Source organism: Solanum dulcamara, chromosome 6 (genome assembly GCF_947179165.1).
Source record: "Solanum dulcamara chromosome 6, daSolDulc1.2, whole genome shotgun sequence".
NCBI classification, from domain to species: Eukaryota; Viridiplantae; Streptophyta; class Magnoliopsida; order Solanales; family Solanaceae; genus Solanum; species Solanum dulcamara.
In genome coordinates this window covers 60,839,350-60,911,438 of record NC_077242.1, presented here as the reverse complement: position 1 = coordinate 60,911,438, position 72,089 = coordinate 60,839,350, and the positions used below count along the sequence as shown (strand labels likewise).

Genomic DNA, 72,089 nt, shown 5'->3' with positions numbered 1-72,089 from the left:
TAGCTAAACTCACAACTAGGGATGTCGGAACCATGACGACTTAGCTAGAATAGGCAAAAGTAGGATTGATATTCGTGATTTATTTTTGCATGTATTGTTATTTGTTCATTTAAAAGTTTTTCTTAGTGAGTGCACACATTAAGAACTTGCCTGTATTTATTACTTGCCTGGGAAAGAGGTAGTGATTAGGAAAGGACTTCATAACAAAAATTCGAAGAGTCTGGCTTTGAAAGAAAGGATAAACTTCATCTAAGTTACTTGAGACTAGAAGGAGATGGTACTTGGGATCCAGGGCGAGGGTTAGTAAAGTATACATTCTGAGACCAGAAGAAGATGAATGAGATACTTCTAAGAAGATGGGGTATATGTGCTACCTATGAACCAAGAGCGAGCCAGTAACAATAATGGTGGCTTTAAGCTGGAATAGATGATGGAGAAGGTTCTAAAAAAGTTGAGGCAACTAAGTCTTGATTCAGATACATGAAAGGAGACATGTGTAATATAAGCCAGTTGGTGGATTCACATTCTACCTTTATCAAGCATTTGGAGTATCAGATGGGCCAGTTATCAGCAACATTTAATCAGAGGAAGAATGGTACTTTTCCTAGTAACACAATGCAAAATCCTAGGAATGATGAGCAATGCATGGAAGTGACAACGAGGAGTGGTAAGGTACTTTCTAACACTATTATTGTAGGCACTGAGCAGACAAAGGATACAGCTTCTGAGAGTGACGGGCAGTTCAGGCATCAAGCATATAAGCTAGTTTTGTTCGATGATGATGATAAGGGTGATGAGATAGTATTAGAGCAGAAAAAGATTGAAAAGACCAGTGGTATGCAATAAACAGAAGCAGAGATACCTTACCCTTTTCCACTTGTTCTTAACCCACCACCTCCATTCCCACATTGACAAGTTTCTTAAATTTATTTCAATGCTTAAGGAAATATCAGTCAACATCCCATTAGTAGAAGCACTAGAGCAAATGTCAGGTTATGCCAAATTCATGAAGGATTTGGTTACGAAGAAGAGGATGGTTTCTTTTGAGCCAGCCGACAACTTACATCACTATAGTTCCATTGCTACAAGATCATTGGTGGAAAAGAAGGAAGATCCGTGTGCATTCACCATACCTTGTACTATTAGTGCTTTTGATTTCGCAAAGGATCTATGTGACTTGGGCGCTAGTATAAATTTAATGCCACTAGCCATCTATAGACAAGTGGGATTAGGAGCCCCCAAACCAACTTCTATGCGACTGATGATGGCGGATAGGCCTATGAAATGCCCAGATGGAATTTTGTGTGATGTGTTGGTACGAGTGGGGAGGTTCATTTTTCCTATTGATTTTGTCATATTAGATTACTAGGTTGATTTTTGGTGACTGGAAGAGCATTAGCAGTTGTGGAGAGTGGAGAACTCACATTCAGACTCAATGATGAAGAGGTCAAGTTCAATGTATGTGACTTTATGAAGCAGCTATGATCGTGATGTCTGTGCTCGATATTGAGGTAGAAAGTGTTGTTGATGTGCCCATTGAGGAAAGGCTTGTTGTTGAGCCTTTAGCACCTATAATCATGAATTTTGATGGTGATGGTATTGAGAAGCCACATGTACTTGAGCTCAAAGAATTTCTATTCCATTTGAAGTACATATTTCTTGGTGAGAAAACACTTTGCCGGTCATTATTATTGTAGATTTGAGTGAAGAATAGGTTACAACACTGGTGGAGGTATTGCAGAGATATAACAAAGTTATTGGGTGGACTATTGCTGATATCATAGGTATTTCTCCTAGCATTTGCACTCACAAAATTCAATTGAAGGAGGATTGGATTTCCAGTATTGAACACTAGAGGAGATTAACCCCACCTATGCAAGAGGTGGTAAAGAAAAAATCATTAATTGGTTAGATGTAGGTATGGTCTATCCCATATCTGACAGCAACTGGGTGAGTTATGTTTAGTGTGTCCCTAAGAAGGGAGGTATGATAGTTTTCGTGGATGATAATAATGAGTTGGTCCGACATAGGTCAGTCATTGGATGGCGAGTCTGCATGGACTACAGAAAGCTTAACAAATGGACTTTGAAGGATTATTTTCCAATGCTCTTCATGGACCAAATGTTAGATAGGTTTGCAGGCAGAGGTTAGTACTATTTTCTTGATGGGTACTCTGGCTATAACCAGATCTCCACTGCACCAGAGGACAAGAAGAAGACCACCTCCACATGTTGTTATGGCACCTTTGCGTTCAAGCGTATGCCATTTGGACTATGTAATGCTCCTGTCACATTCTAGCGCTACATGATATTTATATTCTCTGACATGGTGGAGGACACTATTGAGGTATTTATGTATGATTTTTCAGTGGTAGGTGATACTTTCAATGACTTTTTGTTAAATCTTAGCAGGGCTTTTTAGAGATGTGAAGAGGCTAACCTAGTTTTGAACTGGAAAAAATATCACTTCATGGTCAAAGAGGGTATTGTTCTAGGTCATAATATTTCTAAAAAAGGGTTGGAGGTTGATAAAGCGAAGATCGAGGTGATTGATAAATTGCCTCATTTTATCTCTGTAAAGGGTGTCCACAGCTTCCTAGGCCATGTAGGTTTTTATAGGCATTTTATCAAGGATTTCTCTAAAATTGCACACCTTTTGTGCAAGTTATTGGAGAAGGAGATAAAGTTTTACTACGATGAGGCATGCATGAAAGCGTTTGAGTGCTTGAAGGAGAAGTTAATATCAGCCCTAGTGATTGTTGCTCCTGATTGGTCTTTCCCATTTGAGATCATGTGTGATGCTAGCGGTGTCACTTTGGGGGTTGTGCTAGGGCAGAAGCGCAACAAGTTTTTTCATCCCATATACTATGCTAGCAAAGCCCTAAATACAACCCAGAAGATTTACATTGTCATCGAGAAAGAACTGTTGGCAATAGTGTACGCATCTAAAAAGTTCAGAACGTACCTTTTAAGTACCAAAGTGATTATGCACATTGACCATGCAGCCTTGCAATATTTAATGATCAAGAAGGATACTAAGCCAAAGTTGATCAGATGGGTCTTGTTACTCCAGGAATTTGATTTCGAGGTGAATGACCATAAAGGGAGTGAAAATCAGGTAGCTGACCACTTGTCCAGGCTGGAAGATGAAAATAGAGGTAAGGTTGAGCTTGACATTGATAATTCCTTCCCAGATGAACAGGTTTTAGCTGTCACTCTTGATCTCATTCCTTGGTTTACTAATTATGCTAACTATCTTGTTAGTGAACTAATCCGTGAAGATCTTACTTTGCACCACCGAAAAAAGTTTTTACATTATATTTGCAAGTACTTCTAGATAAGCCATATCTATTCAGGATGTGTGCTAATAATGTCATCAGGAGGTGCATCCCAGAAGCAGAGATGTTGAGCATTTTAGAGTCTTGTCACTCATCACAAGTATATGGACACCACAGTGGGAGCTGGAAAGGTGCAAAAGATACTGCAATGTGGATACTACTGGCCTACTATCTATAAAGATGCACATGACTTGGTGAAGAGCTATGACTAGTGTCAAAGGCAAGGGAACATATCTAGGCTTCAAGAGCTACCTATGACACAAATCATGGAGATGGAGTTGTTTGATGAATTGGGCATTGATTTCATGGGGCCATTCGTGAGCACATATGGGATGGAGTACATTATTGTAGCAGTTGATTATGTATCCAAATGGGTGGAAGTTATCGTCTTACCAGATAATGATAGCAAGAGTGTTACTAGTTTTCTGTGAAGAAACATCTTTTCTAGGTTTGGGAATCCTAGGGCTATCATCAGTGATGGGAGCAACCATTTCTGGAATAAGATATTTCATACTCTGCTGGCATAAAATGGTATGCGACAACACAAATTAGCTACTCCATATCATCTCCAGTCTAGTGGGCAGGTTGAGCTATCGAACTGAGAAATCAAGGAGATGCTAGCAAATTATGTAAATACCAATAGAACTGATTGGGCAAGAAAGATTGATGACGCTCCATGGGCATATCAGACAGCTTTAAAAATACCCATTGTTATGTCCCCACACCAGTTAGTATTTGGAAAGGCTTATCATTTTCCTGTGTAGCTGGAATATAAGGCATTGTGGGCCTTGAAAAAGTTGAGCTTAAATTGGAATGAAGCTGTCCATATGAGGCTGGAACAAATCAATGAAATGGATGAGTTTCATTTACGTGCATATGAGAGTGCTGCTCTTTATACATAGAGGATGAAACTATACCATGATAGGCATATTGAGCAGTGCCAGTTAAGAAGTGGGGATAAAGTGTTACTATTTAATTTAAGGCTGAAGTTATTTCCAGGCAAGCTAAGGTAAAAGTGGTCTGGACCTTTCACCATCATACAAGTATTTTCCCATGGAGCAGTGGAACTTGAAGCTCAATATGGTCATAGGTTCAAAGTGAATGGACAACGAGTGAAACGGTACTTGGGATCTCCAGACAAAGTGAAAGTTATTGAAGAGCTCTAGCTCGATGAATTCTGAGTAGTCAAGGAACCTAAGTCCTGCTGTGATGTTAAATCAGGCGCTGCATGGGAGGAAACCCATGGGAAAAAGCTTCACGAAGTCTGACCCACATCGTGCCGCGACACTAAATCAAGCGATTCTTGGGAGATAACCCAAGGATTGGATTGGTATTAGACAGGTTAAATTTTGTTAGTTGATGTTTTTATAGTGTCACAGTGTGTTCATGAGTGCAGGGTCTCAGATATAGGAGAATTGGCAAAGTCTATCAACACAGAAGTCAGTACAGACCATATTCATCACCACGGGTCGTGAGGATTGCCCATGAAGAAGTGAAGAACTACACAGGATTGAAGCCCAAGTTAAACACTATAGGAGAAGGGCCACAAACTGTGAACTCCAGTACGATCCCTAGTGGTCGAGCATGAAACGTACTGAGTTTAGTTTACCTAGTTAGTTTAGGATTTGGTTTTGTATTTCTATAAATACCCAAATTTATTTTACATTTTAGGGTTCAACGTTTTACTAGTTTTTGAGTACTTTGTGAACATAGTGAAGCTAAACTTAGTTACTTTTGGAGATTAATTCTTGGAATATCATTTCGGTATTTATCCTTGATTTGTGATTCATGTAATTGATTTAAGATTGACTTCTTCATCTGCGAAGGTATTAATTCATCAATTCTTCACAAATTATTGTCTTTTACTTACAAGTATGAGTAGCTAAACCCACAACTAGGGTTGTGGGAACCATTACGACTTAAATATAATAGGCAAAAGTAGGATTGATATTCATGATTTATTTTTGTATGTATTGTGATTTCTTCATTTAAAAGTTTTTCTTATTGAGTGCACGCATTAAGAACCTGCCAGAATGTATTGCTTTCCTTAGAGGGAGGTAGTGATTAGGAAAAGACTTCATAATAGAAATTCGAAGAGTCTAGCTTCGAAAGAAGGGATAAACTTCATCTAAGATCCAGGGTGAGGGTTAGTAAAGTATACATTTTGATACCAGAAGGAGATGAATGAGATACGTCTAAGAAGTATCGGAAGGTGAATTAGATGTTACCTAACTCGCTAGATTTTGCATGCAATACAATGAACGATATCATTAAACGATTAGACTATTAACTTACAAGTCATGGGGAACACAATCCTAGTCTAGTATTCATATTGTTTACAAGCTAAATCTTGTTTACTTGTTATTATTTGTTGTTTGTTCTTAAATCATAAACAAAACCCCCCATTTTTACTTTATGCAAGTTTGTTTTTGGAAAGTAGCATTTACGACTGAATAGTGATAGCTAATAGAACTTGTTTCAATCTATTCCCTGTGGATTTGACCCCGACTCTTAGTTGGGTAAACTATACTAATAATGATTGTCTATATCTCTTTCGAGAGGTGTAATTGAGCATTATCACTTACACATCAGGTTTGATATTTGGATGTGTGCTATCATGATCTTAGTTTTTGGGTCATGACAAATTGGTATTAGAGCGCTAGGTTACCATTCTCAACAGTTAAAGAGCAGGGTGTCTAGTGGAGTCTTACAGATTGGTACGTAGACATCTGTATCTATCTTAGAGAGGCTACTAGATACTTAGTAGGAAAATTCCTTTCATTTGATTACTTTCATGCGAGGTATTCATATTAATTGTTGTAAGCCTTTAATTATTCCTTTCGCATTAGAAGTAATGGCCAGGTTTAAGAGGTCAATTCCAGCTTGAGAATGCTCTAGGAAGGACCACTCGAGCCCTATTAAGAGTATGAGTATGTGGAGCATTAGACTGAAGTAGTAGGAAAATGGTCGGTTAGACTTTCAATGTTAGATTTCAAATAGTGGACACCCAATTTACCCCACTTTTTATTCCTCTAAGATCTGTGGCTCTACCTATTTGTGCTAGTGTTGTTATGTCTACTTTAGAGCAGAAGAGTTTTGAGAGATTCATTAGATTATTTCCTTCGAGGTTTGATGGTAGACTAGTGAGGAGGCTCATGTCTTTTTGAATAAGTTCCAAGATAAGTTGTTCAACCAGGAGGATGTTGGAGGCACATGGAGTGGCTTACACTTTGTACTAGTTTGTGGGAATGGCCAAGGAGTGGTGGAGATTGGTTCTTTCTTGCATATTTGGCGGTTCTCCTATGGTAGGTTGGGAGTAGTTCATTAAGGTGTTCCTTAAGAGTTTTGTGTCGTACAACCTTCATAATTATTGCAGAAAAGAGTTTGATAGATTAGAGCAAGGTTTTTATCAATATCTAAGTACGAGGTTCATTTTCATGAATTGTCTCATTATGAAATATTGAGTATCCCTACAGAGTTTAAGCAGATTCATAAGTTAGTGAATAGATTCGCCGATTATCTTCAGGAGGCCACAACCTCTCTTGTGTTATCGAGTGGCTTAGTTTAGCATATTATTGACCATGCCAGGATGATCGAGAGTACCCGATATTCTAAATAGGGCGGCGCCAAGATGTTCCATCATCAAGGTTAATTTAGTGCCCATTCAAGTAGAGGTAGAGAGTATTCAGGTTTGGGAACCTAGAGTTATCAAGGTAGACCAGTGCATGAAGTGATTTAGAGTACACATGATGTATGTGGATCAAGGTCTGCTCAGACTATTCATGGTGGTTCTTCAGGTTCGATAGGACAAGTTGACACTTCTAGTTATCCTTTGTAGGGTTCAAGTCCTCGAGGCTGTTATGTGTGTGACGATTTTGGGCATAAGGCAAAAGATTGACCCAGACGTTTTCCTTCTACTGTTCAGCTTGAAATATCGAATATTTGTTCTGCACCTACCCCAGTTATTCAAGGTGATTCACAGAGTGTTAGAGGTAGCACCCGGGGTGCCAAGAGTAGAGCTCGAGGTGGTGCTCATGGTGGTCCATATGTTAGTGGTAACCGTCGATTATGTTATGCTATACTGGGTAGATCTCAGGCAGAGGCCTCTGATGTAGTCAATATAGGTATTGTTAAACTTTACCACTATTCTTCTTTAGAATTATTTGATCCAGGGTCTACTTATTCTTATATGTTGACCTATTTTTATATGGTTGGTAATTATGCGTGTGATCCCCTTACGGTGTCTATTACTATTTTACCATGGTAGGTGAGTCTTTAATGGTAGATCGGGTATACCAGAGGTGTATAGTGATATATTCGAGTAGAGAGACTCGAGTAGACTTGATTTTATTATGCATGCTTGACTTTGATGTGATATTGGGTATGGACTAGTTATCTCTCTATCATGTTATATTATATTTCTATACAATGATCGTGACCTTAGCTTATCTTGATTTACCTTGCTTGGTGGGAAGGGTCATCTGAGTTCGTATCTTAAGGGGGTGATATCTTATATTCGTGCTTTTCATATTTTGGATAAAGGTTTCTTTTATTATCTGGCTCATGTATATAATCTTGCTAAGGATTCATCTCCTTTAGAGATCATGAGGGTGGTGAAAGAGTTTATGGATATATTTTTTACAGACTTGTCAGGTGTTTCTCCTGACCATGATATCAATTTTATGATTGATTTAAAGTCGGGCACCAAGCCCATTTTTGTTTATCCTTATTGGATGGCTTCGGTAGAATTGAAGGCTGCTTTTAGGACTTGTTATGTGCATTATGAGTTTGTAGTTATGTCCTTTGGGTTAACTAATGCCCTGACTACTTTTATGGAGTTGATGAAATGGGTTTTTCGTCCTTATTTGGACTCATTTGTTATTGTTTTTATCATGATATCTTGGTTTATTCCAAGAATGAGGCCGGCCATGTTAGTCACTTGAGGACCGTACTTCAGATATTGATGAGAAGTTGTAGGCAAAATTGTCCAAATGTGAGTTTTAACTCGTGTCCATGGCATTCTTGGGTCATGTGGTGACAAAGGATGGTATTTTGGTTGATCCGACTAAGGTTGCAGTGGTTCGTGATTGGGTTAGGGTTTCTTTGGTTATTGAGATTCAGATCTTTATTGGGTTAGTATGCTAATATCGGTGGTTTGTTCAGAGTTTTTCTTCTATTGCAGCCTCTTTGACTAGGCTAACTTAAAAGATTATAGCATTTCAGTAGACTAAAGAGTGTGAGTCAAACTTTCAAAAGCTCAAAGAGTTATTAACTTTAACACCTATTCTAGCATTACCCAAGGTGGGTGTGGTGTTCATTATATTTTATGGTACTTCAAATGTCGATTTAGGCAGTGTATTGATGCGAAAGGGGAGAGTTATAGACTATTCTTCTCGGCAGCTAAAGATATCTGAAAAGAATTACCCTACTCATGACTTAGAGTTAGCGAGATGGTGTTTGTTTTAAAGTTGTGAAAGCACTATCTCTATGGTGTGTATTTTGATGTCTTTACCGATCATCATAGCCTTAAGTATATCTTTTCCTAGCCGATCTAAACTTGAGGCAGTATAGGTGGTTGGAGCTATTGAAAGACTATGACATCACCATTCTTTATCATTCAAGCAAGACTAATATGGTAGCGGATGCCTTGAGTCAGAAAGTACCTAGCATGGGTAGTTGACCTTTGTTAAGGTAGATGAGAGGCCTTTGGCTTTGGAGTTCATTCATTGGCTAGAAAATTAGTTCGACTTGATATTTTGACACCTCATAATGTTTTTGACTTTGTGGAGGCTAGGTTTACTTTGATGGATCAAATTCATGCCCACTAGTTTGATGATGACAAGTTGAGAATGATTTAGTACAAAGTGTTAAGAGGCAAAGCTAAATCGTCTTCCCTTGATGTTGAGGGAGTTTTAAGGATTAGCAGTCATAGTTTTATTCAAAGAATGGTGATTGGGTGCAAATGATATTGGAGGAGGCTCATTGTTCAAAGTACTCTATTAACCCGGAAGCAGCAAAGATGTTTAATAACTTGAAACAATATTATTGGTGGTGTGGCATGAAGATGGAAATTGTTAATTTTGTAGCTGTGTTTAATTGCCAACAAGTGAAGTATGAGCATCATAAATTGGTTGGTCCTATGCAAAGGATGCCCATTATCGAGTGGAAGTTGGAGCACATTACCATGGATGTCCTGATAGGGTAACACTTGACTTTGGGTAAGAGTAATTTAGTTTGGGTGATTGTGGATCGATTGACCAAATTAGCTCATTTCATTTGGGTGAAGACTAGATACAATGTGGAGCAGTTGTCTAGGATCTACATCAGTGAAATAGTTCAGTTGTATGGAGTGCCTATTTCTATTGTGTCTGATAGAGGTAAGCAATTTACCTCTCATTTCTGGAGTTCTCTACAGGAACAGATTGGTACCAAGCTTGAGTTGAGCACAGCTTTTCATCCTCAGATTGATGGTCAATAGAAGCGGACTATTTAGGTACTTTAGGACATGCTCTGAGATTTTTCATGGACTTTGGGGGTCCTTGGGATTGGTCTCTTCCTCTTATGGAGTTTACATATAACAATAGTTACCATTCCAACATTCAGATAGCATCATATGAGGCCCTATATGGGAGGAGGTGTAGATCTCCCATGGGATGGTTTGATTTCTTTAGGGTACCAATTTATTGAGAGATAGCGTCGTATGAGGCCCTATATTGGTCCTTTTGAGGTGTTAGACAAATATGGGGAGGTGGCCTATAGATTGGACTTGCCCCCAAACCTTCCAATCATTCATCCTATGTTTCATGCATCAATGCTTAAGTGGTACCGTAATGATGAATCTCGTATGATTTAGTTGGACTCGACTGCTTTGGATTGGGACTTGTCATTTGACGAGGAGCCTATTGCTATCTTGGATATACAGACTAGATAATTGAGGTCAAAGCATATTGATTCAGTAAAGGTGTAGTAGAGGCACCGACCTGCTGAGGAGGCTATATGGGAGGTGGAGTCTGAAATTATCCTCAACGGTTCGCCCCTACGGGTACTTTACTTTTGTTTTCTTTCGAGGATAAACATGTGTTGTAATGGGGGATGATGTAATGTCCCAATTTTTGAAAAATTACATTTCAATGAGAAATAACTATTTTGCCCTTCCACGTAGTATTTTCATACTTTGTTTGTGATATGGAGATTGTTGGTACGGTTCCCAATGCGATTGAGTGGGGTTTTGGGGATTTGAGGCCTTGAGTGAGAAGTTTCATTGACAGGGTTGACTTTTGTTAGCATATTGAGATTCGAGTGTCGATGGGAATTCCAACAGTTTTGTTGCATCTAAAACATTGAGTTTGGTCAAGTTGAGTATTAACTTAGAGCCCCAAGACCTTAGTATTATTTTGGGAAAATAGGCTAAAAGTTGAGTTTTAGACATCTGTAAGGGTAATTTCATCATAACGACCTTTTTTTGTTAATCCAAAAATTCCATTGAGTCTGAAATATTGAAGTTAGGGTGGTAGCATATCCAGTTTATTTTTATCATACCCTGAATAAATCTTAAGGGTCCAATCGAGGATTTGGAATTTTGGGATTGCTGCTGATATCTGACGTAGAACACTCCTTCTTTGCATTCGCGACCACGAGGCTCGCATTCGTAGAAGGTCTTCCCTTTCCTCTTTGCATTCGTGACCTTTTTCCTGCGTTCGCGAAGGAGCATATTCTAGTGCTTTATATTCGTGGAGGTATGGTCCACATTCGCGATGAACTCTGACTTTTGTTGCGCAATCACGGGATTAGGGGCCCACAATTGTGACGAGTCTATTAGTACCAGAACAATGAAAACTCGGGATTTATCCTAATTCTTTCATTTCCTCCCTTATCAATCTTTTAAAGCTTGGGAAAGGCAACTCTCAAAGAGATATTTCGAGGGATTTCAACAGGGTAAGTTCACTTATCATTCCTAAATCATTTTATACCAATTTTTATCTTAAATCATAGCAAAAATAAAGATTTAAAATGGGAATTTGGAGTTTTTCTTCCCAATTTCAAAGTTTAATGATTTGGTAAGTTCTAACTCATTTCTTAGCCAATTTTTATGGGTTTTTCATCCATAAACTTCCCTTGATGAGTAGAACATATTTTTAAAATAAAATTTCAACATGATTTGGGACTTTTATTTTCATTGTTATGCTCGTGTGGGGACTTATTTATATTGTGATGCCTGTGTGGGGGCTTTATTTGCTATGTTATTTTCTTTGATAGCATGTGATTCATGATTTGCCTGTGAGAGAGGCTTGAGGATACTATTTGACTTATAATGCCAACCTAAGGTGTCGATTGGGGTTTTCAGCATACTTGAGCACTGAAACATTTTTGAAAAAGGGTGAACACTTATATCATTGTATTTCATTCCCATTACTATCTATTGATGGTAAATATCATGTTTAGGTTGAGTTTATGAGAACTTTGAACCTTGTATTACATGTTGAGTTGAATATTGTCTCCATGTCATGTGTGTTGTGATTCATTCATCATCATTCATTATATCATTTAGCTTGGGAAGTTGAGAATTGTGAAATTCTTTATGACACCTTTTTATATCCTTGACCACGATCTAGGTGGCAAGTTGATGAGATGTTGAGATTGTGATTTGGTATATGGACTACAAGTCTCCCATGGGTCCTTGTCTAGAAGCGTTAGCTCGATAAGTGTATACTACTGGTTGTGTGACAACCTCGATTCACTGTACCATTAGATCATTGCATTATCATATTGCATTGCTATTTCTACTACTTGACTTATCTAGTTAATTATGATAATTAATTGTCCTTATGTGTTTACTTTAATCCCATTTTTCTATATAAAATGGTGGAACCGATGTCGAAATAGGACTTTTATGTATACATGTGGAAGCGTTTCTTAGTTTATTTCATATGTATGATTAATTTCTTATACTCAGTATTTCAAACCTTCTAAGTACATGTGGATTGTGTTCACCCCTACTTTTGTGTCCTTTTTGATGCAGATCTTATTCAAGGCATTTTGTGTGGTAGTTGATCTTTTTAGAAGACTTCATAGCTTCAGATCAGTGGTGAGATCCCGAGATCCGAATCTGCACTAGTTCTATCTCCTATTTTTTAGTCTATAGTACTATTCAGAGACTTATGATGTATTTTCAAATTCAAATCTTATATTAGATGCTCTTTTTACTTATGACATCAGGTTTTGGAATATCTTTGTTGTTATCTTTCTTTTGCTTTATTTTGTGGTCTGACTTCCCTTTTGGGAGTCTCGTATGCGTTATACTTTTAGGCTTACGCATCAGGTTGGGTATTGGGATGTGTTACATCATGATCTCAATTTTTGGATCGTGACAGTTAGTGTAATATCTCAAAAGTACCTAACTCAGATAAAGTTAGAAAGTGTAGAAAGTTTCTGAAGTTTGTAATTTTTGGCATTTTACAAAAGGCATTCAGTGACCGTACTAGCTTGAATGGACCGGTGATGCCACCCATGAAGTGGCCTTCAAAATTATAATTTCCAGGATCAAGTTTATGATAGGCTTTATGGTCCGTAAAGAGTTCCACAAACTGTAAACCCGATCGTAGACAAAACTTCTGAAATTTGGGAAAATTTCTTCAACAGGATAGAGGGTTTCACAAGTCAAAAAAATGTTTACGAACCGTAGAATTATTTTATACAAGGAAACTTCAGAAATTCAGAAACTCAATTTTGTGAGAACTTGTACCAGCCGTACTAAATTCTATGGACATTATAGAAAGGGGTCATAGAGTGAACTTCATAGTTCATGATTTTTTTTGCATTCTACGAGACCATTCACACTCCATGGATAGTTCTACGAACCGTAGAAGATGTCCGTAGAGCCTGCTTGACAATTGTATCTCGAGGATAATTGGGTCCTTTTCCACTCTTTTAACTCCTATACAACATTGTCTTTTATTGTTTTAAGTGGGATTTAGGGGTTCCTATTAGTCTAATCCCTCATTCTCTCAACTCTCATGCCTAAAATAGATTTGTTCTCTCTCTCAGAGCAAGAACAAAGTTTCAAGCTTCAAGTATCCTCCAAATTTTGATTAGGGTTTCATTAAATGCATGTGGGAACTTCATCAATTGATTCTTCTTCACCCATTGAGTACCAAAGAAACCTCAATTTCTCAATTTGTGATGTTCCTAAATTCTAGGATTTCATGATTTCTTATGGGTTTTTATTGAATTTCAGTTTTTCATCCATGGATTTCAGTTTTCATGTTAATCTTTCTTTCTATCTCGGTTTAGGGAAGCCATGGTAGGCTAACGTTCACTGATAATGGCGAGAAAGCGGACTAATGCATCTCCAATGGGAACAATGGTAACGTCGGTGACAGGAATAACACGGACTCTTTCTCCCCTAAACTTTGGTAGCTTCCTCGCAACTCAATTCAGGCCTATTCATGAGGAGGAGGAGACACTGGAGGGTGATATCAAAGTTTAATGTAACGGTGTACGACCTGGGAATTACTATGGGAAGAAACCTGCTACTAAAATGGTGACCCTCCTTAAACGATTACAGTTCTCCGATATCAGTGCTACTACGAGTTCAAAGCTAGATCCAACAAGTGATGCTTAGGAACCAGTGAACTCACCATGGAATAGGGCTATGGGGAAAGGGAATAAGCTAGCTTATGAACCTCTGCATCAACGTGATGGGAAAATTTTGGTTAAGTTTACTAATAAAGATATTAAGGCGACTAAGAGTTATTGGTCCACAACACTTATTGGCTATGTACTAGGTGATACTCCATATGAGAAATATATGGAGAAATATGTGATTGTTGTGTGGAATTTTTTGAAGAAGTCCCAAATTCTTTTACCATACTGATGAATACTATATATTCAGATTTGAGTCATTAGAGGACAGAACAGAAGTCCTCCGGGCAGGGCCATATACTTATCATAATAAGCCATTCATTTTGAAACCTTGGGGGTGGATTTTGTGTTTGATACGGAGTCCATTACAACGATTCCACTGTGGGTAAACTTCCTAATCTTACCAGTAAGGTGTTGGTCGGCTGAAGCTTTGAGCAAAGTGGCTAGTGCCATTAGAAAGAATTATATATAGATAAGTATACTGCTGACATGAATCGAATCTCTTATTCAAGGGTATTGGTAGAGGTAGACATATATCATCCCCTTATTGACTCCATTGAAATTGAGACTCTTTATGGTACTACCCAGAAAGTTGTGAATTATGATTGGAGACCAAAGTTTTGCAACGACTGCTTCAGGTTTAGGCCTAACATAAAGGATTGTTGGATGAAGAATCGGGAATGGGAAGAGGAGAATGAACACATAAATAAGGAGGTTAATTCAAAGAACCACTCAAAAGGAGGAGAAGGGGTAGAAGAAGACAGAGAATAGTCCAGGAGTGGCATGTTCGAGCAGGTGGTGAAGCTCCCCAAGTCAATGATGTAGAACTTATAGCCCATACCACATTAGATGAATATGATGCAAAGTCTATGGCCTCACACACTAATCGAGTGGTAATTTAAGATAACGGTTTTAATCTTCTAGCAAGACCTGATGAAGATAACTCCATGCCCAGGTAGGAGTGGGCGTTCGGTATTCGGTTCGGTATTTTTAAAATTCGAGTTTGGTAATTCGGTAATCGGTAATTCAAAGTATATACCAAATACCGAACTTTCAAACTTCGGTTCGGTAATTCGGTAATCGATAAATCAAACTTCGGTTCGGTACGGTATTCGGTAATACCATATTTTTTAATAGTTAATATACAATAAAAATTTATCCGCATTTAATATTTACATTAACCTAAAGAATACATATCTTAACTTACATTTTTATTACTACACCATAATTAAGTAATATATGCATTTTAACTTACCGAATATCGAAATCGAAACTGCTCGTAAGCCACATTCTACGGAGGAGAAATGATACATCGTAAACAAAGAGAAAATAATTTATGAATCGATACAGAATAAAAAAAATATTACCATGTAATAAAAATAATGAAAAAGAGTGAAAACAAAAATCTCTAATATATCATACATAATTTTTATACATATGTTTTTCTTTGAATTATCCAAAAACTCCACATCACTGCACTAATTATTAATTAGTTCCTGCAAAGATATGAAAGAGTTGGAATCTTTCTTTTTCAATGTAACTACCAAACAATTGATGTAGATAACTAACGTGGGAATCATGCAAAGTGAAATTAGAATTCTTAATCAATTGCATAAATTTGAAATTAGAATTTATAATTTTTACATGTACATGAATTAAAATTTTAGCAGTTATTCATAATATACGTGTAAGTGTGCATATAATATGCGGTAAACGTGGGAAAGTTGAAATGAAAATGGTAAGGGAAATGAAAAATGAGATAGTTTCCTCTTACTATACTCTTATTTTTTTGGTAATTTTTTTTCCAGTTATTTTGTAAAAAAAAAAAAAAAAAAAAAATTAAAAAGTTTGGTATTCGGTATTTTCCGAATATCAAAACCGAAATACCAAATACCGAAACCGAAATACCGAAATATCAATTTCGGTACCGAATACCGAACCGAAATACCGAATTACCGAATACCGAAATAGCCGGTTCGGTTCGGTAATTCGGTTTTCGGTATTTTATGCCCAGCCCTATGCCCAGGAGCTACTCCTGCTGAACTCTATAACCTTCCATGATTATGGGGACATGGAATGTACGAGGGATTAATCATCCCTTTAAACAGAATGAGTTGACACTCTTTCTGGGAAGAATAAAATTAGTTTCTTTGGATACTTAGAAACTAGAATAAGGGAGGGAAAGACTAAGAAAATCTTGTTGAAATTTGCTAAGATTGTAGCCACTTTTGCAATTATCCACATGGTTTAAATGGTATGATTTGGGTGTTTTAGAAGAAGAATATTAATGTGTAGGCTCTACATGTACATGAACAATTAGACCATTGTAAGGTGGAGGATTTAGCCATTAACTTTTCAGTTGTTATCATTGTGGTATATGCAAAAAATGATATGAATCAAAGATTAGAACTTTCGAATGAACTGCAACATGTTAGAGGAAGTGTGCAGGGGGTTTGGTTGGTTAGTAGTGATTTCAATGATGTTCTTATTACAGAAGGTAGAATTGGGCAACCAGTAACTAAGGCTAAAATGTAGGGGTTCAATGACATGGTTGATAATCTCTAGCTCACTCCACTTAGATCAAAAAGGTGCTACTACACATGGTGCAACAAACAACAAGGAACTAATAGAGGGTATAGCAAGATTGATTGGGTCTTTGGTAATTTAGAGTAGTGTAGCAGTATGAACATGTTGAAGCTGACTATATGCAACCAGCAGTAGACTACATCATAAGCCATTCAAATTGTACTCTACTATTATAGAACATCCTAGTTTCAAGGTCCTAGTCTAACAAGTGTGGCAGAAGAAAGCAGAAGGGGATGCTATGGTCGATATTTGGAAGAAGTTGAAACATTTAAAAGGAAAGCTGAAGGACCTTAATGCCTACATGGCTTCTTATGCAGTAAAATTAACACAAGCAAGACAACAACTAGAGATAGTACTAGCCTAGATCTCTATGCAATTGTTTGATCAAAACTTGCTTGCCCAGGAGAAAGACTTGATAGCAGAAATCAAGGAGTGGAGTCTTGTTGAAGAGAAGGTACTAAGACAAAAATCTATAGCTTGTTGGATTGATAGTGGGGATGCTAATACAAAGTACTTTCATGCTCAGATGAAAATAAGAACTGCTAATAATACTATATTTTTTATGTATACTAAGAATGGAATTAAGCTAACCAACGCAAAAGAGTTTGAAAGAGAATTTATTTCCTTTTTCTCCTCTTTAATGGGAGACAGAGCTGAGGAATTACCTTGCCCTAATTCTCAAGTAATCAAACAAGGGCCATACCATATAAGGGACCAGTAGTTATTGCTGATACAAAGATTACCATTGAGGAGGAAGACCAAGTAATAAAGAGTATGCCACATGACAAAAGTCCTATGTTAGATGGGTACCCTATTGAATTCTTCATTAACAATTGGGACATGGTGAAAGGTGGAGTACATGCTGTTGTGTAATAATTCTTCATAGAGGGAAAGATGTTGAAAGCCTGGAACTATACAGTAATCACTTTGATGCCTAAGGTTTCTTCTCCAACAAATATGAAGGACTTTAGACCCATAGCTTGTTTTTCCTCTGTATAAGTTAGTAGCTAAAATACTTATAAATAAAATGAAGAAGATGATGAATGGATTAATTGAAAACTCACACTCAGTATTTATTGAGGGGAGGAACATCTTAGATAATATTTTATTGAGTCATGAGATTTTCAAGGGATACACTAGGAAATGGATCTCTCCTAGGTGTGTGGCGAAGGTAGATACTAGAAAAGCTTATGATACACTGGAATGGCAATTTTTAAAAGCTATGATGACTGAGTTGGGTTTTCCTCACAAGTTTATTATGTGGGTAATGGAATATGTGTCAATTGTGTCCTATTCCTTGCTTATAAATAGGGGGATAACAAAACCTTTCTAGACAAGAAGGGGGTTAAGACAAGGGGATCCTATGTCACCCTACCTCTTTGTATTGCCATGGAATATTTGTACAAGGAAATGGTACAATTAGCTTTGAACAAATAGTTCCACTTCCACCTAAGATGCAAGAAATTTGAACTGATTCAGATGTGCTTTGATGATGACCTATTAATGTTCTGCAGGGCTAACTTGATCTCTATATAATTATTGAAAGAAACATTTAATAAGTTCTCTAGTGTCTCTAGATTGAAGGAAAACCTTGAGAAGAGTTCTATCTACATGGAGATACTACTCCAAACCTCAAATCATATATTATTAAAACCTTAGGATATGTTGAAAGAAGTCTTCCTTTCAAGTATCTAAGGGTTCCTTTATGCACCAAGACGATGACTGTTTCACAGTGCTTACCACTAGTTTAGAAATTTATTGCAAAAATTCAGTGCTGGTCAGTAAAGTTGCTATCATACTCTAAAAGTCTTCAACTTATAAAGTCTGTCTTGTTCAGTATGCAAAGTTATTAGGCACAAATATTTGTACTACCAAAACAAATGGCTAAGATATTGGAAGCAGTGTGTAGAACCTATCTCTAGACAAGGCAAGGTCGGATCTCAAAGAAATCATTAGTAGCATGGAAAAGAATTTATCAGCCAGGATCAACAGGAGGATTAAATGTCATTGATCTCAAGATATGGAACAAAGCTGTTATTTTGAAACACCTATGGTCCATTTCAATGAAGAAAGATATATTATGAATTAGATGGGTGCACTATATTATATCAAGCAGAATAGTTTGGAATTGATGCTCAGCCCCAAGTTTATAGCTTGGGTTATGAAGAAGATTATTCAGAGTAAGCAGAATCTTATGACACAACATTTCTTCGAAGAGACTATCCAACACACTTTGGGGAATATGGTATAGGTACTAAGTTCAAGATTCAGAAAGCTTATGTTACTATGCTACATCAGTTATCTAAAGCTTCATGGAAGAGCCTCATTCTCCATCAAGTGATACACCCTAGGTTCAAGTTTACCTTGTGGCTAGCATTGGAAAAAAGGTTAGCAATAGTGGAAAGACTTCAGATGATTGAAATTCAAGTATCAATGAACTACATTTTCTGTAATCAAGAGGAGGAGCACTTTGACCATTTGCTCTTCAGCTGTTCGTATAGCCACCAGGTCCAGATCTCTGAAGTGCTTGGGAATTCACAGAAAATATATGTTCATGACCACAAGAACTAGATTGGGTGTGTAAGGTAGAAAAGAAGAGAAATGCTCATGCTGAATTCACATGCTGCACTTTTGCAATGGTTGTATATAAAATATAGAGAGATAGGAACACTTTGAGGTTCAAGAAGAGACAAGTAGCAGTTACAAGAACTTGTAAAGACATAGCAATGCATATTCACATTCAAGGAAGGAACACTACAGCCTGGCAAAGTGTTTTGAACATGCTGAATCATTTTCCTTAGTATAGATTAATTTTTGTATGGATTGCTTGTTATCTGACTATTTTAGGATCTGTCAAGTTAATTGCTTTTCTAGAATATACTACCGGTAGATTTATGAGGAGGTAGATGGCAGCTTCTACCTGGCTTTGTAATGATTCAATTGTTGATTAATGAAAGTTTCTGTTAATCAAAAAAATTTACATGTTTTTAAGGATATTTTTATGAACCCATGACATGCAAGTATTTTCATTATCACAACTATATTTTTTTTCACATGTAAGCTTTATAAACTTAATTTTTCATGAATCAAGGATACTTTCAGATATAGCATCAACCAGTTTATATGATTATCATGATTTAGATACTTTCAGATAAAGCGTCTCTCAGATTATGTTATGAATCATGATTTAGATACTTTCAGATAAAGCGTCTCTCAGATTATGTTATGAATCATGATTTTATGGAGCTACTCTTATAATTATCAAACTTCTCATGAATGACTCAATATTACTAGATTCTTACTATTTTCTCTGATTAGGCATGTGTTCCAGTGGAGTATTATATACCACCAAGATAGACTAGGGTCGATTACCCAAATTCCAGAACTATGCGACACTGCAGGATTGTCCTATTGAACATTAACTTAGTGGATTCTTATTAGCTCATGAATCATGTCTTTATGCATTGGCAAGCATATTAGTCCCTTTTGGTGTGGGCAATACACCATACTCTATGTTATAGCTTACATGGTTACATATCGGTTATTGGTATCTCCCATATATGTATGATTTTCAGAATATTACATGACCTTGTACTATGTTTTTGGAATTAGATCATCGGTTTCATGTTATGTTTACTTGGTCATTGCATTATCATGTTTTTAGACTTATCATATTATTATGTCATATTTATACACTTCCCCATACTCAGTACATTTCAAGTACTGACCGCATATTGTTTTGCCTGTATTATTTTATAATATAGTTTCTGATGCATCTTACTAGATGCGTGGTTAGTATGGTCGTATCAGTATTTCACTACTTTGGCGAGTCCTCATGGTTCGGAGACACACCACTTATGATCTTTTATGATTTAGTTCAAACTTTACTTTAGTTTTCAAATAGTTTGGAGTTAGCTAGGCACATTCCCTAACAACTCATTATAGATAGAGGGTTTCAAAAAGTCAGTTTAGAATTCCTTTTATGTCATTGTATTTAGATTTCTCTCTTATTCTATGCTAGTCATTTGAGACTTTATTCCATTTTTCATATTATTACAGCTATTTATATTATCATAGTGTCATGCTATTCCATGAGGTTAGCTTGGGAGAATTTGTGTATCTAAGCATCGTATCGTAACTAGAGGATAGTCTGTAGTCATGACAAACTTGGTATAAGATCATCAAGTTTAAATGTCTTAGGGTGTTTGAAAATCACATTCAGTAGAGTCTTGTTCATAGGTATGAAGCGCGCCACTTCAATGAATAGCAGGCTATGAAACGTGTCGTGTTAAGTACATTTTTGTTCATAGGTATGAAGCATGCCACTTTTATGAATACCAAGCTACGAAATATTTAAGAAATACTTCACTTCTTACATGCTCTTAGTCGGGCTCCTTCTAACTCTTGCTCTAAATGTTTTCAAAATCATGCATCCAAGAAGAGCTTCCGTTGAAAGGAATCAAGATGTTGAACAAGAAGCACTTCTAGCTTTGGTTAATCCTTTGGACAAACAAGTCACTCATGTCAAATTTAGGATTGCTCTCCAAGTGTTAGCCCAGGCTATGATTGCTCAGGCCAACCATAAGGTTATTTACAGTAAATCCAAATATGGGTACGACGACAACTAGAGTGGAGTCTTCACTCGGATGAACCCTCTAGAATTTCATGGTTCTAAGGTGGATGAGGATCTATAAGAGTTTATTGAGGGTATTCAAAAGATTTTTGAGATCATTGGTGTCACTTTGAGTAAGAGTGCATACTTGATCGCCTATCAATTGAAAGGCATTGCTCAGATTTGGTTCAAGAAATGGAAGGAGAAAAGGACTATTGATGTGGGTCCATTAGATTGGGACAAATTCAAAGGATCTTTTCTAGATAGATTCTTCCCTCTCGAAATGAGAGAGGCAAAGGCGTAAGAGTTCATTAACTTGAGGTATGGCACCATTAGTGTGAAATAATATGCAAAATTCACTAACTCTCTAAGCATACTCCGGCTATGGTGGCCGACTGTTGGGCCCATATAAGTATGTTTTTCATTGGTGTTTAGAAGATGGTGGTGAAAGAATGTAGAACAACTATGTTGATCAAGGAAATGAACCTCTCTAGGTTAAAGATTCATGCTCAACAGATTGAGGAAGAGAAGCTTAAGGAGAGTGCTAGGAAAACTAAGAGGGCTTAGACCGATAATGGTTACTACTCTCATCAGAGATCCAGTGGTGGTGGTTTTTTATGGTTTTTTCAGAAGTATTTAGATCCATCTCCATCTTCGACTAGTGCTCTGATGCCTAAGTATAACAAGGATAGGGTGCCAAACCCTAAGCTACAAAGTAATGCTTATAATGGACCTTCTTTCCCTGTACATTAGAAGTATGGGAAGAGACATTTGAGAGAGTGTTTTACTGGTACTGGTAGTTGGTTTGGATGTGGAAAGACTGGTCATAGTTTGATGTAAGGCCCCGAAAGTTAGAAAGTCAAAATGGAAAGAAAAGTTGTAAAAAAGGTTACTGGCACCAGTTGCGATGTGATGACCTATGGGTCATAGGAAGTCATACGAATCATAGGAAAGTCTCTTAGGAAGGGAACTGAAGATTGAGAAAAAATGACCAAGTGTGAGATCCACCTACGAGTTGAACCAACTGACCATATAAGGTCCTACAGTCTGTAGGAAGGAATCATAGAAAGGGGTTCTAAGGTTTGGAAATTTCACTAAGTGTGGGAGCAATTGACGAAAGGGTCCTATGGATCCTAGAAAGTTCTATGATCCATAGGACGACCCATATAATAGAGTCAGAAACAAAGTTTTCAAGTTGTGCAGGATAAGGGGGGGTCTATGACCCATAACTATTTCTACGACTCGTAGACACAAGTCGTAAATTCAATGTGTTATTCCAGTAGCTACTATTTGCTGCATAAGTTCTACGATCAGGTCCTACAACCCATAGGAAGGTGATCATAGGACTTAAGGGTAATTTTAGTTTTTGGGGCATGGGTTTCTACTAGGGGCGCTTGAGGAGCCATAGAAAGACCTACGGACCTCAGGTCCCATTCGTAGGCCACTCTGAAAATTTTAAGTCAGAGGTATTTTAGACTTTTCAAATGACCTGCATTGATACCAAGTTTGTAATGCCCCTAACTAGGGAAGGTGAAACAGGAACTCAATACATTATTAGACTGAGCTAGTGTAAGGCCCCGGAAGTTGGATAGTCGGAAAACGAGGAATAAAAGGAAAACTCCCAAAAAAAATCAGATTTTGGCACAAGGTGATGACCACAAAGGCCATCATGGGTCGTAGTCAGCACTACGGTTCGTGGTGAGCCATCGTTGTGGTAATGCTGAAACACATTCCTATAGGGAAGGAACCACGGACTATGGTGAGCACAAGCCATAGTTCACTCCATGGTGACCTCTCCCTTAAGGCCCTAAAAAAAATTCCAAAGGCAGGGACCACACTTGACCACCACAATTTGTGTAGCTCTTCACAGACCATGGTGGGTTCCGTAGTGGTCTCTCCTGCAGGTCTTACACCACGCACCAAGTTCACGGACTATGATGACCTCCACGAACTGAGAAGGTCTCTACGGAGGAGGTACCAAAACAATCCCTGCACACCCATGAATGTAGGTCCAAGGCATATACCACTAAAGACCACCACAAATCGTGGTGCACTTCACACGCTATGGTGAGTCTCGTGGTGGGCAGCATTTTTAATATTCTTTTCAAAATTTTGGAGTCCTACTTCACGGAGGGGACCATGGACCATAGTGCCCTTCACAGTCCATGGTGATAGCCCATTATAGGTTTTGAACTCAGTTTTAATGAGGGTTATTTTAGTCTTTTCTCTATGCCTCATTAATGTATCTGGACATTTTTGGGACTGGATATTATGTAATTGTCCTAAATACTCCTACGTTTATTCTTTTCCCTCATTAACTATCAACCAACTTTAAGACTTCTCTCTCAAGGTTCCTTCAATAGTCTATCTTTTTCATCAAGGTTTTTATCTAAGGTTTCTTCAAGAACAAGTGTCATTTCTCAATTACAAGTTCAAATTCATTTAAGGTATGTGAGGATTGATCCTTGGGTTCCTTTCACCCATGGAGTCCCAAGATTTTTTCAAAAGATCTATTGAATTTCAAATACCATGAGGTTTGGCTCAAGACATTAAGATTCCTATTTGGAAGTGGGAAGCCTTGAATATGGACTTTGTTACACATTTGCCTCGTACTCTTAGGCAACATGATTCCATTTGGGTAATTATTGATTGAATAACTAAGTCGGCTAATTTTCTCCCAGTTAAGACTTCATATTCAGCCGAGGACTATGCTACATTGTATATTCGAGAGTTGGTTAAGTTTCATGGTATTTCATTGTCTATTATTTTGGATCGAGGTACTCAGCTTACATCTCAATGTTAGATATATTTTCAAAAGGGTCTTGGTACCCAAGTAAAGCTTAGTACAACTTTCACCCACAAATAGATGGTTAGACTGAGCATACCTTTTATACATTAGAGGATATGTTGAGATCATGCATGATTGATTTTAAAGGAAATTGGGATGATCATTTGTCATTAATAGAGTTTGCTTATAATAACAGTTATCACTCTAGCATTAAGATGGCTCCATTTGAAGCTTTGTATAATAGGCAGTGTAGATCCCTTATTGGTTGGTTTAAGTTAGGTGAAGTTGCTTTGATAGAACCTGAGTTAGTATTTGAGGCTATGGAGAAGGTTAGACTCAGTAGATAAAGATTGAAAATGACCCAAAGCCGACAAAAGTCTTATTCGAATATGAGAAGAATGGAACTTTAATTAGAGGTTAGTTATTTGGTTTACTCGCATTTTGGGAAAGAAGGGAAGCTAAGTCCTCACTATTTTGGCCCATATCAGATTTTGAGGTGGATTGGTAAGGTGGCTTATGAGTTGGATTTGCCTTCAAATTTAGCATCGGTGAATTCGATGTTCCATGTATCTTTGGTGATCCTAGATCCATTGTGCCATTAGATAGAAATAAATTTAAAGAGAGTCTCTCAAATAAAGAGGTTCCGATTGAGATCTTGGACTAACAAGTTATAAAGTTGAGAAATAAAGAAATAGCTTCAGTTAAAGTGTTATGGTGGAACCAAGAGGTTGAGGGTGCTATATGGGAAGCTAAAGATGATATGATGTCCTGATATCCTCATCTCTTTCCTTCCGTGCCTAGTTAAGGTATTTAGTTCCTTCATGATCCAACCAGCCCAAATTATGTGTTTGAGTTGTTCTCATGGTTGCATATGCATTCATGTTCATGAAATGAGTTTTAAAGTCATTTTTTAGAGTGAGACTAAAGATTTCATGTTTTATGGATTATCAAGATGTTTTGCATTTATGTAGGGCTATTATATTCCTTTTCTATTCTGTTCATGGTAGTTTGAGTCCTATTCGAGGATGAATGTTCCAAATGGGGAATATTGTAAGACCCCAAAAGTTGGAAAAAAGGAAAACGAGGAACAAAAAGTGAAATCCCAAAAAAAATTAGATTTTGGCACTAGGTGATGACCATGAAGGCCATCAAAGGCCGTATTCAGCACCACGGCTCATGGTGAGCCATCGTGGTGGTAGTGCTGAAATATATTCCTATAGGGAAGGGGCCATGGCAAAGAATTACGGGCAGTGGTGAGCACCACGAGCCATGGTTCCCTCTATCGTGACCTCTCCCCTAAGGCCCTCAGAAAATTTCATAAGGCAAGGACCGTGCTTGACCACCATAGGTTGTGTAGCCCTTCACAGACTGTGGTAGGTTACCAGGTGGTCGCTCCTAAAGACTCCCTGCAGAAACTGCACCATGCCCCAAGTTCACAGACTATGATAACCTCCACGGACCATGAAAGTCTCCATGGAGGAGGTCTTGAAACAATCCCTGCACAACCAGGAATAATGGTCCAAGGCATATACCATGGATCGTGGTTCCCTTCTTGGGTTGTGTTGGGTCTAGTGGTAGGTAGCCTTCCCAATATTCTTTTCAAAATTTCTAAGTCCTTCTTCAAAGAGGAGACCACGGACCGTAGTGCCCTTCACAGTACATAGTGATAGCCGATTATGGGTTCCAAATTCAGTTTTAATGAGGGTTATTTTAGTCTTTTCCCTATACCTCATTAATGTATTTGGACATTTTTGGGACTAGATTCATTATGTAATTGTCCTAAATGCTCCTAAGTCTATTATTTTCCCTCATTAACTTCCAACCAACTTTATGACTTCTCTCTCAAGGTTCCTTCAAGAGTCTGTCTTCTTCATCAAGATTTTTGGCTAGGGTTTCTTCAAGAACAAGTCTCCTTTCTCAATTACAAGTTCAAATTCATTCAAGGTTTGTGGGGATTGATCTATGGGTTTCGTTTACCCATGGAGTCCCAAGGTTTCTTCAAAAAATCTTTTGAATTTCAATTAATTTCTAACCCTAGTTTTTGATGAAGTGCATTGGGCTGCTTAAATTATATTTTTAATTGTTACCAATGATAATTATAATCATTATTCTGCATTAATTGCATGATTTTAAGTTGAATTATGTATGCACATACATGGAGCTACTTTCAATTATGATTATGAGGTTCAATGATAATTTACATGAGTTTTGATTATGAGTTCAATGATTTTCAAAAGAAAAGCTTTTATAAATAAAGTTGAGATTGATGATTGAATGACGAAAGTTATTATGATGATCAATTATGATCCAAGAAATTTATTGTGGTGTGATAAGGACAATTCTCACACAATTACGTTAAGTTGGTGATAAGGACAATTCTCACCAAATTTATGGATTCTTATGAATCTTTAAATTTAATGAGTTACTCTTATGATTATTTTCATGATTAAGTTAATGAATTCCGTTGGGACATTAACTAAGCACCGAGAGGACTTATAGGTGAGGTTCAGTCCGATAACGTAGTTAGTTACCCAAGGAAATCCTAGTATTAATATAAAGTCTCAAACTACGTTGCCCCCGTGGGTTGCCTTCATGGCTTATATAGTGGATCCACATATAGCTCATAAAATTAAAATTGTTCTCACGGATTCTATGTTATAACTTGTATGGTCAAAAATATCAGTTAAAGGACTTATCCCACACAGTTTTTAGTTGATCTATGAGTTCTTATGATGAGTACAAGATTTGATGCACTGACCAATGAGATGAATGTTTTAAATATTTTCATGATGTTATACATGTTTTAAATATATTGGTCTTGCATCCCATGATCCATATTGATTATGTCCAATGTTTATTGTTCATACATATCTCACATACTTAGTACCTTCTATGTACTAACACATATTTTGCCTACATTTATGTTCATTCTATTCGTGGCTAGAGTTGACTTAGCATTCTCCAGTTGTCATTGGTGAGTCCTCATTTATCGAGAACGGGACTTTCTTTTATATTGATCATTTTGACTTTTCTCTTATGATTCGGGTGATCTAGGAGCTTGTTATAGATTTAGAGTTTTGTTTAGACGTTGCAGGTGATTTAGCCCATATTGGACATTGATTGAGTATTATTCTTTCTTTAGACTTCCATTGTTGAGTTATTTATTCTGCTTTATTTTATTATATTTAATTGCCTTATGTATGTTAAGTATGTTAAGATGGCTTGGTTGGAATCCTTTGGATTTTCAATAGCCATGTTATGGCTAGGCCCTAGGTCCGGTTGTGACAGCTAGCCACTAAAACATAAGGGAAAAGGAATAAAAAGGGCCAACCAGGCAATTAGAACCAACTGTTGAAACAAGATGACTGGACCGACAAGGTCACAACAATATCAATGACATAATAAAAGGGTCATTAAGGCCAAATTAACTAAAAAAGAACCAGAAAGATGAAAAGGTTGCAACTGAAATCATATATAATAAGCCAACAAGGTTATAAATAAGAAAAACCTAATCAAGTATGTCCAAAAGTCTCTATAGATAGTAAAACTCCACTAATCGGGAAAAGTCTCCAAAAATACCAATAATTATATACAAAACTCAAATATGCAAAACCTACAAACAACCAACAGCTCCGGAAAGAATGGAGCTTACCAATCCTCAACTGAGAAAGCACCTAGTGTAAAGGTCAATTAGGACCTTTGTCTGAACCTACAGCACAACATGCAGCGTCCCAAGCAATGGGATGTCAATACGAATGGAAATGTGTTAGTTTCCTTAATTGGTCTAGTTAGTGAATCCACATATATGACATGATGATGATTATGATATGGACTCTACCTTTCCAAGTAGCCTCTCTCTTCTCGTTATGAGAGTTACATCGGATTCTATGTTATAGCTCACATGGTCTTAAATGTCGGTTAAGGTTAATATCCCACAAAGTAATTATGTTTTCTCATAATCTCTCGATTTGATGTTTTATGATACATTGACCTTTTTAAATATTTTCATAATTTACTTCACACTTTTGAATATATTTGGTCATGCATCACATAATCATATTTATTATGTTCCCTTATTTATGTTTATGCATACCTCTCACATACTTAGTGTATTCCATATATTAACGCATACTCTTGCCTACATTGTTTCATAATTTAGGATCCGATTCCCATTCTCCCACAAATCGCTAGCACCAGATTATCTACTCGGATTGTGCTTGCTTGCTGAGTCCTCATGTTTCAAGGGCATAACTTCTATGTTTTGTTTGATGTTCAATACTTTATATTCATGGTTTGGGTGAGCTAGGGCTTGTCCTATGCCCCCATCTATTTAGTAGAGGCATGTTCGGACTAGAAGTATGTTTAAGTTCATTTTTTACTATCATGCTCGAATTTTCCTTTTATTGAGATTTCACCTTTTAAGACTTATCTTTTACAAATATGATTTCATTTGATAAATTCTTATTTACCTTATGTATGTTATTCTAAGAGGCTTGTTTAGGGTCTTTCGGAATTCTAAGCTTGTATCACGGCTAGGGCCTAGCTTTGGTCATGACAAACTTGATATCAGAGAACAAGGTTCAAGTGCCCTAGGGTGTCTGACATGCTGTGTCAAGTAGAGTTTTATTTATGGGTATGAAGCATGCCATATTTATGAGTAGGAGGCTATAAGGTGTTTAGGAAACTTCACCTCTTTTATCATTCTTAGGTCATGTGATAGGGTTGAACTCCCTAAGTTTCCTTTTAATGCTTGTTCTTTGTGATTATAGAATCATGCCTCCCCAAAGAGCATATGTATGAAGAAATACCAATGCTAATGTTGATAAGGAGCAACAAGATCCCAAAATTCTAAATAATCCTCTAGCCGAACAAGTTTCACATCCCGAGTTTCGAGCGACATTCCAAGTGCTTGCCCAAGATATAGTGGCACAAGAAAATCATAAAGTAGTTGCTCTCATAAACCTAAGTGTGGGTATACTGGCTAGTAAAGTTTGTGACGTTACTCATATGAACCCTCTGGATTTCCATGGTTCAAAGGAGGACGAGGATCCACCAGAGTTCATTAAGGATATTTGTGAGATTATGGACATCATAGGAATTAGTCTAGTAGAGAAGGCAAACTTGGCTACATATCAACTTAAGGGAGTTACTTAGATTTGGTATGAACAATGGAAGGGTGTAAGCTAGAGATGAGGATCCCATTGATTAGGAAGAGTTCAAGGGTGCTTTTCTTGATCGTTTCATTCCATTAGAGTTGTGGGAAGCTAATGTCCAAGAGTTCATCAACTTAAGGTGAGAATATGCACTAAATTTCACTTAATTGTCAAAATATGCTCCTTCATGGTTGCCCACTCTAGAGCTTGCATGAGCAAGTTTGTCTCCAGTGTAACAAACTTAGTGGTCAAAGAATGTAGAAATTCCGGTTTATCAAGGAAATGGACATATCAAGGCTAATAACACATGTCGAGCAAATAGAGAAGGAAAAGAAAAAGGAAAGAGATAGGGAGTCCAAGTGGGCTCGGACCAATGGTGATGATTATTCTCATGGGAAGTCCGGTAATAGTGGCCGTTCACAGTTTTTCCCAAAGTTCTCCTATCAAGATTCATCGAACACTTTATCTACAAAATTCAACAAAGATAGGCTATATATCCCTAAACCTCAAGGAGGAACTTCTAACGGTCAAACTATCCCCTCATGCAAGAAAGGTGGGAAAATCCATAGAGGAGAGTGCTTGGCGGGTTCGAGTGCATGCTTTGGGTGTGTTAAAATGGGTAACCAAATGAAATATTATCCTTCAGTTGCTACTAGAGGTTGAGGTGGTCGTCCGTAGACTCAGACTACTATTTTTTGTCATCCGACTTAGCATCGCACTAATTCAGGTTCTAGTAGTAGTCAATGTAAGAACAGAATTTATGCTTTACAGACTCATCAGTATGAGTCTTTGAGTTTGATGCTTATGCATTGTTGGATCATGGTGCTACTCTATCATTTGTTACTCCTTATATTGCCATAAAATTTGATGTTAGTCCCGAGATCTTGTAGGAGCCTTTTTTGGTCTATATTTCTATTGGAGATTTAATTTTGTCCAGAAGAGTATATAGAAATTGTTTGTCATGATTTTCTATAAAATCACCTCAATTGATCTTGTAGAACTTGATATGAATAATTTCGATGTTATTCTTGGTATGGATTGGCTCCATACATGTTATGATTTTATTTATTGTAGGAACCATGTAGTTAAGTTTTAGTTTCTTAATGAGCCAGTCTTAGAATAGAAAGATAGTAATTCAGTGTTTAAGGGTCAACTCATCTCGTGCCTAAAATCTCAAAAAATAATTTTTAAAAGGTTGAATTCATCATCTTGTATGGGTTAAGAATACAAATTCTGAAGCTCCTAAGTCAATTTTAGTTGTTAATAAGTTTTTGAATGTGTTTCCCGATGATCTTCTAGGTATCCTTCCCGAAAGGGAGATAGACTTTGGTATAAATCTTCTTTCTCATACCAAGTCTATCTCTATCCCTCCTTACAGAATAGTTTCGACAGAACTCAAAGAGTTAAAAGATCAGTTGAAAGATTTGTTGGATAAGGGTTTAATCAGACTGAGTATTTCTCCATGGGATTCTCCATTTTCTTTGATAGAAAAAAATGTTGGTTTCGCATTTGTATTGATTATCGAGATTTGAACAAAGTCACAATTAAGAATAAATATCTCATTCAAAAGATTGATGACTTATTCAATCAACTTCAAGAAGCTAATTATTTCTTAAAGATCAATCTTTGATCGGGTTATCATCAACTCCAAGTGAGGAAATGTGACATTTCGTAGACAGCTTTTAGAACTCAGTATGGTCACTTTAAATTTTTGGTTATGTCTTTTGGACTAACAAATGCTTTTGTAGCTTTTATGGATTTGATGAACAGGGTGTTCAAGCAATAGTTGGATATGTTCATCATTGTGTTCATCGATGATATTTTGATCTATTCTAAAATCGAGGATGAACATGCCTATCATTTGAGGATTGTCTTACAAATTCTCAAGGATCATCAGTTATTTGCTAAGTTTAGCAAGTGTAAGTTTTGGTTGAGGTCAGTTTCTTTTCTTGGCCATATTATTTCTGATAAAGGTATTATGGTTGATTCCAAAAAGATCAAGGCGGTAAATAATTGGCCTACACATTTATCTCTTTCTCATAGTCAAGGTTTCTTTGGCCTAGCCGATTATTATAGATGAGTTATGGAAGAATTCTCCACCATTGCATTTCCCTTGATTACATTGACTCTTAAGAAGTTGAAATTTCAAAGGTCTGAGGCATGTGAGAAAAGTTTTCAAGAGTTGAAAGAGAGACTTACTTCCGCTTCAGTGCGGACCTTACTGGAAGGGTACGATCATTTCTTTGTATATTTTGATGCTTCAAGGGTTGGTCTTAGGTGTTCTTCGATGCAAATGGTAAGGTGATATCCTAGGCTTCTAGGTAACTTATGTTGCATGAAAAGAACTATCTGAATCATAATTTGGAGTTAGCGGCAGTTGTGTTTGCTTTGAAGATTTGGACACAGTACATTTATGGCATCCATGTTGATTTATTCACTGACCAAAAGAGTTTGCAATATGTGTTCAACCAAAAGCGTTTGAACCTTCTAACAAAGAAGATAGATTGAGTTGTTGAAGGATTATGATATAAGTGTGTTGTACCATTCAGTAAAACCAAATATGATTGTCGATGCTCTTAGTAGGCTATCCATGAATAGTGTTTCCCATATTAAAGATGAAAAAAAAAAGTTAGTTCATGGTTGTCATGCCTCGAAAGGGTACCCTAGGCGTGGCTGGCACTCGAAGACCATTGGTGATCCCCAAGTGAACCACTACTCAAATCACACATCCAATCAGTTAGCGGAAGACTCAATATGAATTTAAAAGATATTCACTTAAAAACAAATCCCAAATCAACTCCATGTCAAATAATAGTTTTTCAAGAACAAGTTTAAAAACTAAAACACTTACTCCACACCATCACTATCTGTGTATAAAGACTCTATCACTATCAAGAAAGTGCAAATCACAAATCTATGGCTACCCAAAATAAAATACTCAAAGTAAAGATGAAAATAACGTGATCCCTTCGGAAAGCAAGGGGGTCTCACTACTATCAGGAAAGAAGTAGATCTTCAACGAAGCGCTTGTTGATAATCTTTAGTACCTATCTCTGCATCATGAAATGGTGTAGGTTCAAATGAATGTCAGTACATGGAATGTACGAGTATGTAATATAGCAGAATGAAATATGTATAAGCTAGAATAACATTAACTCAAGTAACTTAATCAAGAGTAAATAACTTTATCAGGATGTCATACGTCTAAAATAAGAGTAAGATTTGGACAGATACCAATCATATATAATATAATCCAATCAAATCAGAGTACTATAAGGACCTATATGGGAGTTTTTCTTATCCGACAACCATTATTTACGATCAACAACCATCATTTATAATCTAGTGATAGTACAACAAGATGATGTTGTTGCCACATCCGTTCGATACCTTTCCATGGTAAGAATGAATCAACCAATCATGGATCCAAAACCATTCAAGTCCTATCATGGCAAGACAATAATTTAGGAAACATCTGACTTAATGGTTCAATCCTCTCCTACGTTTGGTGACGTAGTTATTGGGCATGAGTTATTACTTACTCTTATTCAATTCGGTGCTCCATACTCCTCCCAACACTCAAAACTCATAAGACAATCAATCCAATAAAACCAAATTAATAAGTCTCAATTGGACTTTATTAGTTCATCAGTTCTATCAAATTGCGTCTTTCGATAAATCAATTTCCCAATTACTCCCAAACATTTGTTTACGAGAAGTTTGGAAAATCATTTATAACAACATTTAGTTGAGACTATTCACATGGTTCAATTACGAAAACATAAAGGACTATCAAGTTCATTAATAATATCATCATGCTCACATCTCAATCATAATCAAGCATTCACAAATTCAAGGCTCTAGACTTAATCCTTAGACTATACATTTAATATCCATAATCATGGTATTAGGGTTTATGAAATAGGTACATCAAATCATTTGTTCAAGAAACTAGTTCGAGGAAAAGCATTAATTTCTCAATAATCACTAAAACATATAAAGTTTAAGAAATAAATTCTAAAGAAATACAATCATGGGAACTCAATCACAATCAATCTATCACAATCATAGGGACATGGAGGAACAAATTTCATGTTTTAGTCTGCCTTACATACCTAGACTCGAAGAACAATCAAAAATTTGAAGACCTCACTTGAAGAACTTGAATCCTAGCCCTCTTTCTCTTCTCCAATTCCTGCTCTCAAAATAATATAAGTGATAATGAGAGATTTTGGCATTTACGATATTGATAAGGAACTTAAAATATTCCAAAATATTAGGCTTTTGATTTGGGAAAGGTGGAAAAAGATGAGAATTCTCCTTATTAAAACAATCTCTGACGGTCTACGAGTCATCCTTATGAGTCGTAGGGTATTTGATGAGTCTTTGGAGTCTACTTGTAGGACTGGGCTAGAAAAAGGTAATGGTCTACGACTTAGTTCTATGAGTCGTAAAAAACTCGATGAGTCATAGACACGACTCATCTTCTAGATCTCTTAAAATCTAAGAAAAATGAGTCTCTAAACTTTTTGATGAGTCATCGACTCTACTCGTAAAAGTGACATTCAAGTTCTAGATTTGGGTAAGTGTTAGGGGGTTCTACAAGTTATCTCTACAACTTGTAGAAACTACTATGATTTGTAACGTCAGTCATAGGGTGGCTTCTCAAAATTCAAAATTTTTATCAAGTGTTGGGAAGGTCTATGATTCATCCCTTTGACTCATAGAACTCTCTATGAATCATAGATAACACTCGTGGTCTATAAGGGTTAGTCCATTTCATCAACTTTTCTCATGGTGTTCGGACTTCGTCTAGGCTAGAATAACATAGGGTATTATAGTGATGTTTATAGACTAGATCATTTGGGTGTTCGCTTGGTTGATTCCAAAGATGGTGGTGTTTTTAAGCAAAATGGTTCTGAATCATCCCTTGTGTTAGATGTTAAGGCAGAGCAAGATAATAATTTAATTTTTGTTGAGTTGAAGAAAGCGATTGCCAAAAAAGCCATTGAGACTTTTTCTCAAGAGTGGGATGGTGTACTTTGGTACCAAGATCGATTATGTATTTTCAATGTTGATGGCTTGAGGGAAATAACATTATCTGAAGTTCATAATTCATGGTATTTTATTCATTTAGGATCCACAAAAATGTATCGATATTTGAGGGAGGTGTATTGGTAGAGCAGCATGAAGAAGGATATTGCAGAGTTTGTGGCTAAGTTTTTAAATTTTCAACAAATCAAGGTTGGGCATCAAAAACCATGACGTTTAGCTCAATACATTGAGATTTCTATGCAAGTGAGAAGACTTGAATGTGGACTGCATTATAGGTTTTTCTCGTACACGTAGGCAACATGATTCTATTTGGGTTGTTGTTGATCGAATAACTAAGGCCTCATTTGTTTTCATTAAGATTAAGAAGTCTGAATCTGAATGCACATTTGAATCTCAAGATGTAAATTAAGATTAAGACATCTAAATCTAAATGCACATCTGAATATTAAGATGTGTATTAAGATTTAGAAGTTTGAATCTCAATACACATTTGACTATTAAGATGTTACGTTAAGATCTGAATATTAAGTAGTTAAGATTATTTTCTTTCTAAACATCTGAATGTATAAAGATTTTCTTTATTTAAAAAATAATAAATATAAAATTTAAATAAAATACTGAATTGATCTAGTATTATATCAATAAAATATTCTAAAATTTTTATATGATAATTAGTGGTGGTGATGACTAATGATGGTGATTGTATGTGCCAATTTGGGATGGATTCACTAATGATAGTTGTTATGGGTAGTACTATGGTATAGTGGTTGGTACTAGTGATTAATATAGTTATTGTTGGTAAAAATTGATAATTAATAGTGGAAAGATACTGATAACTAATGACAGTGGTGAATGATAATGTGGGTTAGCGATATATAATAATGACTAATGGTGGTGATTATCGATAGTGATTAGTGAATATAATAATGGTTGATGTGATAATTGTTATTGGTGGCTAATGGTGATGATGAATGATTTTTGTGATTGATGTAATTGTGGTTGGACTGAGATGGTGGTTATGGATGTTACGTGGTGGTGATTGGTGATAGTTGTGGTTGGGTTGGGTTGAGAATTATGGTTGTAGATAGTAGGTAGTGATGATTGATAGTTGTTGTGTATGGTGGGTGTAAGTAGATACAGTGACAGTGAACTGTCATAGTTGTAGAAATTTTTAAATAGACATCTTAATAATATTAAGACTTTGTTATAGACCGTATTCATTCAGACCCATTAAGTGGTTGTAAAATAAGAATAACAAACGCACTTAATGATTAAGATCTAGATGATTAAGATTCACACCTTGAAAAAAACACTCTTAATGATTGACATCTGAATGTTTAAGATTTAGACCTTGAAAACAAACGGACTTAATGACTAAGATCTAGATGATTAAGATTAAGACGTTCATTAAGTGCAAACAAATGAGACCTAATTCGATATATTTTCTTCCTACTAAGACTTCTTATTCTGTCGAGGATTATTCTAGGTTTTACATTCGAGAGTTAGTTAGACTTCATGGGATTTTGTAAGACCACTTAAGTTGGAAAGTTGGAACCAAGGAGAAAAGTCTCAAAATTTTGAACCCATCCGTATGAACAAGTCACTCTATGGCTCGTAAGGTTGGGTCGTAGAGCGACCCTTTGAACAAAAGTTGAAGTTTCCCTCAAGGGAGGTTCTACGACCTTCCAGGATGAGTCGTCCACGAGAAGATAGGTCATAGAAACCCCTCATCAACCAAATTTTAGAGGCCTTGTTCAAAGTTTCCGTAAGGCCAAGATGATGACTTGACAGGATGCCTCATAGAAGTAAGGACGGGTCGTAAAGACCACCCTTCACAAAAGTTCAAAGACTTGAATTTTGCAGGTTTTTGGGACCTGCAGGACGAGCACAAAAGATGGGTCATTTTGTAAACCCTGCCTGTTCCCAAACCTTAGAGACTCTATTTTCAAACCTTTTCTCAAACTTTCAAGATGAGTCACTTAGGCGACTCGTCGTTGCCAAGACAGCCCGTATAATAGGGTCCGTAGGGTCAATTTTCCAGAATTAATGAAGGGAAATTGTGCCTTTTCTAAAGTTTGGTTCAATGAACCTAGACACTTTTATGGCCAAGTTCAATCTATAAATACTCTATTCTTCAAAATACCCTCCTATTCAATTCATTCTCTCAAAATTCCTAAGGCAAGAACTCACAAGGTCTCTCGAGGTTTCTCTCCAAATTCAAGCTAGGGTTTTCAGATTTCTTCAAGGTTTATTCTCAATTCTAAGTAACTTCAAGCAAAGTATGTGGGAATTGATTCATGAGTTCCTTTCACCCATGAAGTCCCAAGATTTTTGTTATATCCCACACTTTTGGGCATTCGAAAAGAAAGAAAAATTTTGATTTACAATGAATGACGTTGTGATTTATTTTGTTTATTCTATTTTGTACCGGTGTGATAAAAATTGATGTGTAAATACGAAGGAAGGCTGAGGGTAAAATTGGGAATTTTGGAAATTAGTTTGTGAATTACAAAAATAAGACTTATGGTTTTATTGAGCTCAAATGATAATAGTGATAAGAGAAGTTGAGGCCCAAAAAGAAGAAGTGGCCCAAGTCCATAAAAAAACTAATCTTATATAGCAATTAATCAAGAAGGCCCATTACTTATGTATTATCTATATAAAGATATCATCTACTTACTAGAAACTTCAAGAAAAAAAAAACAAATTCATCAACTAGAGAGAGAGTGAGACTAGGGCCAAAACTAGGGAAAAAAGAGAAGAAAATTTCTAAGTTCTTCAACTTTGATCCAAAAATCTCGTCCTTCTCGAATTCTTGCTAAGTTCAAGGTCCTCTTCAATGTAGTATAATTGGTTAAGCGATAAAACTACGTTGGTGGCAAGTGGAAATTTGAAGAAAAGGGTAAGAATTCTATTATTCTATGTTATGGAAGAAGTGTGTGTGTTGTAAGTGTTAGAATTAAGTAAAAATTATGAATTTTTGATGTATGTGTGTGTGTGTCCATGTGGGGTGATGGTAAGGGGAAGAGGAATTGAATTTTATTTAGCTTGTTAATTGCGTCGTTATGGCGGTTATGATGTAATTAATAGTTTAATGATTCGAGACGACCTTGAAATTAGTTATAAGTTGTTATAAAGAATTATGTGATTTTAGTATAGTTTTTGTGTAATTATGAAAATAGAATTCTAGTATGTGAATTATTGTTATTCTTAATGAATTTGGAAGAAAACAATGCAATTTGGTAGTTTTGTTACGTTCGTAGAAGTTTTGGGTGGATTATGGTTTTGGTGAAATTCTTGTATATTGTATGGAATAATGTTAATTTCTTTTGAATTATGGTTAAGTGGTCTTGAACTAGTAAATGAATATGAAATGTTGATATTAGTTTGAAGGTGTGAAGTTGGAGTAGAAATTGTGGCCTTATATAACAAAAGATAAAAGAGAAAGGAGAAAGAAAAAAGAAGAAGAAGAAGAAAAAAGACTATTAGTGTAAATTGTACTTTGTAGTAATTGTTGATGTTGTTGGTATGCTTGTGGGTATTGTTGTTGATATTCTAGCCGAGTTAAATTCTCAGAAATGTTGAATTTATAGGGAAGGTGCTGCCCAAATTTCTGTAGACAAGTGAGGATTATAAATTGAACTCTTAAAGGTGTATAATTTACATTTGGTAATTGTGACCATTTGTAAATTTTGGAGGAAATGGAATTTGAGTTAGAGTGAGCGTAAGAAGTGGATAAGGTATGTAAGGCTCTTTCTTTTCTTCTTTTGGCATATCCTAAGTATAGTGGGGTGAAATTTGAGCCTCGGGGAAAATTCTGCTCATAGAAAACCGAATTTGAATTTTCTACAAATTCATTCAGTGAAATTGAATTCAAAAACTCTTATATGTTGAAAAGAAAAGTGCAAACATCTGTAACTTCTACTTATGAGATTGGATCATCCTACAACCTTGATAGATGACCCCATAGAACCAAATGTTTAAAATATATGTACTCCGCCTTGGCTTGGCCTGAGGGGGGCCACAAATTCCAAAATTCACCTAATTTGGCCTATCTAGTTTATTCTTGTACGACATAAAGGAATAACTCTTGCCTACGATTTTCCCTACTAAAGAATAATATCTTAATCGTTCCCTTATATTCTAATACCCATTTTGGGGACACCAATATGATTTTAGAAATTCTTTATATCTATATGTGCTGCATTTATTTTTCACTACTCCTACTACTATGACATTATTCGCCGAAACTCGAGTCGGCTTTGTGATCGTGCGCTCTATAATATATTCGATAGTATGATGTGTTACAGGTCCCTAGATCTCGCCATAGGGTCGGGTATCATTTACGGTGTTATGATATGATATGGCATATGATATGTTCTGACGATATGGTACATTGTGATGATATGATATGTTCGGGATTTGTACAAAGACTTGACACCTTTCGGAGTATGATGTGTTGTGGTACCAGCATTGGGGTGGTGACCATGTTCCTGAGCCTTATGCATTCTTTTGTTAATTACATTTTGTATATACGTTTCAGTACAGGTTTTGATGTCCTAATTTAGCAAGTGCTCCTTGTACCTTCCTTTTTGTTATGGGTTGGATTCTTTATACTTCATTCTTTACATACTTGGTACACATTTCGTACTGACCCTCTTTCTTCGGGGGCTACGTTTTATGCCTGCAGATACAAACGTTCAGTATCCATCAGCGTAGGCTACATACCTTCTGCTACTACAGAGTGCTCCTTTGACTCGGAGCCTGCATTTTGGTATATGTCTTTCTGACGTACACACTCCTGTATATTTGACCATTGAATTTTATGTAGTAGCTCGCATGGTCTTAGTTTTCGATTAAAGGTCTTATCCCACACAAGTTCAAGATCAATTTAAGCTATGCTATGTCAAGTTATGAGTTGAAAGTTGAAGTTTTATGATATGCATTGACCAAGAGTTTCTTATGTTTTAAATTGCTTTTAAGTTGTACTCATGTTCATTATGATTGGTCATGCATCTTATGAAATATTGATTCTGTTCTCTTACTTGTCATTCATACTTCACATACTTAGTACATTCAAACTTACTAATGCATATTTTGCCTACATTATCTCATAATGTAGAGACAGACGACACTCACGACTACCCCACTCGTGGCTAGAGTTTTTTTATATCTTCAAGGAGTTGGTGAGTCCTCATTCTACCAAAGACAAGACTTTATTTCATGTTTCTATTGCTTAGACATTTCTTCTATTGCTAGGGTGAGCTAGGAGCTTGTCCTTAGCCCCTGTCGAAGGTTAAACTAGAGGCATGTTTAGATGATGTATTGGTGTAATCTGGTTTGGATTTTACAGAGTTGGGTTTCCCTAAGTCTCTTACCCCACATATGATTACTTTCGCTTATCTATATATTGTTCTTTACTTTATGTATAGAATGAATGCTAATATGGCTTATGGTTAGGTTCCCTTGCATCTCGATCGCCGTGTTACAACTAGGCCCTAGGTCGGGTCGTGACAAACTTGGTATCAAAGCATAAGGTTTAGAAGAGTCCTAGGGAGTCTAACATGCCGCGTTAAGTAGAGTCTTATTCATTGGTGTGAAGTGCGCCACATCCATGAATAGGAGGCTATGAAATATTTTAGGAAAGGTCTCACTTCTTTCATGATCTATGTCGTGCGGTAGAGTAGTTTAGTCTTTTCCCTCTAATGCTTGTTCTTTGAAATTTTCAGAATATGTCTCTATAAAGATACCTCATTAGAAGGAACTTGGTTGAAGATGAGCAACAAGCTCCGAATGACCTTATGAATGATCAAGTTTCCAATGCCGAGTTTTGAGCATCCTTTCAAGTACTTGCTCAAACCATTACGGCTCAAGTGAATGGTGAAGTGGTTGCTCCCATGAATCCAAATGCTAGCATGGCTGCAACAAGGGTTCATGACTTCGTGAGGATGAATCCTCCAGAGTTTTAGAGTTCTAAGGCTAATGAGGATCCCCAAGAATTTGTTGATAGTATCTATAAGATTGTTGAGATCATGGAGATTATCCCGGTTGAAAGGGCGGACTTAGCTATGTACCAATTAAGGGGTGTTGCACAAATTTGGTTTGATCAATGGAAAAGTGAGAGGCCTAGAGAGGTGGAGCCCGTGACTTGGGATGAGTTCAAAAGGGTGTTTCTTGATCATTTATTTCCGCTAGAGTTGAGGGAGGCCAAGGTGCAAGAGTTCATCAACCTCAAGCAAGGTGGTATGAGTGTGAGGGAGTATTCCCTCAAGTTTGCTCAATTTTCAAAATATACTCCATTCTTGGTGGACGACTCAAGAGCTCGTATGAGCAAGTTTGTATTGGGTATGTCAAATATGTTGAGGGCTTGTGTAATTAACTTCAAAGAAAATTGGGATGATCATTTTTTCATTGATTGAGTTTGCTTATAACAACAGTTATCATTCTAGTATCCAAATAGCTCCATTTGAGACTTAATATAGTAGGAGGTGTAGGTCTTATATTGAATGGTTCAGGTTGCTTTGATAGAACCCAAGTTGGTTTTTGAGGCTATGGAGAAATTTAGACTTATTAGAGAAAGGTTGAAGAATGCCTAATGCAAAAAAAAAGTCATATTCGGATGTAAGGAGGAGAGAGCTTGAATTTGATATTGATGATTGTGTTTACTTGAAAATATCACCTATGAAGAATGTGATGCATAAATATAAGAAGGGGAAGCTTAGTCCCTATTATGTAGGCCCATATTAGATTTTAAGGCGCTATGGCAAGGTATCTTATGAGTTGGATTTGCCTTCGGAGTTGGCATCGGTGCACCCTATGTTTCATGTCTCTTTGTTAAAGAAGTGTGTGGGTGATATTACCTCTATTTTACCTTTGGACATCATTGGTGTTAAGGAGAGCCTATCTTATAAAGAGGTTCTGGTTGAGATTTTAGTTCATCAAGTCCAGAAGTTGAGGAATAAAAAAGTTGCATCGGTGAAGGGAACCAACTAGTTGAGGATACTACATGGTAAGCCAAAGCCGCTATGATGTCACGTCATCATCATCTATTTCCTTCTGTTCCAACTTGAGGTATTAAGTTACTTCATGTTCACTCCTTCAAATTCTAGAGTTTTAGACACTCTCATATTTTCGTATGCATATATGTCCATGAAACGAATTTTAAAGTCATATTTTAGCTTGGGGTTGACTACTCATTGATTTTATCTATTTTACTATGTCATTGTATTCATGTTGGGTTGTTAGATCTCTTTCCCTATTCTATTCATTCTAGCTTAAGTCTCATTTGAAGACGAATATTTCTGAGGGAGGGATATTGTAAGATCTCGAAAGTTGAAAAGCCAAGGCAAGAGAAAATACTGCAAAAACGTTGCTGGTGCAACTTCCCACGAGCCAACCTACAGATCGTAGGAAGACCTACGGACCATAGAAAGGCCTCATAGGAAGAGCACTGAGGGGTTAAAATTTGGTTAAGTGTGACCTCACTCTAAGAGGGGTTCTTATAGACCGTGGGAGGTCTTATGATCCGTAGGAAGGACCAGTAGAATAGTTCAGAGATTGAGTAATTGAAGTTTGGAAAAGTTGGCAGGACGAGAGGGTCTTACGACCCGTAGAAGATTTTATGAGCCATAGATAAGACTCACAGGATAGGTCCTAAGGTTTAGGAATTTTGCTAAGTATGGACCCTTTTGACGAAGATGGTCTAAGACTCATAATCCGTTCGACGGCCTATAGACTTGACTCGTAAGTCTGATGTGCAATTTCCAATAGATATTTTTTTGTATACTTAAGTCCTATGAAGGGTTCTACGACCCGTAGGACATGGGTAGTAGGAAGTAGGTTGATATTTACTTGGGCTTCTATAAGTGCATGTTGACAAGCCGTAGAAGGACCTATGGACAGTAGGTCAACTTGATAGTTTTTAGGAAGGGTATTTTGGATTTTTCCCCTTCATTTAACTCCTAAACTATGTCATTTTGGACAATTTTGGACATCCTATAACTACTTAAACCATCAAACTAACCTCATTCCCTCTCATTCATCAAAAAATCCCTCCAAGGCATCAAGTTTTTCTCCCAAGGTTTCCTCTCAAGCTCAAAGATAGAGTTTTCAAGTTCAAGGTCCCCAATCATCTTTGCTTTCTAGGGATTTGATTTTCAGGTATGTGGGAATTCACCAATGGATTCCATTCATCCATTGGGTCCCAAAAGAACTCAATTCTCCCAATTGAGTTTCACCCAATTTCAAAGCGTTTCGTGTCAATTCTTCATAGGTCTTTCTTAATTGATTTTAATTAATATTACTCTTCTATATTATGCAGTAATTTACTATGATACATGATTTTAAATTGATTTCATGTAGACACATGCATTATGCAATGATTTTCAATTATGAACTATGAATTTATGATCATGAACTTATGAAGGATTTATGAATGATTTATGAAAAGCTATGGATTATGGTTCAAGTATGATTTCAAGTACGACTGAATGAATTATGAAAGGGTTTATCACAATACGACTGAAATTATGATGTAGATGCTTAGAAAGGTATGTGTCTGTATGAACAAAGTTATGAAATCATGATTTAAGGAGCTATTCTTATAATGTGATTGGAATGTGTTTGCCTTTTCTAATGTTAATGATTTACTTATTCCATTGGGATTAAATTAGCACTGAGAGGACTTTGTGGTGGAGACTTGGTAAGGGAGTCTCTATTAGCAACCCCTAGTCCCAAACTACATTGCCCCCGTAGGTTATCTTGATTGGTCTAATTAGTGGATCCACATATAGCATATGATGATGATTATGATACGAAGTCTACCTTGGCAAGTAGTCTCTCCCTTCTTGATGTGGGAGTTACATCGGATTCCATGTTATAGCTCACATGGTCTTAAATGTTGGTTAAGGTTAATATCCCACAAAGTAACTATGTTTTCTTATAAGCTCTCAAATTGATGTTTTTGATGTGTGACCTTATTAAATGTTTTCATGATTTACTTCACGCTTTTCAAGATATTTGGTCATGCATCACATGTTCATATTTATTACTTCCTCTTATTCATATTTTATGTAGTAACGCATACTTTTGTTTATATTATCTCATAATGTAGGGTCTGGCTCTCATCCTCCCACACGTGGCTAGTACCGAATTCTCTAGCCGGAGCTTGCTTGCTTGGTGAGTCCTCATATTTTGAGGGCATAATCACTATGTTTTGTTTGATGTTCAAACAACTTTATGTTCATGGTTTGGGTGAGCTAGGGATTTTCCTATGCTCCCATCTAGTTAGTAGAGGTATGTTTGACTAGAAGTATGTTTAAGTTCATTATTGACTATTATGCTCGAATTCTCCTTTTATCGAGATTTCATCTTTTGAGACTTATCTTCCACAAATTTGATTTCATTTTGATAAATTCTTATTTACCTAATATAAGCTATGCTAAGAGGCTTATTTGGATTTTTTTAGGATCGTAAGCATTGTGTCACGGCTAGGGCCTGGCTTGAGTCGTGACTCCAATTTGGTAAGAGTATGATCCTTCTTAGGAATAAGGTTACTCAACAAGTATACAATCAAAAGAATAGAGTATAAGATTAAATATTGATATCATTTTCAGTTAACATTTTCGTTAAAGCTTGACAAGAAAGAAATGGCTTAACAACCCTCCTAAATACAATCATACTTAATTTATTACATTTCAGCCTCGCTCGTATGACAGTAGCTTGTTAATAAATATAAGAAATAAGAAACTCGACAAACAATGACTTTAACCGTCAAATATATTTCAAAATACTACAAATGTGATAACTACATGACAAAAATCAAGGGATAAAATCAGCTAACATCCCAATGTTATTTACATAGGGTCTTCCTAGCAATAAGTAGTAAAAATGACTTATTTGATAGTTTGTAATTTTTTTAGGATTCATGCAATAAGAAGAGAGTTTTGTCTTTAACATACTTTGAATCTGAACTTGAATAACTTGACGTAGATAATCGATTTTCTTTTGATAATTAATAAATCGCTAAAATAGTTTACCCACAAAATTTCTAACCATGTGCGTGTGTAGATATGTATATGTATAGTGAAGAAGAGGAATAGTTAAGAAGAGGAAAGTCTATGTTAGCTACTATTAAGATCAATGAAAAAGCTTCATGGTATATTTATTATGTATAACTTTGAGAGGCGGCACTTCTTTAAAGATAATTGATCACAAAATATTCTAATATAAAAAGTTGCCACATTAATAACAAGCACTACAGATCCTTTATTGTCCACGTGGGTGGGGTTGTGGTGTTAAACACCTAACCTTATTTAATTTATTTAATTAGTTTGGATCTATATCATAGATACATTGGGTATTGTATAGATTTGTGGTAAAATATTTATAATTTTTAAATATGTCATAATTAATAGAAAATTATTTTGAACAAATCCTACCACATATAATAATAATTTCTTGATCTAATAAATTTACTATCTCCATTAAAATGTTACTAATTGATAAAATTCTTATAAAAGTAAATACATATATAAATATGTCGTAACTAAGAATATTTTCATAAAAATTTAAGATATTTTAAAAAATAATAAATATATATTTTTATATATTAGTTAAAATACAATGTTATCAAATCATGTGTAGTGTTACAATAAAACTCTTAAATTTAAGCTCATATACCTTCGATACAGGACGAAGAACAACCGTAAACAATCCGAGGTGTTACATCTTTCAAATAATATATCAATATAAAGTTTAGTAAATATAGTTCAAAGTTATATTCTTCTTTTTTACACAATAAATTTTTTATTTTATTTTACATTAGACTTAAATATTTTGGGATGAGCTAATATTAAAATTTTGAATAAATAAAAATCTATCTTTTAGAACAAATAATAAAAATTAACTAATTAGTAAAAGAATTCAATTTAATTAAAATTAGTTTGAGAGTAATTTTAGATTAAAAGATGAAGGGGGGGGGGGGTATTTTTGAACCAAAAACAAAGATGGGGATATTGTTAGACCAAAAGGTGAATGAAAGGATATTTTGAGTCATTTTCAATAGTTTAGAGATATTCTTGGACCAAAAGGTGAAAGAAAGATATTTTTAAACTATTTCCAATAGATTAGGGGTATTTTTTTTATCCTTTTCCCAAACAAAAAAAAAGTGAAAGCAAAGAAATGGAGAAGAGGGCTCTGGGGTGAGGAGTCAGAAATAACATGGACAAATCATATTTGTGTCTTTCCCACCATAATTTTTTTAGTAAAGTATCCTTTTATGTAATTTTTAATTTAGTATGAAATCAAAATTAGATCAATCATATGAGCTCATATATTAAATAATTTTAAATTAATTTAATAAAGAAGGGCAAAAAATGACCTAACTAGGGTTAAGTTTACTAATGGCCCTTATAAGGGTTGATCTTGATATTTTTTCCCTTTAAAAAAAGTCTTTAAAAAATAATCTTCATTCATTTAATGAAAATTTTTTGGATAAAATTACCTTCCAAACATAATAAAATAAAGGAAGCTTGTATTTTAATAATTGATTAAAACTAAAAAATTTATTAAAAAAAGGAAGCTTGTCTTAGAAGCAATGAAAAAAAAGACAAAAAAATATTGAAAAAAAATTAAAAAGAGAAAAGAAAAATCAATAAATAAAAGGAAAATAAAGAAAGAGAAAAAAATAGAAATTAAAAAATGAAAAAAAGGAAAAAGAAATAAAAGAGCAGAGAAAAAGTAATGAGTAAAAGGAAAATAAAGAAAGAGAAAAATAAAAAAAAATTTAAAAAAAATTGAGGGACAATTGAGCATGGAGAGGTTTAAAAAATATTTAAGGAGTATACTTTGACTCAACTTAAAGTAGAAAATAGGACATTTTCGTAAGATTTCTCATATGAGGGACAAAAAAAGTAAGACCACTACACTTGGGGAAAATTCTATATAATTTCCTGCATAAATTATGGGATTTGGTATAATATTGTCCTTTTATCCACCTTATGAATGTGAGCCTTTAGAAATAAGGGCATTTTTTAGCCAAAAGATTGATGTCACATATATTTATGAATCGAAAAGTGGAGGGAAGTAATTTTATACCAATTCAATTAGTTACGGGGCATTATAGGCTCTTCTCTGTTAATTAAAAGATGATAAAGGAAGACAAAAATGGATAAGTAGGTGTGTCCACCTAGATAACTATATTAAAGAAAAGTAAGTAGGTGCATCACCTAATTAAGGGAAAATTATATGAGATGACAAATATTACTAGTTTATTATTTCATATGGGTGGCGGGTATATTTTGATGAGATTTGATATTGTATAGCGTTTGTATAATTCGTTATACAATTCATAATTTTTGTATAGCGTTTGTATAATTCACTATACAATTCACAATTTTTGTATAGCGTTTGTATATTTCGTCATACAATTCATGTACAGCATTTGTATAATTCGCTATACAATTCACATTGTTTGTATATTTCATTATATAAATAATTTGTGGGTATAGTGTTTGTATAATTCACTACAACTTTTGTATAATTCATTACAACTTTTGTATAATTCGCTACAGCGTTTGTATAATGACAAATTTATGTTTGCCATTATAAGTAATTAAAAAATTTATACCCATATGGAGTAATTATGCTTAAAAGGTTTATCATATATGAAATTTCCCCCCTAATTAAAGCTTATGAGACCCAAAATTAATGGGCCAAATGGACTTGCATTCATTAGTATGGTTAAAGACAAAAAAAGAATTCTTAAAATCTTTTCTACATTATTCCTACTTTATTTATGGAGGCTATTTTTGTAAAGAAATATTATTATTTTTTTGAAACTATGCAATGCATGTTATTTTTAATACATCTAACCAAATATTGCATAAGAAATAATTATATCATAACTAATGCAAACATAACTACTATCAAAATTACTAATATCATATTTAATATTGTTCTTATGCACTCTACTAAACGACTCTTTGCATAAAAGGTCCACCTCCCACAGGTTATATGTTAGGATCGTGATTCAGATATGGTAAAATTTGGTCAAACAATGTTATAATGACAATAATTAAGATGACAATAAGTTGATAGTAACAAAAGTAAATCAAATAAAGATGACACAAATTTAACATGGTCTGATAAGTGTGACCTAGAGGCCGTTTGAATTGGCTTATAAGTTGTTTTCAGCTTTTTTGAGTGTTTGATTGATCAACTTAAAGTCATTTTGTGCTTAAAATAAGCCCCAATAAATAATTGAGTTTATTTGGATGAACGTATTTTAAGCAGTTTATAAGTTGAAAACAGTTTATAAGTCAAAAAAAAGTTGGTCTGCACCTATTTTTTTTTAACTTATAAATTATTTTTAATTTATAAGTTGCTTAAAAATAAGTCAATCCAAACAGGCTACCAGTCCACAGAAATTCCAATTCATTATACCAATAAAAGTACGAAAGTGAGTACAAAATCAGAGATAAAACTCTAATTAACCCAAATATTTCAAGAGAATAACCTCATAAGACAAAATCACTCCAAATAAAGAGTTTACACAAGTATTTTCTAATACTCACACTCTTAAAAATTTAGCGTAAAGAAGTAGCACTATTTAAATGTGCCTATATCAATATGGAGGGACCCTACTAGACCAAAAGAATGACCACATTACATTATTATAAATACAAGTGTTTCTGTGATCCCAAAAATCACTCAGCTTTTCATTTCGATATTTGATAATATTAACATGTATCTATCAGTAGCTTCTCCCTTGCCAAAAATGGTAAATACTTTTTTTTTTCAAGTAGATATAGTATATGCGTTTATGCTTTGAAGCATCAATTTCATTTTATGGTCTCTATGACATCTTCTTTAGATTTTGAATATTTAGTTTATGTGCACTAACCTCCTTCACAGAGGATATAAAGCTTAAAAGCTTAGCTATAAAACAAAGGAAGTTGTCAGAGACGATGCAATGATAATTATCTCAACCTCTTTAGTGACATTTATTATTAGATTCATTCAGTGATAACCTAAGGATAAGAAAGTCGTTTAGGAGATATACGTACCTAATCACACCGAATTTTGTCGAAACGATTTTGACATTAATTTGTCTATAAAGTTATAAATCATAATCTTTACATTATCGTCTTATAAAGTAACAAAACATTCATATAACTTTTCATAGGTTTCATCTTTTGTATTTGCATTCAGAATTTGTGCTTTCTTATTATTTCGTTTTAGCAGGTTTTGGATTAACTTTTGTCAATCATGAGACTTTCAACACATTCATAGCAAGAAGGGCCACTCATGAGCAATTGGTAGATTACCTTTTCCCTTTTCTTGTATATCGTTTAATTTGAATTAGCAGTACATTTTTATCGAGTTTTAAGCTTTATATGTATCCTAACGGTTGAAATTTTTTACGCAAGTCATTTAAAATATAATTATGATTAATTACACTAAGCTTATATCGATTAAAAAAAAAAGAGCAGCCCGGTGCACTAAAGCTCCCGCTATGCGCGGGGTCCGGGGAAGGACCTGACCACAAGGGTCTATTGTACGCAGCCTTGCCTTGCATTTCTGCCAGAGGCTGTTTCCAAGGCTTGAACCCGTGACCTCCTGGTCACATGACTAAGCTTATATCGATTGGCAATTTAAAATAAATAGTAATTAACCTACAACTACAACATGTTAAAATGAAAAAAAAAAACATTTTTTTCATGGTGAGTACATATCCTTTAATTTTTACTGTCTACTTATCAATTTGTTTCCTCACAAAATTCAGAAATTCTATCAAATTATTGATCCCAAACAGTTCTTAATTTCTTCGATTTGATACTTATTATCCAATACTCTGCAACAATTTAGAGATTATTTCAAATAGACTCTCAAATAAAATTATAAGCAAGAAAGTCTCTCTTCTTTTTTCAAAAAAAAATGAAAAGTAGTTTTTATAAAAAAATATTTTTTTATGTTTGATTGCTTAGAAGTATATGCTTCATTTTAATTTGTTTGTCTTATTTTCTTTATAATCTATTACAAAAGGAATATTAGTTTTTATATTTAATCTCCATTTCAAGTTAGTTTGTCTTACTTCCCTATTATTTTGTTTCAAAAAAATGTTTCTTTACTTATTTTGAAACTTTTTAATTTAATTTTCCACATGACACTATTAATACCATAAAATTAAAGATTATTTTGGTACATTTTTACATATCTTTGGTTGAAAACCACATGATTCAAAGATTTTATTTACTTTCTTAACTTTTTCTCAAGTCGAATCAAAAAAATAAATTAAAATGGAGGGAGTAACTCTTTACCTTCAACATCCTACATACCCTGCGTTTCCCTATCATGTGTGTGAATGTGTTTTTTTTTTTGCAGTATGCATTTAAAAAAATTTAACTTGAAATAAAAGGTCATCATGATTCGTTGGTTACAGAAACAAGTAATAGTGTTAGTCAAGTGATGATAAAACTAAATATAACATTATTCAAGGTTTAAATTTTTATCCAACATTCTGTAGGTGAATTTTTTATTTTCTTTTTAAGAATCATTGTGTAACACTATATTCACATAAAATATAAAACTAAATAAGTATTACAAAAGTTCCTACTGTTATTTATGAACAAATTATATAGTATCAATTACTATAATAGTTTTTAATTGCCAATAAATACCACATCTATAGTAATAATAATAAAATTATTCATGTTCAAAGTAACTTTACTAAGTAAAATGAAAATATATATCTATTAAGTGCTGAAGTTTGTATGAAAACTCACATATGAAGTTCAGATGAAAAAAAGGGCCAAAATGCCCAATACACAACCTACCCCTGCCCTGGTCCATTTTAATTTTTGAAAATGTAATTTTGATCCGTCCTGCCTTGTTAGGCATTTGTCTTGCCCCACCCCGTTCTATCCTGCCCCGTCCCACTCCGCCTCAATTGTCATATCAATTTTATTTAATGCATGTGTAGTACAAAGATATTTTCAGTTTGAAGAGTAATCAAATGTAACAGTTCCCTAATAAATACACAAGAATTTTTATGGATTCAAATTATTCATCATTTTTTTCTTTTAGATTGTATTCTCTCAGTAATTGTCTTCCCTGCAAAAAAATTTAAGAAGTTTTTTCTCCCTTCAAATAGAGATAGTAATTAGTTGTAGATATAGGGATCTCATTTCTTGAATGGTTTTTTGGTAAAACTAAAAACTAGAAAATGTGAACATTACAAGGAGGGTGTTTTGATACTTGTGTTATTTAGCTAAGCACATTAAACCCTTATATTTATACTAACTATGTTATTTATTTAACATCTATTAGCTTGAGGACCAAAATCACATATTTTAGTTGATTGAAGATTTAATGTGGTTAGCTAAATAACACAACGATCAAAATCGAAATAAGATAATAACTCAACGAATCAAAACTGCTATTTCCCCCTTTTTATTTATCTTTTTTTATTATAAACTCCTTACCGTCATTCTTTAAACAAATAAAATTTTGTGATATGAGGGAAACCAATACTTCCACAAAACACTCTCTACAATTTGAAGATTATTTCAAATGCACTTTCGATAAGAGGGAAGAAACTCATGTTATTTCTTTTAACACAGTCTTTTTTACATAATAATAATTGATTGTTTGATCGTGAAAAAATGACTTTTGATCTTCTCTCTCTTTTTTCCCTACCAAGTACCTTTTACCCAAACTCTGACTGCCAAATTTGATAGTAATTTTAAGAGTGATACTAGAACGTACATTAGATCAAGTCTGAGTTAGAATTTCAATTTTATAAATTTGGAATTTTAGAATGGTGACTCCAAATGACAATAATTGAGTTTTAAACTTAATTTTATACATACTTTTTGAATTACTTATATTTCAATTGGATAAATATGTGTTCAAATCTATTTTTAATCTATAAAAACTGAATAATTGAAAATCATTTCACAGGAGCAGCACGAAGGAACAACCCTATTTAATGAAGCTGAAGTGAAAAGAAAAGAAACAGAGAAAACACTGACTAAACAGAATCAACAAAAACAAAAATTCCCACCTTTAGTGAATGCCATAAAAACATCAGTCAATAAAAATTTAGCTCCTTTCCATTTTCCTGGTCACAAAAGAGGTATCGCTGCACCATCTTCACTAGTCGATGTTATCGGTATTGGTCCATTTCTTCATGATGCAACTGAGCTCCCAGAGCTTGATAGATTTGGTTATCCAACTGGACCTTTATTAGATGCACAAAAAATGGCTGCTGACCTCTTTGGTGCATCTCAGACATGGTTCTTAGTTTGTGGGACAACTTGTGGGATTTTAGCAGCAATTATGTCAACTTGTTCACCTGGTGATACCTTAATACTTGCAAGAAACTCTCATGTTTCAGCCACTTCAGCAATGATTCTTTGTGGTGCTTCACCAAAGTACATTCTTCCTGAACATAATCTTCAATGGGATATTTCTGGAGGTGTTACTCCTTTACAGGAAACAAAGAGTTTCTAAAATATACCAGTATATTTTAACCTGATATTCTACATGAACTAATAACTCGGGTGAGTTATGCCTAATCTTTGCCTAAGTGATAGAATGGATTAATTTAGTGATTGTTGTCATAATTCAGGTGAAAATGGCTATTGAAGAAGTGCAACTAGAAGGCAAAAAGGCAACCGGAGTTTTTGTTACATCACCAACTTACAATGGAGTATGCAGCAATATTTCTGAGATTTCTCAAATATGTCATTCTCATGGGATTCCTCTAATTGTGGATGAAGCTCATGGTGCTCACTTCAAATTTCATCCTGACATGCCTAAAACTGCTCTTTCTCAAGGAGCAGATGTTGTCATACAATCAACACACAAAGTTTTGTGCTCATTTTCACAATCATCAATGCTACACTTATCCGGGGATCTCATTGATAGAGATAGAGTGCACAAATGTCTTCAATCTTTACAAACCACTAGTCCAAATTGGCTTTTATTAGCTTCCTTAGATGCAATTAGAGATGAATTAAGTAAAAATCCAAACACCCTTTTCAATGAAGTAATGGAACTAGTCCAACAAGTGAAAGAACTAATAAATCACATTCCTGGAGTCTCACTTTTGGATCTATCATGTTTCTCCAATAATTTCACTTTTATGGACCCTTTGAGAATGACAATTGGTATACAAGAACTTGGCTTATCGGGTTTCGAAGCATATGACATGTTATCAACAAGTCATGGAATTGAGCCAGAACTTATTGGGACTCAATCTTTAACATTAGTCATTAGCTTAGGAACAACTAAGGAACATACTCAAAGACTTGTGAATGGATTGAAGTATCTATCAATCAACCTCTTGCAAGAAAAAAGGGATATTATCAAAATGAAGAAGGAAAGAGATCACGGTATAGAAAGGGTGCCATTTGGAGAAGTTTACATGAGTTGTACACCAAGAGAAGCCTTTTTTGCTAAGAAAAATAAAGTGAGTCTTGAAAAAAGTATTGGGGAAGTTTGTGGAGAATTTATTTGCCCTTTTCCACCAGGTATTCCAGTGTTGAACCCAGGTGAAATCATCACAAAGAAAGTTATGGATTATCTCATTCAAGTTAGGGACCAAAGAGCTTTTCTTAAAGGGGTTGCTGATCCTCTACTTAACACTGTGGTTGTTTGTGATTTTTGAGAGATATTATATTTCATGTAAATAAATGAAGAACATGATAAAGCACTCAGTTAAGTAGACCATCCATGCTATATCTGTATAACCATGAATATATAATGAATAAGTTAAAAGCCTTTTGTTTGTTTGTTACAAGTTGATTGATATATATAATTAATATTATAACTCATCACATAATATTGTTTTGGGTGAGTCATGACTGACATCCAATCTCTTGTAATGATTCAGTTTGAGTATAGGATCATTTTTTCCTAAATGATATTTCACATAGATTTAATATGTGATTTATGACTTGAGAAAATAAATATAAGAGTATTGAGAGACACAGATGCATTATGGAGAAGTTAACCAAAAATTAGAGATTTGAAAACTTAAGGTTTGATCAATATTATTTTTTGGGGTCAATGGACTCAAATCGAGGCTTGGAAGTTTCTCTAGGTTTAAATGATGATATAGGATTTCTTGAATAGTTTGGACATGTCCCTAGGGGTTCGGGAGTGATTCAGATTCTTAAGTCAAAAACTAATGCATTTGAAGAGTAAGAGTTGATCACGGTCAAATATGTGTCTAAATGAATCTCAATTGATTAGAGTAATTCTGATTAATTTCTAATGAAAGCTTGTACAATCTGGGATTGATAGACTCCAATAGAGTTGACTTTACTACTTTTCAGTTGATTGGGCCAACTATGGTGGATGTATTGACTACAATTGTACAATTTGGGCTACGACGGTAATTATCTCTCGTATTTGAGAAAATAAAAGGTGATATTTCATTCTTTTATTCTTGTTCTGGATTTCTAATACTAACCTAGTGATTATACTTTAATTATATGGAATTTGAACTATAGAATCATGTGGATCGTGATGATTTAGATGGATAGTTTACCCTAATCCCAATAGGGAACAATCATCGAGTTGTCTTATTTAATGATTTAAAAATTCAATTTTGATTATTTCTTTGATTTCCTTAGCTTATTATTAATGCACTCATGAATTGAATTTCAAATTTGATGTTACACCACGCACTCTTGATCTCGGAACGTCTTCTTAAGTTCCTTAGACACTATCATGTGATCCGGATAAGCTACGACACTATCAAACAACTCTAAGGAAAGAAGATTGTGATACCTCGCGAGAAGGGAGGTTGGAAATAGAGTCATAAGAATCCGGAAAGAGTTGGAGACTAAGAAATGAGTCGTAGGACTCGATTTACCTATGCAAGCCACTAAGTTACGATTCTTATACACTTAAGTTGCTTAAGGATATATCAAGCTTACGTAGTGCGGATTACATAGGCTCTTAAAGTGAGACGGGATTACGAACCCACGAGAAAAATAAATAAATTACGTGGGGCAGCCAATGGAAGGGTGACACATGGCAGCACCTAAGCAAGCAGGTGAACCACCTGCTTGGTGTCAAGTAGGTGACCCACCTGCTTGGGGGAGGTGGGCCCTACTGCCTCATGGCAGCCCCTCCTTGAAAGCATGGATCCGTGTCCCAATAGGGGCTGGACACGTGTCACCCTATGGGGATGGCATGTGTCACTTCCTAAGGAACCATATATATATATGTGTTAATGACTCTTAAGTCATTTGGAGTCCAAAAACATCAGCTAAACATATAGAGAAAACGTGAGAGGAAGAGAGTACTACGGCAGCCATGGTTCAAGAAGAATTAAGGTAAGTTCTTCACTTTTCTTTCGTGAATTAATTATCTATGGTGTTCCCTAAGAACGTGGAGGTCTATATATGTATTTTACAATGTCTACGGAATTAATTCTTCAGCTTGGAACTTGAGAGGAAGCTGAAAGAACAAAGAGAGAAAACAATAAAAACTAGTTAACAAACCCATTTATGGAGGGGACAGTTGTTAGTAATATTGGTATAACTTCTTGTGTATAGCTTCATTTCGGGTGATTCAATATGTTTTGGAAATTTATTTCATAGGTCTATAACTTTCATTTAGACTTTCAAATACAGTTTTGCTTTTAGCTTCTCGAAAAAGGGTGATTAAGTGTAGAGGAGGTACTGCCCAGATTTTGGTTTTGGAAATCTTACACGTATTGTTGTTTGTGTTTTGGGCATATCTTGTTGAAAACAATTGACGTAGGGGTGATTCTAAATTGTATGTGACCCTAAGACACATGTCTATAACTTTCATGAGGAGTTAAATCTTGTTTCCCTCCATTACCCCTTCGAAACGAAGCGATAAGGTAAAACAGTAATTTGTCCAGAATTCACGTTTTGATAGTTTTGAGTGAGTTGTTGCTGCAGGGATATAATGTATTGTTGCAGGGCCTAAATGCATTCTAAAAGGGATGTGTATGCAGCTGGTTTCAGCCACACGACCCCTCGTTTCGTATAGTTAAAGTCGTTACAAAATAAAGGCTACATGCCCTATTATGATACCGTATTTTTGAATAAGTCATTTAGAGTTTATGTTGTATATTGTTGGTATGAATTGCTTAAACATATGCTGAAGGTTGTTATTGTTGGTTGGATGTAGGTCTTAGGGATCAAATTGGAAATTTGGATAGGGCACATTATAGGGGAGGTGCTGCCCAATTTTCGTTAACGCCTTAACAAACTAAAGAACTAGTCGAGGAAATGACTAAGGAAATAGATTCCATTGATGCTAAGGTGTAACCTAAGATGCTGGAAAGTTAAGAAGGTTTGATATTTATATTACTTTTATGTTGGATAGGTTCAAAGGACGACGAAGCGCACAGGATAAGGAATAACTCAGACAAGGTATGTGAAGCTTTCTTTTGGCTTTGGAATAAGTATGTAGAGCTATTCTTCTTTTCTTTTGGCATGTCTTAGATAGAAGTTATAAATGATATTTATATGATATTTGGGATTCAATCCATTCGTAAAGCCCTGAGTATGAATCGAGACTCTCGTTTACTTCTTGATATTAGAATTTCTGCAATAGTTGAGTCATAGTCTTTAAGTCTTCTATATGATGAAAACTAGTACATGTAAAGCCTATTTCTTCTTTCCTTTGGAATGGCTTAATTTTAAGTAAAATAATATATGATATGGGTTTAGAGGTAATTCCATTTATGAGCTCTGAGTATAATTTGTGACTTGTAGTCACTTCTGACCATTAAAAGCCTGAAAGTAGTCAAACTATTATTCTCGAGCCTACTATATAGTGAATAGTAAGTGGAGATACAAGCTCCTTTTCTTGAAGGCTCTGAAATGATCAATGTCTCTGATTGCATAACTGTGTCTCTGATTGCATAACTGTGTCTCTGATTGCATAACCGTGTCTCTGATTGCATAAACCATGTTTTTTATTGCATAAGCTATGTAGCATTCTCTTGATGCATGTCTGTGATTCCTGATGCCCCAATTGATGTAATCCCTAATGACATCTAAAGGGCACTTCGGATGAGTACCTTCCTGGTCTTCAGGTGACGGTTCACTTGAGTGTTTCATTGAGTCTCAGAGGGTGACTTAGTTGCATATAGTTTCTCATTACTCTACTCGTGCATGCTGTAACCCTTCTTTCTTCGCGTCCCATGATGGGCCGGATATTATGTCGGGCGTAGCTTTACTACTTCTTTCACTGCATCCCAGGTCGGATGTGTATAGTTCCACGCACGAGAAGACGATGTCGTACGTGAGGTATGATATATGTTATATGTTATGACGATATGATTATTCACCGAGTCCCGGGCCGCCTGTAATATGATAGTATATATGGCTAAATAAGGAAGGAACACCGAGTCCCTCCTTAGAGGTCCGGGTACGGTATGTACATTATGATGGTACGCTATAGACGTACACCACTCCATTCATCGAGTCCCTCACTAAAGGGGCCAGATACTTTATGTAGGCATACATATGAGATTAGAGTGATATATTTGCGACCCCGAGCCCCATAGTGAACCGGATGTAATACGATGACATACATGATAAGATTATACCATATATAATGATATAATACCGTATACGATGATATGATACCGTATACAATGACATGATACCGTATATGATGATATGATGAAATAAAATACATGATGATATGATGACATGTGAATATGAGAAAATGTTTATGACACTAAGTTCACTAGAGGGCCGGGCACAATATATGATGATATGTATGATTTACGTGTCCTAAGGTGTAGGTACAGTAATTCGTTAAGTTGTTATACTTGTCCCCTGCATCCCTATTTTAGTTATGGCCTCAGTTACGATGTGTTATGCATTACATACTCAGTACATATATCATATTGACCCCCTTTTTCTCGGGGGGCTGTATTTCATGCCCGCAGGTACAGATGTTCATTCTGCAGATCTGTCAGCTTAGGAGTTCCTCTCAGCTATGTTGGAAGTGCTTCACTGTTCTGGAGCCTAAATTTTGATACTGGTCACTTAATGTGTATATATTTGTACATTCAGGGGTACGACGGGGGCCCTATCCCGCCATATGATGCTGTTATTATTTCTAGAGGTCTGTAGACATATGGATGTGGGTTGTTTATAAGTTTGTTTTGACGGTGCCTATACGGCATGTTGTAAATATTTTATGTTATGGCAGCCTCGTCGGCGCGTGCCCTTTCATGATACGACACGAATGAAAGAGGCTATAGGTACATAAAAACGTTTTTAACTATTGAAGTTTTTGTGTATAGTATCACATCACACACGGTTCAACTTAAGTGTAGCATATAAATACGCATAAGAGAGTCCAGGTCGGACCCCAGTCACGGCCTACAGGGTTGGGTTATGACAGAAGTGGTATCAGAGCAGTTCGTCCTTAGAGTGTCTACAGACCGTATCTAGTAGAGTCTTGTTTATCGGTGTGTTGTGCACCACATCTATAGACAAGAGGCTACAGGACATTTAGGATGTTACTTTCTTTCATATCTAAATTGTATGATAGAGCTAAGTCGTAGGAAATGAAATTCCTCATACTAACTTGTGATTTCAGCAGAAAGACAATATCGATAGAAGAAAGTAATTGACGATATTGAAAGTAACAAAGCACGCAGGTAAGCAAAGGCACGAAGGACCTATGTCAGGTAAGGCATTGCAATACGATTGATATATAAAGCTGAAAAATGAAAGGAAAAGTGTACAAGAAGGTGTAATAGGTGCAGTCGAGTGGACGTACGAGGTAAGTCCATTTTCATATTGCTAATTGTGGGTGCCTTATGTGGCTGCGATGTGAGATGATATGACTATATATGTGTTCCCTGTGTGGCTGCAATATGATACGATATGAATATATATATGTGTACCTTGTGAGGCATTGTTGGCCTTTTCTGCGTGCAACTGTTGAGATAGTAAGGAATACAGAGGAAACTCTGCCCAAATTTTCCTAAAAATAAGAGGAGAATGAGATACAGGGCTGTAGTATGTATTGAAAGGTTGTTCTCACAACAATGATGAGATTTGACTAAATGAGTATGGCTGACCTCGAGAAATAAGTTAATTGCTGAGTTAATGGCAATAGAAACTAGGAGGTCGATACTGGAATAGTAGAACGAAGTTAGAAAGGACTTATAAGCCAAAGAAGATGACTCAGAAAGGACTGATAGATCGGGATAAAATGATATAGTAAGGCATCACCTGAATTGATATATAGGGATAAACTATGACAAATTATAGTTGAAAGATTTGTAGAACAACTGCTGCATTATGAGGTTATTAGAAGGATAAGTGGTATCCACTGGAATAAGGTTAGTATAATGGCGGAGCTGGAAACACGAATCATCAAAGTGTAAGTACTCTCGAGTGGAGAATTTAAACCAGTTACGAGCCGCGCTAATTACTGATTGGGATGAATGGAATGTGGCTTTGAATGCACTGCTATATTACGGATATTACTCGAGTATCAATCGTTAGATGAGATTTTATACGATACATTCCGAAGACTAAAGCACCTTATAGTTGTGCTAGGGCTTCCTATAAAGGCAACCTAACGTATGGATGATTTAACAGAAAATATAAATATGGTGCGGTACGTTAAATAGGTTGGAGTAGAATCATTCGCGTGTGAATAGCTAAAATAAATGGAGGATGACATGGGTACACCCTAAAAGGGGGGAAGTGGACAAGAAAAGTACAAACGTAAGAGAAAATCAACTGACGCTATCGTATGTAAATGGGAACGCCTAAACTTCAAACGAGACCCCATAAGGGATGGATGCGATCTTACCCGCACTAATGCACCGGATTCCGTCAAAACTCTGAAGTTAAGCGTGCTTGGATGAAAGTAGCACTAGGATGGGTGACCCTCTAGGAAGTGAGAAAGGGAACAAAACAAGTATGACAAAAAGATATTGTAATTACGTGTTAGTGCAATGGCACATAGGGAACAAAGTAAGCCAAGAACAGAAAAGATTATGACTAAATCTGAACGCACGTGGTGCAAATGGCACAAGAATAGTTATGCAGCTTACGAACATTGGCATACTAAGAGCGAGGTCAAATAATTACTCGATAAAAGAAAGTCAGTAATAGCAATGTGATTGCCATATTTAGAATCTATTAAAGAAATGTGTAAGGTGGTTCGAGGCAGAACTATTAAGATATAATCGGTATTAAGGACAAAAGTCATAGCGGAGCCCTGACCCCCCCCACCCCCCCCGACCTCGACCGAAGGAGGTAAACCGCTAGTATAGCGACACTAAAGCATTTTTTGGATGGCTCTACATACCTACACACGTTTGTGTAAGCATTACAGTATAATGTGTGGTAATAAAACTAGAAAGAAGATCTGAGTAAAAGAGCAAGATAGCATACCTAAGGTGTTACAAGTTGAATTAAAAGGAGTTGTATAATGGCTTAAACGAAGAGGAGCATCAGAGGCTTGATAGCCATTACGGGGGATGGGAATCCCGACTCGGAGATGGAAGGCGATTAATGTAGGTTATAGTGCAGGCTAGCCTCGCACTCTACGGAGGTATAAGTTCATATGGGTTATGGTAGATAAGCTGACAAAATTAACCTATATTTTCTTCCAATTAGGAAGGTATAATCAGCTAAGGGTTATACGAGATGACATAGCAAGGAAATAATAATATTTCATGGGGTTCCCATATCTATAATCTCGGATGGGGAAGTTTAATGTACGGCTAATCACTGGAGATCATTCCGATAAGGATTGGGAACACAAGTGAATCTTAGTACGATATTTTGCCCTTCGATTAATGGATAGGCCCAGAGGGGATCCAGTAAATTATTGATGAAGTAAAGCTTAATATGGGACAAGCTATCGATTAGAAGCCTAGAGTTGGCAAGAAAGGGTTACATTGATCCTTCTCAGGGCATTTGTAGAATAGATAAAGCTGCCTATGAGTGGGACCTGCCATCCGATTTGAAACAATATATTCAATTTTCACAGATCAATGCTCCGCAAGAATATGAACAACGCTCCTAGAATATTTCCCGTGGAGGAGGTCCATGTAAAAGGGAGTTATCCTACGAGGGGCAACCCATTTCCATCCGGGATCAGCAGATTAAACGGGTTGCGAACTAAGGACATAGCTTCCGTCAAGGTACTATGGTGGAATAAGAATCGTGAGGACATACCCTGGAAAGTCGAAGAGGACATGAAACACAGGTGTTCATACCTATTCCCGATGTCTACAGATAACCCCCAGTCCTGGAACTCGTATATTAATTACTTGGGTGAGAATGTATGTCATTCCAGTAGAAAGGAATCTTCCTACAATTTGTATAAAGTCTTAAGGGAAGTTTTATTCAACATTCGGGGAAGAATGTTCTAAAGGGGGGAAGGATGTTACACCCCGCTCTCTCGAGCTCAGAACATCTTCTTAAATTTCTTAGACACTATTAGGTGAGCCGGATAAGCTAGGACACTATCAAAAAACTCTAAAGAAAGAAGATTGTGATACCTCGCGAGAAGGGAGGTTGGAAATAGAGTCATAAGAATCCGGAAAGAGTTGGAGGCTAAGAAATGAGTCGTAGGAATCGATTTACCTACGTAAGCCACTAAGTTAAGAGTCTTATACACTTAAGTTGCTTAAGGATATATCAAGCTTACATAGTGCGGATTACATAGGCTCTTAAAGTGAGACGAGATTACGAACCCACGAGGAAGAAAAGCAAATTACGCGGGGTAGCCAATGGAAGGGTGACATGTGGCAGCACCTAAGCAAGAAGGTGACCCACCTGCTTGGGGTCAAGTAGGTGACCCACCTGCTTGGGGAAGGTGGGCCCCACTGCCACATCGCAGCCCCTCCTTGAAAGCATGGATCGTGGCCTAATAGGGGCTAGACACGTGTCACCCTATGGGGATGACATATGTCACTTCCTAAGGAACCATATATATATGTGTTAATGACTCTTAAGTCATTTGGAGTCCAAAAAAATCAGCTAAACATAGAGAGAAAACGTGAGAGGAAGAGAGTACTACGGCAGCCATGGTTCAAGAAGAATTAAGGTAAGTTCTTCACTTTTCTTTCGTGAATTAATTATCTATGGTGTTCCCTAAGAACGTGGAGGTCTATATATGTATTTTACAATGTCTACGGAATTAATTCTTCAGCTTGGAACTTGAGAGGAAGCTGAAAGAACAAAGAGAGAAAACAATAAAAACTAGTTAACAAACCCATTTATGGAGGGGACAGTTGTTAGTAATATTGGTATAACTTCTTGTGTATAGCTTCATTTCGGGTGATTCAATATGTTTTGGAAATTTATTTCATAGGTATATAATTTTATTTAGACTTTCAAATACAGTTTTGCTTTTAGCTTCTCAAAAAAGGGTGATTAAGTGTAGAGGAGGTACTGCCCAGATTTTGGTTTTGGAAATCTTACACGTATTGTTGTTTGTGTTTTGGGCATATCTTGTTGAAAACAATAGACGTAGGGGTGATTCTAAATTGTATGTGACCCTAAGACACATGTCTATAACTTTCATAAGGAGTTAAATCCTGTGTCCCTCCATTACCCCTTCGAAACGAAGCGATAAGGTAAAACAGTAATTTGTCCAAAATTCACGTTTTGATAGTTTTGAGTGAGTTGTGATGCAGGGATATAATGTATTGTTGCAGGGCCTAAATGCATTCTAAAAGGGATGTGTATGCAGCTGGTTTCAGCCACACGACCCCTCGTTTCGTATAGTTAAAGACGTTACAAAATAAAGGCTAGATGCCCTATTATGATACCGTATTTTTGAATAAGTCGTTTAGAGTTTATGTTGTATATTGTTGGTGTGAATTGCTTAAACATATGTTGAAGGTTGTTGTTGTTGGTTGGATGTAGGTCTTAGGGATCTAATTGGAAATTTGGATAGGGCACATTATAGGGGAGGTGCTGCCCAATTTTCGTTAACGCCTTAACAAACTAAAGAACTAGTCGAGGAAATGACTAAGGAAATAGATTCCATTGATACTAAGGTGTAACCTAAGATGCTGGAAAGTTAAGAAGGGTTGATATTTATATTACTTTTATATTGGATAGGTTCAAAGGACGACGAAGCGCACAGGATAAGGAATAACTCAGACAAGGTATGTGAAGCTTTCTTTTGGCTTTGGAATAAGTATGTAGAGCTATTCTTCTTTTCTTTTGGCATGTCTTAGATAGAAGTTATAAATGATATTTATATGATATTTGGGATTCAATCCATTCATAAAGCCCTGAGTATGAGTCGAGAATCTCGTTTACTTCTTGATATTAGAATTTCTGCAATAGTTGAGTCATAGCCTTTAAGTCTTCTATATGATGAAAACTAGTACAGGTAAAGCCTATTTCTTCTTTCCTTTGGAATGGCTTAATTTTAAGTAAAATAATATATGATATGGGTTTAGAGGTAATTCCATTTATGAGCTCTGAGTATAATTTATGACTTGTAGTCACTTCTGACCATTAAAAGCCTGAAAGTAGTCAAACTATTATTCTCGAGCCTACTATATAGTGAATAGTAAGTGGAGATACAAGCTCCTTTTCTTGAAGGCTCTGAAATGATCAATGTCTCTGATTGCATAACTGTGTCTCTGATTGCATAACTGTGTCTCTGATTGCAAAACCGTGTCTCTGATTGCATAAACCATGTTTTTTATTGGATAAGTTATGTAGCATTCTCTTGATGCATGTCTGTGATTCCTGATGCCCCAATTGATGTAATCCCTAATGACATCTAAAGGTCACTTCGGATGAGTACCTTCCTGGTCTTCAGGTGACGGTTCACTTGAGTGTTTCATTGAGTCTCAGAGGGTGACTTAGTTGCATATAGTTTCTCATTACTCTACTCGTGCATGCTGTAACCTTTCTTTCTTCGCGTCTCATGATGGGCCGGATATTATGTCGGGCGTAGCTTTACTACTTCTTTCACCGCATCCCAGGTCGGATGTGTATAGTTCCACGCACGAGAAGACGATGTCGTACGTGAGGTATGATATATGTTATATGTTATGACGATATGATTATTCACCGAGTCCCGGGCCGCCTGTAATATGATAGTATATATGGCTAAATAAGGAAGGAACACCGAGTCCCTCCTTAGAGGTCCGGGTACGGTATGTACATTATGATGGTACGCTATAGACGTACACCACTCTATTCATCGAGTCCCTCACTAAAGGGGCCGGATACTTTATGTAGGCATACATATGAGATTAGAGTGATATATTTGCGACCCCGAGCCCCATAGTGAACCGGATGTAATACGATGACATACATGATAAGATTATACCATATATAATGATATAATACCGTATACGATGATATGATACCGTATACAATGACATGATACCGTATATGATGATATGATGAAATAAAATACATGATGATATGATGACATGTGAATATGAGAAAATGTTTATGACACTAAGTTCACTAGAGGGCCGGGCATAATATATGATGATGTGTATGATTTACGTGTCCTAAGGTGTAGGTACAGTAATTCGTTAAGTTGTTATACTTGTCCCCTGCATCCCTATTTTAGTTATGGCCTCAGTTACGATGTGTTATGCATTACATACTCAGTACATATATCATATTGACCCCCTTTTTCTCGGGGGGCTGTATTTCATGCCCGCAGGTACAGATGTTCATTCTGCAGATCTGTCAGCTTAGGAGTTCCTCTCAGCTATGTTGGAAGTGCTTCACTGTTCTGGAGCCTAAATTTTGATACTGGTCACTTAATGTGTATATATTTGTACATTCAGGGGTACGACGGGGGCCCTATCCCGCCATATGATGCTGTTATTATTTCTAGAGGTCTGTAGACATATGGATGTGGGTTGTTTATAAGTTTGTTTTGACGGTGCCTATACGGCATATTGTAAATATTTTATGTTATGGCAGCCTCGTCGGCGCGTGCCCTTTCATGATACGACACGAATGAAAGAGGCTATAGGTACATAAAAACGTTTTTAACTATTGAAGTTTTTGTGTATAGTATCACATCACACACGGTTCAACTTAAGTGTAGCATATAAATACGCATAAGAGAGTCTAGGTCGGACCCTAGTCGCGGCCTACAGGGTTGGGTTATGACAGAAGTGGTATCAGAGCAGTTCGTCCTTAGAGTGTCTACAGACCGTATCTAGTAGAGTCTTGTTTATCGGTGTGTTGTGCACCACATCTATAGACAAGAGGCTACAGGACATTTAGGATGTTACTTTCTTTCATATCTAAATTGTATGATAGAGCTAAGTCGTAGGAAATGAAATTCCTCATACTAACTTGTGATTTCAGCAGAAAGACAATATCGATAGAAGAAAGTAATTGACGATATTGAAAGTAACAAAGCACGCAGGTAAGCAAAGGCACGAAGGACCTATGTCAGGTAAGGCATTGCAATACGATTGATATATAAAGCTGAAAAATGAAAGGAAAAGTGTACAAGAAGGTGTAATAGGTGCAGTCGAGTGGACGTATGAGGTAAGTCCATTTTCATATTGCTAATTGTGGGTGCCTTATGTGGCTGCGATGTGAGATGATATAACTATATATGTGTTCCCTGTGTGGCTGCAATATGATACGATATGAATATATATATGTGTACCTTGTGAGGCATTGTTGACCTTTTCTGCGTGCAACTGTTGAGATAGTAAGGAATACAGAGGAAACTCTGCCCAAATTTTCCTAGAAATAAGAGGAGAATGAGATACAAGGCTGTAGTATGTATTGAAAGGTTGTTCTCGCAACAATGATGAGATTTGACTAAACGAGTATGGCTGACCTCGAGAAATAAGTTAATTGCTGAGTTAATGGCAATAGAAACTAGGAGGTCAATACTGGAATAGTAGAACGAAGTTAGAAAGGACCTATAAGCCAAAGAAGATGACTCAGAAAGGACTGATAGATCGGGATAAAATGATATAGTAAGGCATCACCTGAATTGATATATAGGGATAAACTATGATAAGTTATAGTTGAAAGATTTGCAGAACAACTGCTACATTACGAGGTTATTAGAAGGATAAGTGGTATCCACTGGAATAAGGTTAGTATAATGGCGGAGCTGGAAACACGGATCATCAAAGTGTAAGTACTCTCGAGTGGAGAATTTAAACCAGTTACGAGCCGCGCTAATTATTGATTGGGATGAATGGAATGTGGCTTTGAATGCACTGCTATATTATGGATATTACTCGAGTATCAATCGTTAGATGAGATTTTATACGATACATTCCGAAGACTAAAACACCTTATGGTTGTGCTAGGGCTTCCTATAAAGGCAACCTAACGTATGGATGATTTAACAGAAAATATAAATATGGTGCGGCACGTTAAATAGGTTGGAGTAGAATCATTCGCGTGTGAATAGCTAAAATAAATGGAGGATGACATGGGTACACCCTAAAAGGGGGGAAGTGGACAAGAAAAGTACAAGCGTAAGAGAAAATCAACTGACGCTATCGTATGTAAATGGGAACACCTAAACATCAAACGAGACCCCATAAGGGATGGACGCGATCTTACCCGCACTAATGCACCGGATTCCGTCAAAACTCTGAAGTTAAGCGTGCTTGGATGAAAGTAGCACTAGGATGGGTGACCCTCTAAGAAGTGAGAAAGGGAACAAAACAAGTATGACAAAAAGAGATTGTAATTACGTGTTAGTGCAATGGCACATAGGGAACAAAGTAAGCCAAGAGCAGAAAAGATTATGACTAAATCTGAACGCATGTGGTGCAAATGACACAAGAATAGTTGTGCAGCTTACGAACAATGGCATACTAAGAGCGAGGTCAAATAATTACTCGATAAAAGAAAGTCAGTAATAGCAATGTGATTGCCATATTTTGAATCTATTAAAGAAAAGTGTAAGTTGGTTCGAGGCAGAACTATTAAGATATAATCGGTATTAAGGACAAAAGTCATAGCGAAGCCCCGACCCCCCCTGACCTCGACCGAAGGAGGTAAACCGCTAGTATAGCGACACTAAAGCATTTTCTGGATGGCTCTACATACCTACACACGTTTGTGTAAGCATTACAGTATAATGTGTGGTAATAAAACTAGAAAGAAGATCTGAGTAAAAGAGCAAGATAGCATACCTAAGGTGTTACAAGTTGAATTAAGAGGAGTTGTATAATGGCTTAAACGAAGAGGAGCATCAGAGGCTTGATAGCCGTTACGGGGGATGGGAATCCCGACTCGGAGATGGAAGGCGATTAATGTAGGTTATAGTGCAGGCTAGCCTCGCACTCTACGGAAGTATAAGTTCATATGGGTTATGGTAGATAAGCTGACAAAATTAACCTATTTTCTTCTAATTAGGAAGGTATAATCAGCTAAGGGTTATACGAGATGACATAGCAAGGAAATAATAATATTTCATAGGGTTCCCATATCTATAATCTCTGATGGGGAAGTTCAATGTACGGCTAATCACTAGAGATCATTCCGATAAGGATTGGGAACACAAGTGAATCTTAGTACGATATTTTGCCCTTCGATTAATGGATAGGCCCAGAGGGGATCCAGTAAATTATTGATGAAGTAAAGCTTAATCTGGGACAAACTATCGATTAGAAGCCTAGAATCGGCAAGAAAGGGGTACATTGATCCTTCTCAGGGCATTTGTAGAATAGATAAAGCTACCTATAAGTGGGACCTGCCATCCGATTTGAAACAATATATTCAATTTTCACAGATCAATGCTCCGCAAGAATATGAACAACGCTCCTAGAATATTTCCCGTGGAGGAGGTCCACGTAAAAGGGAGTTATCCTACAAGGGGCAACTCATTTCCATCCGGGATCAGCAGATTAAACGGGTTGCGAACTAAGGACATAGCTTCCGTCAAGGTACTATGGTGGAATAAGAATCGTGAGGACATACCCTGGAAAGTCGAAGAGGACATGAAACACAGGTGTTCATACCTATTCCCGATGTCTACAGATAACCCCCAGTCCTGGAACTCGTATATTAATTACTTGGGTGAGAATGTATGTCATTCCAGTAGATAGGAATCTTCCTACAATTTGTATAAAGTCTTAAGGGAAGTTTTATTCAACATTCGGGGAAGAATGTTCTAAAGGGGGGAAGGATGTTACACCCCGCTCTCTCGAGCTCAGAACATCTTCTTAAATTTCTTAGACACTATTAGGTGAGCCGGATAAGCTACGACACTATCAAAAAACTCTAAAGAAAGAAGATTGTGATACCTCGCGAGAAGGGAGGTTGGAAATAGAGTCATAAGAATCCGGAAAGAGTTGGAGGCTAAGAAATGAGTCGTAGGAATCGATTTACCTACGTAAGCCACTAAGTTAAGAGTCTTATACACTTAAGTTGCTTAAGGATATATCAAGCTTACATAGTGCGGATTACATAGGCTCTTAAAGTGAGACGAGATTACGAACCCACGAGGAAGAAAAGCAAATTACGCGGGGTAGCCAATGGAAGGGTGACATGTGGCAGCACCTAAGCAAGAAGGTGACCCACCTGCTTGGGGTCAAGTAGGTGACCCACCTGCTTGGGGAAGGTGGGCCCCACTGCCACATCGCAGCCCCTCCTTGAAAGCATGGATCGTGGCCTAATAGGGGCTAGACACGTGTCACCCTATGGGGATGACATATGTCACTTCCTAAGGAACCATATATATATGTGTTAATGACTCTTAAGTCATTTGGAGTCCAAAAAAATCAGCTAAACATAGAGAGAAAACATGAGAGGAAGAGAGTACTACGGCAGCCATGGTTCAAGAAGAATTAAGGTAAGTTCTTCACTTTTCTTTTGTGAATTAATTATCTATGGTGTTCCCTAAGAACGTGGAGGTCTATATATGTATTTTACAATGTCTACGGAATTAATTCTTCAGCTTGGAACTTGAGAGGAAGCTGAAAGAACAAAGAGAGAAAACAATAAAAACTAGTTAACAAACCCATTTATGGAGGGGACAGTTGTTAGTAATATTGGTATAACTTCTTGTGTATAGCTTCATTTCGGGTGATTCAATATGTTTTGGAAATTTATTTCATAGGTATATAATTTTATTTAGACTTTCAAATACAGTTTTGCTTTTAGCTTCTCAAAAAAGGGTGATTAAGTGTAGAGGAGGTACTGCCCAGATTTTGGTTTTGGAAATCTTACACGTATTGTTGTTGGTGTTTTGGGCATATCTTGTTGAAAACAATAGACGTAGGGGTGATTCTAAATTGTATGTGACCCTAAGACACATGTCTATAACTTTCATGAGGAGTTAAATCCTGTGTCCCTCCATTACCCCTTCGAAACGAAGCGATAAGGTAAAACAGTAATTTGTCCAAAATTCACGTTTTGATAGTTTTGAGTGAGTTGTGATGCAGGGATATAATGTATTGTTGCAGGGCCTAAATGCATTCTAAAAGGGATGTGTATGCAGCTGGTTTCAGCCACACGACCCCTCGTTTCGTATAGTTAAAGACGTTACAAAATAAAGGCTAGATGCCCTATTATGATACCGTATTTTTGAATAAGTCGTTTAGAGTTTATGTTGTATATTGTTGGTGTGAATTGCTTAAACATATGTTGAAGGTTGTTGTTGTTGGTTGGATGTAGGTCTTAGGGATCTAATTGGAAATTTGGATAGGGCACATTATAGGGGAGGTGCTGCCCAATTTTCGTTAACGCCTTAACAAACTAAAGAACTAGTCGAGGAAATGACTAAGGAAATAGATTCCATTGATACTAAGGTGTAACCTAAGATGCTGGAAAGTTAAGAAGGGTTGATATTTATATTACTTTTATATTGGATAGGTTCAAAGGACGACGAAGCGCACAGGATAAGGAATAACTCAGACAAGGTATGTGAAGCTTTCTTTTGGCTTTGGAATAAATATGTAGAGCTATTCTTCTTTTCTTTTGGCATGTCTTAGATAGAAGTTATAAATGATATTTATATGATATTTGGGATTCAATCCATTCATAAAGCCCTGAGTATGAGTCGAGACTCTCGTTTACTTCTTGATATTAGAATTTCTGCAATAGTTGAGTCATAGCCTTTAAGTCTTCTATATGATGAAAACTAGTACAGGTAAAGCCTATTTCTTCTTTCCTTTGGAATGGCTTAATTTTAAGTAAAATAATATATGATATGGGTTTAGAGGTAATTCCATTTATGTGCTCTGAGTATAATTTATGACTTGTAGTCACTTCTGACCATTAAAAGCCTGAAAGTAGTCAAACTATTATTCTCGAGCCTACTATATAGTGAATAGTAAGTGGAGATACAAGCTCCTTTTCTTGAAGGCTCTGAAATGATCAATGTCTCTGATTGCATAACTGTGTCTCTGATTGCATAACTGTGTCTCTGATTGCATAACCGTGTCTCTGATTGCATAAACCATGTTTTTTATTGGATAAGTTATGTAGCATTCTCTTGATGCATGTCTGTGATTCCTGATGCCCCAATTGATGTAATCCCTAATGACATCTAAAGGTCACTTCGGATGAGTACCTTCCTGGTCTTCAGGTGACGGTTCACTTGAGTGTTTCATTGAGTCTCAGAGGGTGACTTAGTTGCATATAGTTTCTCATTACTCTACTCGTGCATGCTGTAACCTTTCTTTCTTCGCGTCTCATGATGGGCCGGATATTATGTCGGGCGTAGCTTTACTACTTCTTTCACCGCATCCTAGGTCGGATGTGTATAGTTCCACGCACGAGAAGACGATGTCGTACGTGAGGTATGATATATGTTATATGTTATGACGATATGATTATTCACCGAGTCCCGGGCCGCCTGTAATATGATAGTATATATGGCTAAATAAGGAAGGAACACCGAGTCCCTTCTTAGAGGTCCGGGTACGGTATGTACATTATGATGGTACGCTATAGACGTACACCACTCCATTCATCGAGTCCCTCACTAAAGGGGCCAGATACTTTATGTATGCATACATATGAGATTAGAGTGATATATTTGCGACCCCGAGCCCCATAGTGAACCGGATGTAATACGATGACATACATGATAAGATTATACCATATATAATGATATAATACCGTATACGATAATATGATACTATTTATGATGATATGATACCGTATACGATGATATGATAAAATAAAATACATGATGATACGATGACATGTGAATATGAGAAAATGCTTATTATACCGAGTTCACTAGAGGGTCGGGCACAGCATATGATGATGGGTATGATTTACGTATCCTAAGGTGCAGGTACAACAATTCGTTAAGTTGTTATACTTGTACCCTGCATCCCTATTTCAGTTATGGCCTCAGTTACGATGTGTTATGCTTTACATACTCAGTACATATATCATATTGACCCCCTTTTTCTTAGGGGGCTGCGTTTCATGCCCGCAGGTACAGATGTTCATTCTGCAGATCCGCCAGCTTAGGAGTTCCTCTTAGATATGTCGGAAGTGCTTCACTGTTCTGGAGCCTAAATTTTGATAATGGTCACTTAATGTGTATATATTTGTACATTCAGGGGTACGGCGGGGGCTCTGTCCCGCCATATATTGATATTACTATTCCTAGAGGTCTGTAGACATATGGATGTGGGTTGTTTATAAGTTTGTTTCAACGGTGCCTATACGGCATGTTGTAAATGTTTTATGTTATGGCAGCCTCGTTAGCGCGTGCCCTTTCATGATATGATACGAATGAAAGAGGCTACAGGTACATGAAAAAGTTTCAAACTATTGAAGTTTTTGTGTATAGTATCACATCACACACGGTTCAACTTAAGTGTAGCTGATAAATATGTATAAAAGGGTCTAGGTCGAACCCCAATCGCGGCCTACGGGGTTGGGTCGTGATATTTGAATCATTGACTGGCGGAACTGTTTGAGTTGAAAGCATCCTATACTAATCTGGGGTCGTTATTGATAGATTTAAACAAATTGAAGTCATTAGAGCTTATTTGGGTGGACTTTAGTGACTCAAGTAAATTTTGTCAAAGAAATGATCAGGCAAGTGAGGCTTTAACTCATAACTTACTGTTTTTCTCAAAAGGGACGTTATATGTAATGCTTGTGTGAACAAAATCATCTATTTCTTGTGAGTGGTTAAGCATGAGCAAGGTGGGATAAATTTAAGTATCTAGTATGACCGTAAGGATAGCTTTGTATGCTTGTATACTATACAATACTTCTTGAGAGGCATGAGTAGAAGGTGTCATTTAAGTCGCTAAATTAAAATTGGTGAAATTGACTTAGTAAAATATGATTAAAAGAAAAGTAGACTTGATTAGAGTAATTAAAAAATTTTGGGGTGTATATTCATATTTCAAATATTTTAAAAAGTCTTTCCTTTCTTTTTAAATTTCAAAATTTGAAATTCCCCCTTCATTATCTTTCAATCTTTGTTTCTCCGGCATTTTCTTCTTTCTTTCTTTCTCTCCTCCTCCATTTTCTTCTTCTTCTTTATCATTATTGCCCTATCGTAGCTATCGAAGTACATCATTTTATATCATGCTCTTTACTTTTTCTCTTTTTGATCCTTATTTTACAAACTATTTTTCTTTGATTTTAAAATTTTTGATAATTTTTTTTGAAGTCATTGAAAACATCTACAGAAAATCAAGCAAATTCTGAAGTTGCTGTTGTAATTGCTGAAGTTGTTGCAGAAAATGTGATAATTATTGTACCAAGTGAGGTGAAGGAGAGGATGGTTATGGCAGCAAAGGATTTGCTGGTGGCAATAATGAAGATAGAGATGGTGGTTGTTGTGGCGATGGTAGTGGAGAGGAAGGAGGTGACAACGATGGTAGTGAATAAGGAACTGGTGGTAATGGTGGAAGAACTTATGGTTGTGGTAGAGGAGGAGAAAGTGGTAATTGTGGAGATGGTAACG

General features: G+C 36.2%; 1 pseudogene; it reads left to right on the top strand.

Moving 5' to 3' along the window:
• The first annotated feature begins 20,991 nt into the window (after positions 1–20,991).
• LOC129892881 (uncharacterized) lies at positions 20,992–52,993 on the top strand (annotated as a pseudogene).
• The last annotated feature ends 19,096 nt before the right edge of the window (positions 52,994–72,089 follow it).